Raw genomic sequence first — 72,089 nt, 5'->3', positions numbered from 1 at the left:
GAGCGAAGCTGAACTGTAGACTTGATGAAGGTAGTCTCACTTATCAAGCCGAGACTATGCTAGCTCATATGAAGCACATCGAGTGTCTACCCCATGACTCCGCAGAATGTGCATAATGATCATCGGATAAGGCAAACGCTCATTTTGATTGAAAGTTTTGATGTCCTTCGCCATTCTACGCCAAATCAAGAAAGGAACATTGAGATTAATTCCCCGAGCGCGCACCACATAAGGATGTCCAAGCAAATACATATATAACAGGCGCTCCCATCTAACCACTTTAGTATTCATAGTGGGCAAAATGTTATAGTCCACGACAAAGTTCAAAAATCTGTACTCCACTTTCAACTCCTTGGACATAACAGAAACACCAGTGGAATCCGTATCGGACACAGAAACGCCATTCATGATCCGGCACTAGTCCCGAAGTGAATCAAAGCCAGTGTGCAAGTAATCCTCACCGTCAGTCCTAGCCTCCATGTTAAGAGCAGAACCCACAACATCTAGCGTAATATCCAAAGCCACGCCACAGACAAACGTCTTGAAAGCATACGGGCCACCTTCAGAATCTTCCAAATAACCAGCCCGCATATAGAATTCCCGAATCAACTCCAAACAATAACCGGTTTGTTTCGAAAAGTTGCAAATTTCATAAAGATCTCNAACCCTGTTTTATTTAGCTTCTGTTTTCTCTAGCAGCTCTCTACTACTGTTCGTAGTAGTGTTTGATTTACAGGTACAGCTATCGCTTCGCAGGGAAAATTTCTTTGTATACGGCGGATTTGTCGGCGTGCCCGGGGAACGTGTAATCCGGGGCGTGACATTGACGGTCCGAACTATGAAGCCAGGGTCCGGACCCTCTCTGCGTATTGCCAAATACAACGTACAGGGTCCGAACCGTAACCCGAGGGTCCGGACTCTCGCTGCGTGTTAAAAAATCCAATCTACTAGGTCTGAACCTTAGCTCCAGGGTCCAGACCCTCGCTGCGTACACGCAGAGAGGACCTACGGGGTCCAGACCCTCACTTAGGGTCCGAAACCTAAACCTCGAAAGGCTCAGTATTTGTCTATTTTATACATTTAAAAACCATTTAAGTCTTCCAAACATCTTTACATGCTTGTAAATCATCATCAACAATATTTAAACTTACTGAGCATTGTGGATTCATATTTTGTTTCTTCAAGTCTTCGATCTTCGTCTCTTTGTCTTTAAATCTTCAAGACTCCGACCTACTTCACGAAATATGCCAACTTAAAATCCGTAACAAAGTCAAGCAGGCAAGTCAAGCACATGCATATAACATGCATATCATCATCTATCTATCATCTCATCATCTCCCCTTTTTTGTCAGACAACGCCAAAACGACAAAAGAGGGAAACCCAAAGCATTTAATCTGAATCAGCACCCGGTGGAGGTATATCGGCACTGCAACACCCCATCTTGTCAAATATAGCTTTCATCAACCGGGAGAGTTTGCCGAGCTTCGAGGTAATTCGTTCTTGCTCAGTTGTAATATGTTGCAATTCAGCCGATATCCGTTCTTGTTCAGTTGAAAGCCTCTGCTGTTCACGATAGACAGAGGACACAGACATCTCCTCAGAAACCTCCTCAGAAGGCCCGGAAGGACCTGGAGCAACAGGAGGAGGAGTGGAGCGCTGCTAAGCAGAACGACGTGGAGGAGAACGCCGTGTAGGAGAGCGAAGCTGAACTGTAGACTTGATGAAGGTAGTCTCACTTATCACGCCGAGACTATGCTCATATCAAGCAAGTCGAGTGTCCACCCCATGACTCCGCAGAATGCACATAATGATCATCGGATAAGGCAGATGCTCATTTTGACTAGAAGTTTTGATGTCCTTCTCCATTCTATGCCAAATCAAGAAAGGGACATTGAGATTAATTCCCCGAGCGCGCACTACTTCAGGATGTCCAAGCAAATACATATATAACAGGCGCTCCCATCTAACCACTTTAGTATTCATAATGGGCAAAATGTTATAGTCCACGACAAAGTTCAGAAATCTGTACTCCACTTTCAACTCCTTGGACATAACAGAAACACCAGTGGAGTCCGTATCGGACACGCAAACGCCATTCACGATCCGGCGCTAGTCCCGAAGTAAATCAAAGCCAGCGTGCAAGTAATCCTCATCATCAGTCCTAGCCTCCATGTTAAGAGCAGAAGCCACAACATCCGGCGTAATATCCAAAGCCACGCCACGGACAGACGTCTTGAAAGCATACGGGCCACCTTCAGAATCTTCCAAATAACCAGCCCTATAGAATTCCCGAATCAACTCCAAACAATAACCGGTCCATTCCGGAAAGTTGCAAATTTCATAAAGATCTCCATTGTCAAACAGAGCTTGAAATGCAGGCATATGTTCCATCAAATTTTGAAATCCAACAGCACGCTCACCAATACACTGCTTGGACAAATACATGGCATGCCGTTTCGGATCAACAAGAGCTTCTCGTTGGACACTTCGGCGCGGAGGGTCAGAAGTAGGTCCACGAATCTCAACTTCGCCAGTTTTTTTTCTTTCCGCGAGTCGTAGGTAACTTTCCTCTTCCTTTTCCTTTGTCTTGACCCACTGGTTCCTTCCTCTTTTTCTTCAAAAGAACCTCAGGAGCCAGAGCTTCCCAGTCAGTTGACTCTGTCTCAGACTCCTCGCCAGGGGCATATTCGCTGCCCACATCCTCAGCAGGTTGCTGAGCAGAAGATCGGCGGCGCTTACCACCACCGCCACCACCAACCATCAAGAACACAAGAACCAATAATACTGAAAACATCTTGAAGAAATCCCTATTTTTCACAAGTTAAATGAACAACTTTTAAACATGTAAATAGCACAATTTCAAGCATTTTTCAAAAATGGCACAAAAATTATGTAGAAAATCCTAGGGCCATAAGCAAGCATGAATGATCAATTTCTATCACAAACCAATGCTAAACAATGTAAAATAACATCAAAAATCCGTCATTTTCAAAAAAATAGGCATGATATTTTTGATGTTTCGAGTCGGAACAAATCTGAGCAAATAGAGAGTCCTAATTGTACAAAATCGCAACATGATAATCTCTATCAAGTCTAGATCGAAGATAGAAGCAAAAACAAGAGATTTAAACAAGATTTAGAGATCAAACTCGAAAAAATCACAAAAATAACCACATTTTCGGAATATTTACAAAGAAAGAACCAAAATCCGAAAATCTTACCGAAAACGTGATGAAATCCAAGAAGAACCAAAGCAAAAACACTCTAGAGGCTTAGAAGGCTCATGGAAGAGGTTTTAGGTGAAAAAGAAGAAGAATGAGAGAGATTGGACGAAATTTGATATATGAAGTCGGGCGGAGGGTCCGGACCTTCTAGGCAGGGTCCGGACCCCGTACTTTAAAAACCAAAATATCTTTTCTTTTTTTTTCTTTTTTTTTAAATAAAAATCCCAACTTCAATTTTAATATATACATGTGAATTCCCAATGACTTTTTAACAAAAATTTCAAAAAGATATCAAATGAAGTCAAATTCAAAAATATTCAAAAATGACAAAAATTGATTGAATCAAGAAACCAAATAAATTCTAGATGAGTATAATGCTGAATTTAACATATCAAATAAGATCTAAAAATGAATTGTACCTTTCCATTATCAAATTCACTAAAATAATGAATAAAGAGATCCCAAAAACTTAAAATCTTCACAATAATATAGTCAAATTGAGTTATGCACAAAATAAAATAAGGGAGTGGCTCTTTGAGCATCTTTTAACAATCCACCTTATATCACCTAGGAGATGTGTTAAAGATAAAGCAAGACATTTATCATCTCCTGAGCATCTCAATTTCAAATTTTCAATTATTCCCTCTTTATTTTATTCTTTTGAATATTTTTAATATTTAGAGATGCAAGAACAATTACATGTGGTAGCTGCACACACTACCCGGACGACCGGGGTGGTAGCTCTTTCCTTCATGTGGCGGTAGTTTTCACACTCCCTAAAGGGATGTAACTCTTTCCAAATCTTTTGATTTTCAATACCAAATGCTTTAAAAACTCCCCCTAAATTAGTGCAACCCCCAAGTCGAAAATAATATTGAGAATTCAAGAAATAGGAAAATCGTTATTCATATCATAGCAAATAATCAAATACGTCAGAAACAATATTTAAAGTTCAAACCATGAGATGTTGAATTTAACAAAGTATACCGAACTAGAATGTAAATAGTTAAGTCGTTCAATAAATATGACATTTAGGAATAGAATTGAAAGTGACTAAGTAAAACGTATCATGAATCAATCAAAGCATCTTATGGGATTCACAGAGGATACGAAAAATAATCATGCAAAAACCAAGTTTGAAATATGCAAAGAAGCAAAATGTTTATGCATATACCATGGCCCATAGAAGTTATCTAGATAGAAAGATTCATACCAATAGCCTTTCGTAAATATAGAAAACGTTTTTGATCTAAAGGCTTTGTTAAAATATCAGCAAGTTGATCATCTGTAGAAATATATTCAAGTTGAAGAACATTAGATTCAACTANCAAAAGTTTGTGCATGTTTTATGGCCCGTAGAATAAATCTAGATAAGAAGATCCATACCAATAGCCTTTCGTAAATGTAGAAAACGTTTTTGATCTAAAGGCTTTGTTAAAATATCAGCAAGTTGATCATCTGTAGAAATATATTCAAGTTGAAGAACATTAGATTCAACTAAATCTCTTAAAAAATGATATCTTAGTTCAATATGTTTTGTTCGAAAATGTAAAACAGGATTTTTTGAAATATTAATGGCACTTGTGTTATCACAAAAAATTATAACGGTGGTGGAGGGGATCTGATAGTCGCTCAGTAAACTTTTCATCCACAATACTTCAGTTGAGCAACTACCGGCCACGATATATTCAGCCTCAGCAGTGGAGAGTGCAATGCAATTCTGTTTCTTACTATGCCATGCAACAAGACAATGGCCAAGATAGAAATATGCTCCACTAGTACTTTTCCGGTCATCCACAGAACCAGCCCAATCAGCATCTGAGTATCCGATCAAATCTAGAGATGTTCTGTTAGGATACCAGATACCATAAGCGGTTGTACCTTTAACGTACTGAATAATCCTTTTAACCACTTTCAAATGAACCCATCAGAGTAATGAAATCCTTAACACTGTCCAATCCAAATTTCTTAACCAACTCTTTCGCATACTTGGATTGACACAAGTGAATTTCATCTTTAGATTGTTTAACTTGAAGTCCAAGAAAATAAGTAAGCTCCCCCATCATCGACATCTCAAATTCATTTGTCATCAATTTTGCAAAATCAAAGGCATCTTTATCTTTAGTCGCGCCAAAAACGATGTCATCACCGTAAATTTGTGCCACTATAAAATCATTTTTTGAGTGTTTTACAAAAAGAGTTCTATCCGCTCCCCCTTGGTTGTAGTCTTTTGCTAAAAGATATTTTGTTAAACATTCATACCATGCCCGCGGAGCATGTTTAAATCCGTAAAGTGCTTTTTTCAATCGAAAAACATGATCTGAAAATTTTGAGTCTATAAAACCTTTCAGTTGTTCAACATAGACTTCCTCTTTTAAAAATCCGTTTAGAAATGCACTTTTAACATCCATCTGAAAAAGAGTAATTTTAAAATGACAGGCAATTGCGAACAAAATACGAATTGATTCAGGGCGAGCAACCGGGGCGAACGTTTCATCAAAATCAATTCCCTCAATTTATGAATAGCCCTGAGCAACAAGTTTAGCTTTGTTTCAGAGTATAGTACCATCCTCATTTTTCTTATTTTTAAAAATTCATTTGGTACCAATTACATGTTGTTGCTCAGGACGTGGCACTAATTTCCAGACATCATTACAAGAAAATTGACCAAGTTCTTCATGCATAGCATTTATCCAATATTCATCAAAAAGAGCTTCGTCAATATTCTTTGGCTCAACTAAAGACACATAACAAGCAAATTCACACTGCAATTGTCTCCTAGTTTTCACACCAGTAAGAGAATCTCCAATTATATTAGACAATGGGTGATCTTTTAAAACTCTCATAGGTGTAAGTTCAGAAGAAGTGCTAGGGGTTTCAAGAGGTGCAGTTAAATCATGTGATGCAACAGTTTCAACAGTTTCAACAGATTTATCAGATAAGGAAGTTTTATCATTCACATGCAAGTCAAAAGGAGAATCATCATCATCATCATTTATCAAAGTATTCGAAGAACCATTCACAGAAGAACTCACAGAAAAAGCATCATCTACTTTTATATTACTTGATTCTATCACCGTTTTAGGATGCAAATTGTACGCACGATATGCTCGACTAATAGTAAAATAACCAAGAAAAATTCCTTCATCACTTCGGGAGTCAAATTTTTCAAGATTTTCATGATCAAGGATAAAACGTCTACTCCCGAAGACACGAAAATATTTAATGTTTGGTTTTCTACTATACCACAATTCATACGAAGTATTTAAAGTACCCGGGAGTAAGTAGATTCGATTAATAACATAGACGGCTGTGTTAACTGCTTCAGCCCAGAAGTGTAGTGCAACTTTCTTGCTATGAAGCATAACACGAGCCATCTCTTAAACAACCCGATTTTTTCATTCAACCACTCCGTTCTATTGTGGTGTATAAGGGGTAGAGAATTCATATTTAATGCCTTTTGAAACACAGAAATTAATAAATTTTGAATTTATAAATTCTCCCCCTTAGTCACTTCGAATATGCATAATTTTATCATTTCGTTAAGTCATAAGACGAAGACAGATTTCAGAAAAAGAATCAAAAGTATCACCTTTTTCTCTTAAGAAAGCACACCATACAAAGCGAGTAAAATCATCAACAATCAGAAAAATATATCGTTTCCCACCAATACTCTGAATCCTAGATGGTCCCATCAAGTCCATGTGAAGTAACTCTAGAGGTTTAGATGTCCCTAAGTGAATCAAATTCTTATGTGCGGATCTAGTTTGTTTTCCCAGTTGACAACCCTCACACACAATGTTCTCTTTGAAGTTTAACCTAGGTACACCTCTGACTACCTCCTTTGTTATTCTATATAGTTTCTTAAAGTTCATGTGACCTAGACGTTCATGCCATAAGGTTTCAGTATCTAATGTCGCTAGGTTACAATGTTCAGTTGAAGCACTAGGAACTACATAACAGTTGTTCTGTGACCTAACTCATTTTAAAAAGAAAGAATTATCGTCAAGAGTCACAGAGCATTCTTTTGCAGAAAATTTAACTGAGTACCCGTCATCACACAATTGACTAAAGATTTCACCTTTGTGCACCCAAACCTTACGTGTTTTGGGTTGCGTCGGCCGACTTGATTGGGACATCCGCTGCTTGTCAACGATTTGTATATTTTTCTTCTTAGGTTCATCCTTCTTCGGTTTCCATGTTCTTGGTTTAATAGGTGTTGTGGTACTCTTCGGTTTTTGTTTGCAATAGCGTTTCACATGACCTACAACACCACACAAATGACAAGTTTTGTTAGCAAAATAATTCTTAGGAGGGATAAACTTACCATAAACCTTAGGAACCGGTTTCGTCAAGTGTTCGTCAACTTTCTTCATCACTTGATCTACATGAGTCCTTTCATATCCAAGTCCGAATTTATTTGTTTGAGCAAGTCCTAACATTTTGCCAAGTTTGCTAGAGCCAGACGAAAATCTATTTAAATCCGATTCGAGTTGGATAATCGTCTTTGTGAATTCAATGTTCGATTCTTCAGCTTCAGTGTATTGCTTGGTAAGGAAATTAATGTTTTTGTCACGCCCCGGGGCCGATTTTAAAAGTCTTTTTAAAATTCATTACCATTTAGAAACCGAGTAGCGGAAGACGTGCCAAATTTTTTTTTTTTTTTCAACCTGGCCCACGTAACGTACAGATCCGCCACAAATACAAAGTNAACGTAGTAGGTCGCGGATTCCTCACGAATCTCCGTACGTAGTAAGATTCCTAGCAATCGACATACCCTTACGTACAGTACTTAACTAACAACTAACCATTTACATCCAACACCAACTCTAGGACAACATATCGACCATGCGGCACGTTTATGTTTCCTCTGAGACATGCACAATACAACAAACATCCTATTTAAAAGTGCTCCCCACACGGAAGCTTTTATTTTTGGAATCTATTTCATTCACAAAACCATTCGAAAATCTTTTTTAAAACTGTTTCCCACTCGGAAACTCTATTTTTGAAAACCGACTACCTCGAGGGGTAGAAAACCACGATTTGTAAATCCATAAAAACCAATCCACGAGCATTCAAACATCAAGTATGATACTCTAACTGAACCATGTAATATCAAAACTATTAATAACAAAAGTAAACAGGGTAAGAAGTAGACCGACAAACAGGGTCGGATGCTCTAGCGACCACTACGAACGTGTTTCACGTCTCGCCTCAACTCTCACCGCCGACGATACCTGAAAAATGGTGGGGGAGGTGAGAACATGTAAACATGTCTCCCCTCCCAGTGGGTACCGCAAGCCGATAAAGGCAAGGAGTACTCACCGGATCAGGAAGAGCTAAACAACAATACGGATCAGTAGAAAATACAGTAGCAATAATAATGAATGAAAGAGACATGTATATGAAAGAAAGTACAACTACCGCTACTGTAATGAACAACTGAATGTATACAAGTAACAAGACTATAGTAGCAAGACAATCTAACGAAAGAACTAAAGATATACAAGCGACAACTGCTACTATAGTTATATGCGTCAACCAGACGATAAGTCCAAATATACCCAATCTGATGCTGCTATATTGGTCCGCAGACCTCAAGCGTTACCTGTCACAGAGCAGACACTAAGAGCTTATTCATGAGTCACCGACGACCTATCCGGATATGTACACCTCTTGTTGGTGGCCAAACCAATCTGGTGTCTAGAATACACAGTGCTGTGACTAAATCATGTTGATATACTCAAACGAAATCCGGCTAAAGCCGGTGCCTAGGCCAAAGCCAGAAACAAGGGCGTACAACGCCAAACCACGATCAACCAGATCGAAACACATGACAAGAGAGTCGATGTGTTGCCTGGACCCAAGGTCCACAGAGTCCTACTAACCAACAAGGTCCCTGATACGAAGTACGAGAATCGACCAACTAGGTCAACAGATACTGAATGCAACTACAGACCAACTAGGTCAACAGTTACGCATGTAGATAGAACTACTCTACTCCTACTCGGGATACTAAGCATGCAAACAACGAGTAGAGTATAATGAATAAACAAGGGTGCAAGGCTCAATATACTATGTGATAGTAACAACAGAAGAGTAAGGGTAAGAAACCGTCACCAAGCGTGCACCACTATACCGACGTCGGATCGAAGTACCCACCTGAATGATGTCGCGTCTGTCTCCTGACTGCAAAAGAATGTCGACAGGACCTATAGAGGGTCCACCGGGTTAGTATCTAACCCACAACTAATAATCACAGTATCCACAACCCCACAAACGATTCCACGAAGATCGGTTTCCCAATACCGATTACCGTAACTCGCCGAAAGTCTCGAAAACCACACCGGGACGCAGTCAGGACCCACTAAGTGTCCCGAAACTCACCGACTCGTGTCACGAGTCACCTGTTGCCCCAAAACACTCCAATTTGGATGTTTTGGCAGCAAACACAAGATAACATAATAATACGATTATCGCCGGATAATCGTACGAATTCGGGTTCCCGAAGGTGTCTATTTCGACACCGGAACCCACCGTCGTTCACCCATCATCACCGAACCCACAAAATGATGATGGTGACCAGCCAACAAGGCTTAGCGACAACTAACAAAGCCACTAAACGAGTTCGGAAGAAATCCGAACCTAATCCGCGTTCTTTCGGCGAATTTCGTCGAAAAACGCGCCGAACTCGGCTTTTCAATATCCGCGAAAACTACAGGATCATGGACAATCAGTCTAGAGGTCAAACACACTCTTACACGCTGCCCACAGTAGCCACAAGGTGTACAATTGCACAAAAGCCCCTATGTTTACATAAAATCCATCATTTTATGTAAATCAGGCGACTCTTATGACTCGTTCTCACAAACTGAGGACCTCTAAGTTCCGCCGAGACACGTACTGACAGGTCTCGACGTGCCCGAGGCCGTGCTCACGGTCTGGAGCACAACAGGTCACTGTGGGAAGCGCGGGAGCAAACCGAAGTTCTGCAAACAGCGCGCAGTCGGGGAAGTTCGCGCCAGACAGGGTTAACCGGACACTGTTGATCCAAAGTGAGGTGAGCAATGTGATCGGCACAGACCAACAATCACCGTGCTCACCTCCAGAGGCATCAGGACAGCCTCGGATCGCCTGATAAGCGTGCGCAAACCCAAAACAACAGCCAAACAGGCTCGACAGGGTCGACACTACCGAAACAGCAGAACGAAGTCTCCCCGGCAGAATCTAAAGTAAGCACGATGATCAGCAATTTGCTATGATCATCGTGCTCCCTTCCGTACAGATCGGGGAGGCTTAGGAAGCTCAGAACAATAAACCATCCAAACTAAGCCCTATTTCGGGCTTGGCCGGAGCAAGCTTGCTCCGGCCGGCTTCCGGAGGCATGGCGGCGTGCGCGGGGGCCAGGGATGGGTGCGGGGGAGGTGAGGAACACGATGCTCGCCTCAGTTAGCGACTGGAAGCGGCGGCGGCAGCAGTGGAACAACCCAAGCCCGCACCAGGTTCGGCTCGGGTTCCAAGGGCACCTACGGCCACGGCGGCTGCCGGAGAGCTCCGAGACGGCATAGGAGGATCGCCTGAGGCCGGAGGGGTGCCTCGGGTGTGGCTGCGGCTGCGGCTGCGAGCGGCGGCGTCGCGGGGGAAGCTGGTGCAACTCGGCTCGGCCCGAGTTGCCTTCAGCTGGCAGCAAGCAGCAGTGGCGGCAGCGGCGGCGCTCGGCGACGGCGAGAGGCGACGGGGGAGGTCACCTGGGCTCCGGGGAAGGCGGCGGGACAGGTCTCAGGCGGCGGCGGCGCGCGGCCAACTGCTGCTACTCGGCTCGGCGGAGCCCTGTCCCAGGCAGCAGCGGCCATCCTGGGCTGCAGCGGCGGCGCTAGGCGACGGCGGCGGTCGACGGATCTCGCGAGCAGGTGCTACACCTGGCGCTTGAGGTCTGAGTGTGGCAGCTCGGGCTTCCTGCACAAACCCGAGAGGAGAGAGAGAGAAAGAGAAAAGAGAGGCGAGAGAGGAGAAGAAGGTGCTCCAGCGGCGGCTGCCGCCGGGGCGCCAGTCTCGGCAGCCGGCCCGCAGCAAGGGCACGGGAGGTAGAATTGAGGCTGGGGTGGCGCTAAGCCTAGGATTAAGTTCCCATTGCAAAACCCTTCAGAATCAATAATATACTATATAGATATATAAGTGCAAATGCGAAAAGCCCTCAGACTCAGTAATTTATACTAGAGTCCACTTCACAATGCATGAATAAAACGCATGAAGACCCCTCCACATTGATCTCACCGAAACGGTACATAAAAATATCACAGACTTCTGCGAACATTACCGTTTTGCCACACCGCTGACGCTCTCCTCGATCAACGCGCAATCTCCGCAGATCCGTCCGTCAGATTTGCGAACGGATCGCACCAGTACGATCGGCACGACGGAGACAACAAAGCTACGATCTCGTTTCATCTCGATCGACCACAGATTCACGACAAAATCCAACATTTCATTCCAACAGAATGAATAACACAAAAATACATATAAAACATGTATTTTTGGATTTTCTCGAAATCCGTGTGTCAAACTCAAAATCCGTTAGCGCCATTAGTTCCAGAACAGCTGAACCGGTCGAAACGAGCTATTGGACCGCTAGGAACGGAGTCCGATACGAGCCTGAAGCCAACTTCACACCGTGGCTTCTCCGGAAAATTAAGTTACTATTCACTTTAAGTGAAACTTGGAAATCCCGTAGAATTTTCGTTTTAACTCGTTTTCGCCCGAAACTTGACGAGTGCTTTTGTAATTAAATTACACACAAAAATATCGTCAACTGAGAGTTTAGCTACACTGCAAAAATCTCAGTCCTTATAGTTTTCAATATACGTTCCTTTTTCCTTCTCAAGTAAAGTACACTTATCTAATAATAAATTGTAGGACTTAGTCAAACCGTCTTTTTCTTGCTCTAGACTTTTTGTCAGTGATTCCAGTCTTGTATTGTCTTCTTCCAGATCGAGTAATCTTCGCCGCAACTTCTTGTTGTGTTTTGCCATCTTCTTCGATTCAACAACAAGTTGATGATATGCGGCGGCCATATCATCTTTCTCCGATTCTTCATCTGATGAGTTCTCCGACGTAGATTTTTCATACAAGGGAGACATAGAAATAGAGTCAGTAGACGCTAAACACATAAAAGAAGAATCATATGCGATAAGTACAGTGGCATGTATATCCTCATCACTTGAAGTCGACTCGTCAGAAGAAGAGTCATCCCAAGTAATGGCTTGCATCGCTTTCTTTTTCAAAGATTTTTTATTAGGACAATCCGATGCAATATGACCAAAGCCTCTACACTTATAGCATTGGATTTGTCCTTCAACACTCTTTTCTTTTGAAAAATCTTTTGATGAACTTTCGGATTTTTTAAACTTAGAAGACCTACTCCCTTTTGATTTGTTTTGCTTGGAGGAGGTTGATTTTGACGATAATTTCTTCCTAAAGTTCCGACGAAACTTCCTTGTTAAAAGCGCCAGTTGCTTTTCGAACTCCTCCAAGGTTACATCCGAGTCCGAATTTGAAGATGAAGATTCCAAGTCGTCTCCTTTTGATGATTTAAGAGCCATACCCTAAGCTTTGGATGACAACTTGGAAGAAGATGAATTAGAAGGAAAAGTCATTTCATAAGTTTGAAGAGCACCAACTAATTCCTCTACTTTTAATTCATCCGGATGTTTTACCGTTTCTATAGCCGCAACCTTAGGACGAAATCGTTCGGGAAGGATTCTTAAAATTTTTCGAACAACTTTAGGTTTAGAAATCTTCTCCCCTAAGTTAGCACAAATATTAACAATATCTTACAGACGAGTATAATACTCGGTAAAAGTTTCATATTCTTCCATGTGAATTGAGTCAAATTTACTAGTAAGCATTTGTAATTTTTGAACCTTTACCAAGCTTATACCCTCATGTGTAACTTGTAAAGTGTCCCAAATTTTTTTGGCGGTTTCACACGCCGAAACTCGAGAAAATTCAGTTTGATTTAAAACATTAAACAAAGCATTGATACCCTTTCCATTAAACGATGATAATTCATTTTCTTCCTTCGTCCACTTATTTCTAGGTTTGGGGACGGTAGCATTATCGACTACTTCATTAGGATGTTTCCATCCAAATTCAATCGATTGCCATACTCGCTCATCAATGGCAATAAGAAACACTTTCATACGAACTTTTCAATAAGCGTAATTAGTGCCATCAAAGAGTGGGGGTCGATTAATGTTACCGCTCTCGGCCATAGTTTACAACCTATGCCTGCTCTGATACCACTTGTGAGATATGAATCCCAAAGATGTAAAAGATAAATAACACTTAGAGGGGGGTGAATAGGTGTAAACGATAAAACAAAAATTCTCAATGCAAATTTAAACTAATTGCGGAAAACTAAACTCAACACACCGAGATTTTACGTGGAAAAACTCCAACTCGGAGAAAAAAACCCACGGGATCGATCACAGGAAACAATCCACTATTAAAAATTTGAGTACAAGTGATTTACCAAAATACAAAACCCAATTTACCGAATCCTCGTTGTAGATCGTCTTTGCCGGCCCTCGATCGATTGAAGTCCTCCAACCAACCACGCCGCAAATCCTCACAGCAACAACGCCTCGAATCCTCGATGCGTCCACCGAATCCACGGTCTCACGCGAAGTCCACGCGCCAATGCTCCATCCAGAGCTCGTAGAGATTAATAGTTTGTGGTGATTCAATTCCTTAGAAAGAGAATAAGATACGAGGAGAAACCTTTTAATCCATCACCGATTCGATACTTAAAGAAACATAGGAATAGAACCCAAAGAATCGAATCGGCGATCGAAAAAAAAAAAAAAACTTGATTTTAAAACATTGATCGAAAATCTCCAAAATAAGTTTTTAGGGTTTCAAAAGGTTTTCTTTCTAAGTATACATTATAGGGTGCTCCTCATAGCTTATTTAGAGGTTTAGAAAACTTATAGATAGACTAGGATTTCAAAAACACGATTTTAAAAACAAACGACGGTCTCAAGGTCCGGACCTCCCGAAGGGTCCGGACCTTCAAGGTCTGGACCTCAAAGCCAGGGACCGGACCCTCTGTACGTAGCAGAAAATATAGGCTATGGGGTCCGGTCCCTCGCTCCGAGGTCCGATCCCTCACAGCGTAACACAAATTTCAACGTCCGGGGTCCGGTCCCTCTGTCTAGGGTCCGGTCCCTCGTAGTCTTCACGCAGAGAGGACCTACGGGGTCCGGTCCCTCACTCAGGGTCCGGACCCTGAACCTTGAAAGGCTCAGTTTTGTCTAGTTATTACATTTTAAAACCATCCTAAGTCTTCCAAACACTTTTATAAATATAGAATTTCACCACAAATTATTAACATTCATACCTGAGATTCCGAGCATCACGAACAAGTCTTTTGATCTTGAATTACACAATCTTCTCTTCAACCTTTGTCTTCAACTCTTCAAGACTCCATTCGACTTCACGAAATCCGCCAACTTAGAAAAATCCTTAATAGGAAGTGGAATATCTTTTTCTCCTTTTTCTTCCTTAGTCCAAGAGGAAGGCTTTGAGGTAAGCTCTTTGAGCTTCAATGGTAGATTTCTAGGGTTTCATTTTTAAACTCTAGAGTTTGATTTAGTAGAACCCTTTAGTGCTAAGTAGATGATTATTGCTTGAATCATGAAGCTTCATGGTGTATTCTTGCAATATTGATCATCTACGGTTCTAAAGAGGGTTTTGTTAGATTGAGATCTAAAGTTGGGATTGATCTCTTTTATACCTAATCGCTAGGTAATCCGACGCATTGGTAAACTCGGTTCGGCAATCCGACGAGTCTGCGTGGAAATATTGAAGAAAGGCCTATTTTTGGCTTCGTTTGTCGTGGTCGGAAGAAATAGGCGGCGGAAAAATTACGAAACTTGGAGTCTAACTTCGTGGCATCACCAAGAGGTGGGGGGTGTCCATCCCGAAGCAGTTGAACTTCTTCCTATGTCCGACTTGTTTTATTATAGCATATGTTCATATATTGTTATCATGCATTATAGGTTATGTTAAATAGATGTACTTCAATTTCTTACATGTTTCCATAGTAGAAATCATATTGTGAATTGAGCACTTGATTTAGTGGACGCATGAGAATTGGGTCTTGACATGGAATCCTGTAGTGCCAAAGAACAAATAATGAACTTGGACATATAAATGACATAGAAGAGTGGCATTTGAACTAGTGTAGTAGAAACACTAGGACATGAATTTAGGAATAGAAGATGATTTCTTGAGTAGTGGCATGTAAACTAGTATAATTGAAACACTTACAATTTGATAACATGAACTTAGAAATAGATGATAATTTCCTGAGTAGTGGCATGTGAACTAATGCAGCAGAGGCACTAACTATCCTCGAGTGAGAGGATTGGATCGTACTCACATAGTCTGTGTAACCTTGGCGTAGTCACTCCACCCCAAGTAGTGAGCTCTGGAGTAGATGTGGTGTTTGGATAACTTGATTACCCAGCAGGCGGTCTCGGGTGTGTGTAGCACAGAGTCTACTCACCGGCGAGATTTGAGATGTGAGTTTGGGCATAACCTTTGGATTAGCCGAGATGAGATTGAATATAAGACATAATACTTGATAGTAGGTTTCATTGCTATATAGATATTCCTTTATATCATATATATCATGCAGATTGAGACATAATATCATATTAGTAGAGTACATTGGTTTGTGTATGCATTCATTCTGTTTATCATGCATTCATTATAATCCATAAAGCGGGTATAAAATGAACAGTTAAAATCGAACGACATCCTGAAAATGGATGATCAGATTCTTTAATTTAAGATCGAAGTTATTGATCTTTATTTACATAGTGAATAGAATTTTCTATCAAAATTCAACCAATTCCGATTTTTTTCACCGTTAAACTAGCAAATATCTTATACCGGCCGTTAAAAATTGTTAATTTTGTAAGCTTTTGATCGTAAGGTAAATGATATCAAAAAATTATAAAATTTGATTTTTAGAAATTTTAAATGTTCTAGATAATGTTTAACGATATGGATCATCGATTCGAAAGCTCTATCATCAAAAACAACTTATGAATTCGAAGGCGATCGTACTTATAAGAGTATAATATATATATATATATATATATATATATATATATATATATATCTTTATCGATTATATATCACAGTGTGTGCTACTCTTTTTATATGATTATAAAATTGTAGTAGAATACTTTTAGAAGCACCAATCTCTTGGTGCTTTTAAGTTTTTAGCCCTTGAATCCACTCCTTGATACTAATAGCCTTTTAATCAAATACTATTCATCTACCACACCTACTACCACTTATCACCATCATCTCAACCTCACATCTCTCATTTAATGGCTAAAAACTCAAAAGCACACATTTTGGGTGCTTTTGATAGATCTCTATCTCAACTTGTATATATATACCGTTATATATATATATAATTTTCTCTAATGCAATGTAATAAGATCTCCACAAATATTTTACCCTACTCCATACGTATAAAGTCTTACATTCATGATTCATCTCTACCTGTACGTGGATACAGAAACCACCCTTTTTATTTTTATTCTTTAACATATTTGAATCTTTTATTTTTGGTTCATATTTATTTACTTATTCTATTTTGTTTTGGTACTGGCCGGTATAAGTTCTTTTGAAGTTGTTTTATATCTCGTCTCCATTCAACTTTGATGTATTTTTTTAAAGAAAAGAACTTCTTTATTTTACTATTATTTTTCATTGTTTAGGAGCTGCATAATTGGCAAAATATGAATATTTCTTGTTGAAAAGCGTGATTTTATCTGATAACACTTGTTGGAACTGATATTTGTGCTAATACCGATTATATAACCCAAAATCTAAAATAGAACAAAATAATATGAAGAAAAGATATTAGAGGAGGTAAAAAATAACTAAACTAATACTTTATTAATAAAAGGCAAAATTACATTCTGAGCCAACCCCATGCAGCCATGTCTACTATGGCTTATTTTTTAATTAAGCCATGCCTAACTATATATAGCCATCAAATCATAACAGATGATAAATCCAATTTTACTTTGGATAAGTATATATCCTAACTACAATCAAATAAAAAATTTAAACTTATCTATAACTATATTTTAATTAAGTTTGAATTATTATATCCAACATTTCTCGATCATAATATTCGCCAATCCTTTTCTCAATCTTGTTCATAATATTGATCTAATATGTTATTATTTACTTTCACGTCCTGATAATTTATTTTATTATTCTATTTTGATACAAGGTTAGTTTATAAACACCTGATCATTAAATTTGTGTTTACTATCAATTCAGATTTAGTATAGTTTTTTTTCTAATTTCTCAACATTTATTGTTTGTTATTTCGATTATATTATATATTCAGGTTTTGTTGTTTGATCTAATATATTTTTATTTATTTTATTATCTATACTAAATTTGAAATAGTCATATTCTTAAATATTTTAAAACTTTACTTTTTTGTCTACAATTTAATTATATAAATAATTATATTTTTTTAATGATAAAAGTTTTAAAATGTCCACATGCAATGCGCAAGTAAAGAACTAAATTAAATAGCATCACAAATTCGCTTAAGCTTTTTTCTTTTTCGCCCCAAATAGAACTAAACATATTTAGGTTTTCCAAGAAGTTTTCTGTTTTTTCCCTTTTATTTTTAAGGTTGAGAAACCAATATCGAACTTTTTTGTTTCATTTAAGCTTTTTTGTTATAATAATTTTTATTTTTTTATTTTTCCTTCCTTTATTTAGGTAAGAACTGTCATTTAGAATGTTCGAGTTGTTTTCTACACAACTATATATCCTTTTTTTTTTTTAATGATTCATATACCAAGTTACCAACCTCTACTTCAGTAATGAATTAAACACATTTGGGGACAATTTCTCAAAAAAAAAAAAAAAAAAAAAAAAAACAAAAACAAAAACAAAGAAAACAAAAGAATAATAATAATATATACTTAGCTTGCACTAAAGGCTAATAATAGTAGCTCCTTTGTTCCAACCACAAACATCACAAATAGAGCTAAACAAATTCGTGGCTCGGCCTATCTCCTAGCTTTTTGCTACCCCTTTTATCAAGTGCTAATTATTGATAAGATAAAATAAAATAAAATAAAATAAAATAATAATAATGCATGGATTAGTTATTGTACGAAATCTAATATATACGTTACCCTACCAAGATTAATATAATTTTCACAAGCATCACTAGTCCAATTAAAATAATTCACGGCTTGGCTTGTCTCTAAATATTAGACTTGTATATATGGCACCCATTTTAATATGCTTTTCCAAATCCGTCACTGTGTTGTCTTTATATACCGTTAGTTTGAGAAGAGCCGAAAAGTTTGCGGATTAAATATTCTTTTTTAATATTTTATGGAGTAAACATTGCTTCTATAAATTTTTTTTTTTTAGATAATTACCTATATACCTCTCAAAACTTCAGAAATATCTCATTTACCCCTACATTTTTTTTCCTTTCCAACATACCCCTTATATGTTCCTCCGTAATTCCAAAATATTCCTACAGTTACCACCCGTTAAGTTAACTTGGATTAAACGTGAGTTAAATATCTACCACGGTTAAAAAAAATTGAAATACCAATTTTACCCTTAACTTAAGGGCAAATAAGAAATATTGGCGACGGTAGAGAAGTATATTTGAAAAGACCAAAAGTCAAAATACGTTTTGTGCCCCTGACTTAAGGACAAATAAGAAAAGTCGATGATGGCGGAAGAGTATATTTAAAAAGGCAAAATAATAATTTTTTACAGATAACAGAATTCATTAACAGATTTTAACTCTAGGATTATATTTAAAATAAGTTGGAATGTAAAAAAAATATTTTCAATATTAGACTTCTAAAAGGGGTAAATCAGAAAGTCGAAAACTTTTCAGGAGTATATAAGTAATTGGCCCATTTTTTTTTAATAATATTTAGTTGTGTCATAAATAAAAGATAAGAGAGAAAAAGTGAGGATAGAGAAAGGGAGGATAGAGAAAAGAGAAAGAGCAATGAGAGAGAAAGAAAAAGAGCAAATAATTAAGGGGAGAGAAAATAAAGAAAGAAAAAGTGAGGAGAGAAAATGTCATGCTCTGGCGCAGAAACTCAAATGGACACTCACAGATTCGCCACACGGACAGAACTTTTCATATATATGCCTAGCATCGGAGTACAAAAAACTTGCTTGTTAATTTTACTTGTATATAGAGAATTAACCTAGGATTTGCAAATTTTTCGATAACATTTACTATATACTTATAAAACCTGTCATTGTTCCAAAATAAAACTATTTGTATTTGTTTAAAGCCCTAGTCAGTTAGTTGCAATTTGTCTTTTTTTTTTTGAAAATAGTATAATTATTAACATCTAAAAATACAAAATGTGCCTCTATCTAAGTGAAGGCGCCTGCATGAAAACAGAGGCATACCAAAACCTGTATATCACGTACAAGAACATGCACGTACAGTAAAGTATCAGAGTGAAATTAGTTACTACTTTTAAACTTTTAAAATTTAAATCCAAACTCTTTCATACAATTTCTTAACCAAAATGAGATGCACATTTCCATCTCCCAAGTTGTTACTAAATAGACATTGTTCTTTAATTAATGTTTCCACTTTACTAGAATTCTGCAAAACAAGACTAGCAGGCTGGAAAAACCTCTAGCCAGTTCGCGACACTTTTGTCGGAGTCTCGCAGCTCTCCGGCAGAAGAACGCTCCAAAAGACAGCAACAACAATAGGGTGATAACTTAAAATAAGTTCTCACTAGGCCAAAAGTAATGATTTATATACTCGCTTGCTCCAGAGGAGGTATAATAGGAAGAGCAAACAAAGTAAAAAAAAACTGCTATAAACATGATGAAAGTAATGCAAGTATAGATGCCACTACTATAAATGTCTCAGCCTAGTTATGAAGTTGTCAATCTTATGTTCTACTTGTCTAGTGTCCATGCTTCAAGTTCTCAAAAAGGAACAACGTCATATCCAATTGGGTTGGTCCCAACTTACTCACCAATGCCTTATAGAGATCTAGAATGATTCTACTTGTCATGCCCTGAGCTGCCCCTTTGATTGGAAAACCATGCAGAAGCTCATTTTGGAACCATAAAGTGCAACTCGAGACACGAGTAGACCCGCCACATGTACAAAGTTTTTTCTGTTTACACCGACAGTCTTCCCTATACATGCGTGACATCAGGATACAAAGAAATCACACTAAAGTATTAATCGATTAACCATACCATCACATTCATCATCCAACAACATGCTATAACATATAACCCAATCATACGACTTATACCAGCAACAAACGATATGATAAATCAATAGTATTTCCTCCAAAATCCCACAAAGATATCACGCACTCTGATCTTTGCACACAACAGAACATGCATCCGATCTCTACAAGCAATTAATCAACCTCCAATCTCCACGAGCAACACAAATAAATCTTCAATCTCCAAGAATAACATATTATAACATCAAGATTAAGGAACGACTAGCTTACAAGACAAATCCAATTAGAAATCTCAAGACAGTTCCACAACTAGATAGTTAAACAAAACTACATGATGATTAATAACGTATGGCCTTAACCAACTAGTTATCCAAATCCACAAAACACAAAAAGTTGTCCTCAAAGTAAGTTTAATTATCAAACTAGCTAATTAGTTAAATCCTTCAAACAATTCAACACAAAGACCTACATCATCCAACATAAGATAAAACCCAATAAACCGACAAGCTAATCAACTATGAAAACCTCCACATACAACCAACATAAGTAAAAGCAATTTAACTAAATTTGTTACATGTCTTGAACATAAAGCATAAACCAACTATTTTAGTGAGGGTTTTCCAGGTGGCACTAATTAACACGAGTTTGAAGTTACGTCCTAAACCACACCCCCAACGTCACCTAAAAACAACGAGAGTGTGAAACGTAATATTTTGGGTAACAACGATCCACCTATGGCAAGCAACACCTACCGATTAATGAAAGTAGGTAACAAATATGCTGGAAGGAAAGCAGGTGTATAACTAGTAATGAAGAATAGATGATAATCTGAACACAATAGCCAATAGAAGGCTGGCATATAACCCGTACTGCCAGGTACAGCTAGGGGGGTCAGAGCTTGGGTTCGGACAATTTTTCTAGAAAAAAAAAAAAGAAAGAAAAAGAAAAAACACTGCCGTAGTTGATCAAATCACTAATGTATATGAATGCGCAGCGAGTGGTGGCGATCATCATGCATGTGCTCAACTGATAGCTAGAGGTAACCAAGTCGTAGGACGTGGCCACATTATTTCATAAGGATATGTACAATCATGTATTGCACGAAATCGTAGCTTGTTCTATATGTCACACGTCACAAATCTCATGCGTGGTGTATGTCGAACAGCGCGGTAGTAAGAGGGTGATACTATCATGTATGACGGTTAAGATGTAGAGCAACAATATAATAAATATGGATGGAGGTATACACAACAAGCAAGCAAGTATGGTAACAAAAAGAGAGCAAGAACAAATAATCAATAAGCATACTATATCGACATCCGGATTGTAGCACCCGCATACATATAACAAAAACTCGTGAGTCCTCGACTCGACCAAATCCACTAGATGTCGCTGGAACCTAGAAATAACATCAACAAGATATAATCAACCCCGAGGTGTCAACATCACTAAATTATAAGCTGGGACCATTTCGACGCATAACGTTGCATTTCAAAACCTCGATTTTGCTTTTCGATAGCCGAAATCCGACCGTTCGCCAACCCATCCTAACGGGGCATCCTCTCAGTGAGGTGTCGGAATAAGAGCACGACCCGGTGCTCGATGATAAGAAAACCGAGCCAAATCGGGTTCTGGTAGAACCGTTTTCGGTGTTGGAAGTGACAATACAAGTCGTGCATTGCCCAACCTACACGCCCCGACACCACATAGTGAACGCTAAGCATATTCGACGCCCAACAATTCATCCACCATGATCCGAAATAGCTCTCAAGATTTTTGGTGCTAGAATATCAAAATCGAAAGTAAATCGGCTCCGATCGTCTCCGATCGTCGATACAACACAACGAGACTTGGCTGTAGCCTCGAAACATCCCAAATCACACCATTTTTGGTGTTGAGACAGCGGCATGAAGGGCACACAGCCGTTAGAACCCCGACCATAATAAAAGGGTTCCGAAAGAACAGATTTCAGCACTGAAAAAGCTCAATTAAGCGTCGGATGGCCACCGGAGTCGTAATTGAGTGTCTTGGACCTTGGCAACAAACCAACTAGCATGTAGCTTACAACGACAATAAGAGTAACTATAGCAGTGAAGTGAAGCGAATAGTTGGGAGGTTTTGATTATTACCACAATTCTTCAACCGATCGAGGCTACTTTGATCTTCGACGAGGCGTGCGGTCTGAGGGATAGAGCTAGGTGGGAGGAAGAGGAGGAGGAGGAGGAGGCAAGGGGCTGTGGACGGCCAGGGAGGGAGGAGGGGGTGTAAAAAGCAGTGCCGCCAGGTGTGATCAGCAGCAAGTGGAGCTTGGCCTAGAGGACCACCAGAGGACGCGACTTCAGCGATTGTTGGTGCAACGCGTGGGCGGCCGACGGCAGGGAGGACGACGGCGGCCGGCCGTGGAGAGGGAGGGGTGGTGCGGGTTGGAGAAAACGACAGCGTAACGCCCCAAATAGTCCCATACGAGATGAAAAAGCCGGTGATCCCAACTAATTGTTTTTCTTTTTCTTTTTTTCTTTGAGAGAGAGAGAGAGAGAGAGAGAGAGAGAGAGAGAGAGGGGGAGGGGTAGCATATTATCCGCTTCATTTACTATTTTATTTATTTTATTTACAAATAAATTTATTTTCAAATATGAATAAAATAGAATTCGAATTTTGGACCTCAGGTCCTGTCCACCAAACGATTTACCACTTGCTCTAGAGACCGTCAGTGATCCCAACTAATTATTAATGCTAATAAGTTGGATCATTATATTTGGTATCAGGCCGAATACTATTGACAAAGTATAAAATCTAACTGTTATACGGAACAGAATGCTATACTGTAGGTTTAGTGGGAACAATCAATTGAACAATTCTTGTCTATATTTGTACTTGGGCTTGAACCTAACGAGCATGTGTCTAAATAGGGGGGCGGGGGTCAGCCATCTTTCAACAGTCCATTCACCTGTCAAAATTTTTAAATTTCAACCGTCCATTCACCGGTCAAAATTTTAAAATTTTCATATAAGATAATAATTTCTTTTGTAATAAGGTTCCACAACTATGAATTTAAAGCCCGATTACTACAATACTACTCTCATTCAACAACCATAGGAGGTAGAGAATAATCGAACTGCCCCTAACTCAAGGCATAATGGAGTCGAGAATGATTGAATTACTCCCACAACGACACTTCCGGAAGGTATTGGCATGTCGAATCGCAATCTCCATAAGCAATGCCAAATAGCTTATAGGGGTCTTCCAAGCTTAAGTCACGACCCACATCCATGTGTTTTAATCAACACTATGGTTACCTTAAGATTTTACTCAAATGTCTACATGCTATCCACATGCAAGTTTCCCGCGACTTACATAATGTCACTATATTCTCTTCGTAGTTCTTTTCTATACCAACTATTTTCAATATGCCAACTAAGTTCGCATATCTAAAGAACTACCGTTCTAGTGTATACATGTCTTATTGAAAATAAACTCTATGCCTAAGAGGAATTCTAGTACAAAAATTTCTTGAATAAAAGAAGAGCATGTAACCTAATATAAAATAAGGAGAGGCAGATAAGAAAGAAAGCAAAGAAAAAAAAACTAACGAGAGATAAATGAGGAGAGAGAAAGTGAAGATTGATAAAGTGAGGAAAGAGAAAAAGCAAAAGAATAGAATCAAATGAGAAAGGGATGAAAATAAAAGAGAAGGAAAATAAAAAGTTAGGAAAAGAGAAAATAAAGAGAGGGAAATTGAGGGAAGTGAAAGTAAGTAATACTTTATCTCTTTCAAGTCATTTATTTTTTTTTTAATTTAGTCTTCTGGTTTAAGAGTAAAAATTTTGTATTGTTGAAAGTTAAAAGAAAAAAATATATATTTTTTTAAAAAGTTCATTGGACATACCAAATATAATTAATAAGAGATGAAAGTTTATATAAGTAATATTGAACTAGGCTACTATACTATTTATAGCACCAAGCCATTTGTGCTATTATGTTTTCCGCCCTTAAATTAAGGAATGTACAGTTATGATGATAATGGTCCCTCAAGGTGGAATAGGTGGTTAGTTGAATATATATATGATCCAACGGATGGAAATAGTCAAAGAAGCGGATCTAACGGCAAAAAATTTGGTAGAACTAAGTATTTAGTGTTATTGGTAGCATAATAGCTGGACTTAGTAATAAATTACCACTTTTTACCTCATAACAAACTTATGAATGGAACCCAAAAAAATTGTATCCTTGTACTAGATTTATGAAACAATTATACAAATAAACCAACAAAGTTCTAAATATGTTTAATTTATTGTTTGATTAACTACCTAATTTACCTTAGCAAACAAATTAAATTGCAAAAAATCATTATCCTCCATCCATCTATTTGGACAATCATTTGCTCAATACGTCAAGTCTTCTGGGCTCGTTTGATATCCAGAATTAGCTAGTCGCTCAGCTTTTCCAGTGGGACTGCAAAACTTATAGCATAACTGTACTAGTATAAAATATTTTTTCATCGTATCTTCTCATGTGCTCGATGCATTCTAGTTGCAAACCAAAATGGAGTTGACACAACGATGCTAAAAGTTCGATCACTGCAATTTATTTTGATTGATAAATTTCTCACACAAAATCAGTTAACTCCACCAATAATCTCAAAATTAAGTCACCATTTGACACTAATCCACGGCATTCCAGAGTATAGGCTATTCTATTATATTGATACACTAAGGAGCTGTTTGGTAATTATTGAAAAATGAAACATAGTTTTATTTTACACTATATTTAATATTTTGAAAAATTATATACTCTGTAAAAACACTATTTTTATTGTATGGATTCTCTAAAAAACTCTTTTTAATCCTTATATGAAATAAATTACAAAAAATTATACTAATCAAAACAAACTTTCTTCATTTTTAGATCAAATATAAAGAAAAAAATAGTGTGGATTGTATCAAGTTGGAAGTCTAGGCAGACGAATCCATGGTAGTAACAACTAGGCTTTGGACTAGGTTGTGAAGGGGACCAAGGATTGCGAGAGAGCTTAGCACTTCTCTTGGTGCGAGAAGGCCGATGTGGAGATCGGTTGCTCGTTACAATGTGCCCACGAGTTGGACGGATGAGACATCCTTAGTCGGGTTGAGCTGTATGTGGATTCACCCTGGATCATGGTGCTGGTTAGAGTATAGACAGTTCGCAACTGCAGGGAGGGTCGAGGTATCGAAGTTCTATAAGGGCGGTGCGCGCAGGGTAGCGGCATTGCCATGGCAATCAGACTTGCGGTTCATACTAAGCAGAGAGTGAACCTGTTCAGCGATCATCCTGAGGGTGGTTTCCCTAGAGTTGGGATATGGCAAGTCGCGAGCGAAAAGAGACAAGGCGTCTGGTAGGCTCGAACTTGGCCGAAAACTTTGATTGCGAATCGAAGTGGAATTCCGCGAGAGCCTAATGAAGAGGGGCTTGAGCGACTTGTGGGACAAAGGCTAAAGGTGCTGTGCATCAACAAGTAGTCGAAATGCAAAGCAGTCAAGAGGTATGACAAGAGTCCGTGGTAAAGTCAGTAAAGCAAAAAGTAGTCGAGGCCAGTTAGTCCCGACGAAAGACTTGAAGGCTTGGGGAGACCATAGGGAGAGCTCGACGTTGTGCGATTGTGGAGGTATTGGGGTGGCAAAAGTTGTTTGCGGAGAAGGCGCAAGAATGGCACTAGTACCCACAAGAGTTGTACCTATAGGATTCAATAAGATGAAAATCCTTAACACTATGAAAGCGGGAGTTCGAGTGGAGGGACTCGCCGTATAAGACTGAGAACGCCGGATCGAGGATCTGTCGTTAGTGCCTAGGAAGAGGCATGAAGTCCCATGTTATCAAGGTATGTTGGGGGGCAAAGGCGAAGACGAGCGGCTGGCTGATTCGTGTGAAGGGCTCCAAGACGAGGGGCGTTTGGAGTCTAACCCCTAAGTTCCAAGGAAGGTGGACATATGACCTTGAATCCCAGAAGGGGAGTTTTAGTCGGAGGACTATTTCCATGAGGAGTTACAAGGTTGGCTACTAGACTCGAGGAACTATGGTTAAGTCAGGGCAAAGTGGGCGTTGAGGCTGAGTAGCCCGCAAGTTATGGAGGAGTGTCAGTACAATCTTACAATCCAATGGATTATGAGTTTCGAATTCTGGTTCTGTGAAGGAGTTAGTGTGGTGCGAACGAGGCACCATGGCTGGGGAGCTCTAACTCAGGGAGGGACAAAATGTATGTATAAAACATTTGGTTAAGGAGGACCAATGGATTTTATGGAAGCGTTGTTGAGCAGACGAACACGATGGCAGGTCAGTGTGGCATGAGATGTCAAGGCCGTGGGTGGCTCTGGTCTGGAAGAGTAGTGTACTGCTGGCAACAGAGTTTGAAGAAGTGGGAGAGCATCGACGAGGACGTCGATGGTTCAAGTGGGGGAGCCTGTCACGGGTCGATCGCTGGGACTCGACCGTGACATCCTTGGGGGCCACATTTGGTAAGCACTTGGTTTAACGAAGTTATGGAGTTGCACAGTTGAAGCATTCCGTCAGGGTGGAGTTGCTGTCAAGTCTACGGAGGCAATTCCCTAGCAATGGCCCATGCCATGACAAGAAATTTGGTGCTGCATGCGGGGTTTCAAAACGTACCCCTCGGTGAGCACCTTTGTACTCCTGGGGTGCCAGATGGATGGATGCCTCGTAAGGATATATAGAGGAGGGGTGGACACTTCGTAAGTGGCCCCGACTCCCCCGTCGACCTATAGAACATGGGTCGTCCCTTGGCTAGCGGAGTGGCCAAGCCTAGCGTTTCGTGTGACCGGGTATTGGACGGTTGAAGGGACACGGACCTAGGGTAATATCGGAGACGCGAGAGGTCGGCGACATTACGAAGCGGGGAATACCGGGAGGCTTTCCTCCTAGGATCGCTTGCGCTACCTTATGCCAGCTCGGATCTCTGTAGTGGAGCGTACGAGCGGATGAGGGATAGTCTAGCGACGGATGGTCCTCCGTGAAGAACAAGGCTCGCGAAGGCAAGTGTGCTTAGTGGGGATTCGTGTGGTGCTGTGCCAACGAAGGCCAAAGAGGCGGAACCCAGTAGGCTCGCTAAGGGAGGCACGTCGTGGGAGAATTCGTAAGGCGGGATGCCTACGAGACTTGAGGGGCGGAATCTAATGAGGCAAGCGGTATCGGCATCCGTGAAGTGAATCTTGATAGACTGGACCGATGGTGTGAATGGCCAGGCATGGCCGAGCCAAGGAAAGGGCTAGTGGCTAGCGATGCGGAATGAAGCCGATTCATTTGTATGGGGCCTTATGAGGCGAACCTATGGGAATCAAGGGCACAGAGCGCCATGGCAAAGCAAGGGTCGTGGGGACGGTCGAGAAGTACGGTGTGGTGTTGTTGGCTCCCTTGCCAGGAGCGATGGGACACGAGGGCCGCACGGGTCGAATGCGAAGCACGGAGGTGCGAAGCATGGACGTGCGGGGTGTCACGCTAGGTCACTGGCATTGAGAGACAGGCGAGCTTGTGGCGCACACTTGGGTGGCTTTTCTGATGTATGCCGTTGGACCGAACGAGCAGGCCGCGTATCCGGTATGGCCATGGACGTTGTCAGGCGCATTAGGCATGATGGTGACAAATATGTTTATGAGTGCCCTTCGTGGCATGTGATGTTGCGAAGCCCGGACCTTGACGCGAGCGGCGTATAGGTCAAGTCGTGGGAGCAGGACGCATGGTGAGGCAGAACGCTCGGCTAGACTCATAGTGGTTCAAGTTGGGGGAGAGAACTTGTAATGTCCTTGGGCTAGTGATCGAGGCAGCAAGGCATTCCGCTACGGAGCACTCTCGAGAAGGGTTTGGTTGACGAAACGGGATGCACCTTACTTGGTGGCCAATCTCGGTATTGGGGTTGCTCGTTGGGAACTCGAGGAGTCTCGTATTTCAGATGTTTCATAACATTTTTGCAATAGCGAAAGCATTATTATGACCTTTAAAAGATGTATCTTTTCAAACACATTCTTTTCCGTCATTAGATTTTACTCCGAGTAAATCATAAAGCACTACGGACCAAACTCCCACTGAAGTTGTACAGTAAGAAAATAATCAGTGGGCTAAAGAAAAATATTCCATATAAGAGTAATTATGGTCCAAATTTGATAAACTCATCTTCCACAAAATGCAAATAAAAATGAAGAAAAAGCCTACTACAGAGGTATTTAAGAAATCAACCAAACAATGCCCTGAAAATTAAGGTTAAATTTCACTATTGGTCACTATACTAACCGCAGCTCAATTTAGATCGGTGAACTTCAATTTATTACAACAACATCACGAAACCTTAATTTTTGTTTCAATAGAATCATTTTTTATTTCCTGATAGAGCGAAATGGGGTAGTTAATATAGAGGCAATTTCTATATACCCCTCAAATATACTGAAGAGTTTCATATTTACCACTAAAATGTTTAAGAATGAAATCTATTTCTCTAAAATTCCAAGTTCTTTCGAGTACACGCTTAAAGTTAAATTATATTAATTTACTATTTAAAATAGCCGTTAACTCTATAAGAAAAAGACTATTTACCCTTCCAAATATGTCCTCTAAAAAAACATGTAAGTAATGAAATTTCTTTTTCTTAAGTTTTTAATCAAATCTAGCACTCATATTCATCCGGGATAAGACTAAAGATGAAGTAAACCCAGAATTAATCCAAGCTGATGAAAGAGCTAGATTTTATTAGTTAAACAATTTAGGGACCATTTGGTTAGATGTAATTATAAATGCAGTGTAGTTAAGATGTATGCAACTGAAAATGCAGTACTTACAACTACATGCAACCTATTTTGTTGAATGAAATAGAAAGCGCTAGAAGTATAAATAATTTATTTGGTTGAATGTGGTTGAGAAATGATTTTTAAAATTTTATCATTTTATATATACAATGGTGAGATTACCTCTAATGTAAGAAAAAAAAATTATTTTAAAAATAATTGAGCAGGTAAGCATACCTTTTATTTAAAGTTATTTTCTCCAACTGCTGCAGTTGGAACTGCGGCCAATTTGGGCGTAGTTCGAATTGCTGCAGTTGAGCCTTCTCCTGCAGTTCCTACTGTAATAGTTGGAGTTAAATATATCAAACCAAACACCAAATTTACATTTGTATGTAGTTACAACTGCAGTGCAGTTACAACTACATACAACCAAACGATCCCTTAGAAGTACAAATAAAAAGTCGGATATTTTTAAAGGGTAGGCAGGTAATATCAAATAAATGATGCTGCATTGATATAGTAGCTCATTAACCTGGCACATTTTATCTCTTGAATAATATAATTTAACTATCTCGACATCTTTATGAAATGATGTCACATTTGAATCAACTTACATCATCTGTGATAGTTACTGTAACACCCCAATAGTCCTACATCCGATGGGATACTGATTCCGATCAATTTATATATGGCCTACACGCTAGTAATAATAACTGGGCTTAAGCATTTTATGCCGATGGTTTGGGTCTAACGAGATATTGTTGCTAGCGGGTCGGGTCGTTGCAATTGGTATCCGAGCCAAATACCAGCCGGAAGTGTGAGAGCTAAGTGCTATGCGGGACAAAATGTTACACCAACGGATTTGGTGGGAGCCACCACTTGAACCCGTAGGAGCCACCTCTAGAATCTCACATCGCCTAATAATTCTGGTTATGGTCTGTCTGTAATCTGGTTTGAACCCGACGAGGCCATTAGGGTCTAAACAATGAGAGTTTGTAACGCCCCAATAGTCCCACATCGGATGAAATACTGATTCCGATCAGTTTATATGAGACCTTACATGCTAGTAATAATAATTGGACTTAAGCATTTTGAGTCGATGGTTTGACCCAACAAATTATTATTGCTGGCGGGTCGGGTCCTTACAATTGGTAACAGAGCCGAGTCGATGGTTTGGCCCAACAAGTTATTATTACTAGCGGGTCGGGTCCTTACAATTGGTATTAAAGCCGAGTACCAGCCGGAAGTGTGAGAGCCAAGTGCTATGCAAGACAAAGTGCTACACCAACGAATTTGGTGGGAGCCACCTCTTGAACCCGTAGGAGCTACCTCTAGAATCTCACATCGCCTGGTAATTCTGATTCTGCTGTCTGTCTGTCATCTGGTTTGGAACCGACGAGGTCTTGCTCTGTCTGTCTGTGATCTGGTTTGAACCCGACGAGGACACAAGGGTCTAAACAGGAGGAGTTTGTAACACCCCAATAATTCCACATCGGATGGGATACTGAATCCGATCAGTTTATATAAGACCTACACGCTAATAATAATAACCGTGCTTAGGCATTTTGGACCGGTGGTTTGGGCCCAAAGAATTATTGTTGCTATCGGGTCGGATCGTTGCAGTTACTGTGGCAACTAATAACCTTCAAGTGTGTAAAATCATATAAGAGTTTGACTAAACGATCCAATCAAAATCATAACTAAAGTTTAATGACTCAATTACAACAAAATAAGTTCGATGACCTAAATGAAACTTCACCATAAGTTCAGTGACTTTACTAGTACTATCATTTGCCGCAGATTAATTATTAACCAAAGTCAAACAGAACCAATCATTAATAATTAGATAAGCCATTCATGAAGATGAAAACATGGCCAAATATTTGCAACTAAGATCAACAGATGAACAAGTTATAAGCTCTTCCATGTGACAGCAGCAAACCCACAAACACTACAAAGGAAAACATCAAAAATACAGAGAGGGGTCACTCATATTCGATATTCGGAAACAGAAAGTGTATACATTTGGTGAGAGGGGGGAAAAGAGCAACATTTAACCCCCATGTTCTCTCATACTTGATAATTTTTTATGTACACTAAGATACAACAGAAAAAGAAGTCCAAGACGGTGAAACTATTACGGGATAAATATCACAACAAAAAGAACACAATATGCTACAAAGTACACTTGGATGAAGAATAACTTACTATGCGGCCCTCAAAATGATTAGAAAAGTTGAGCTGAAACACTCTTGATTCCAGTGGAAATCTTAAAGCCCAAAAAAGAAACTAGTTTGATCGCTTAAGGTCGTGAAGACTTAAGTCGTGGAGGTTGCTGAGGATGTCCGGTCAGATCCACGGACGTTATACTTCTCATAGACTTTCTCACGGTTATTCGCCCACCATGTTTCTGCTTGTTGCTCTCCAAATCTTCGCCGGCTGCAAAATTGCTCCCAATATCAGAATAATTCTTTTCATGGCATATTTTTTTGTATTTATCCTCAACCTTCTGATTATCACAGTTAGATCCCTACATTCTCCACTCTGCTGCAATTTTAGCCCTTCTATGTAGTTCCTCCATTAAAGTCGACAAATATGTCCATGTAACATCCATGGAGGCGATATTTACAATAACCCGGAAAGAGAGGATCTGGCAGAGGCTTACTAAGAAGTTCCATGATAATTAATTAGGCACCCATTTTAATGTAGGAATTCGGCGGTCGGACAAGTGTTTTTAAAGTTCTAAGGAGGTTTGGCACGAAAGGAGAGCGCCACCAAAAGGTTGAGCACTCCAACTGCTACTTTAAAAAAGGGCTAAAATTCATATAGTCTCCCTGGATATTTAGCAATTTGCAGCCCCTAACCCCGCATGTAAAGTCATAAATAAGATCTACAGATCCACTAGACGTATTTGTTAGCCCTTTACTCCCTTTCATAGGGGACTATAATGCATGATTTATTATTTAATTGAGATTTTGCCCCTAGGTTTTAATTATCGAAGAATGGTGATAAGAAGCAATTCATGATATATCAATGGGGGTTGTCTGTTACTCTAAACTGATGGAAAGAAAAAAAAATATAATAATTTAAGGATGAATTATTCCAGAAGCTACGGAAGTTAATTCCCAACTTGCCTGAATCGCACCCTCTTCAGCTCTCTGGTTCCATCATGTAGGGCAACAAGAGTTATATACACACCAGGTTCATATTGTTCTATCCACTCCGCTTCGACTTGATTACCAGCTGAAGTGGGGCTTCTTGGCTTTGAACCATTCAAATTAATTTGGAACCGTTCAGTTTCCCTCCTATCAAAATCTTCAGGTCTATTAACAGAAGTCGCCATCCCTGAAATGATATTCTTTTGAGTATTTGGGCGTTCCTCCAACATATTAAAGTTGTCACTGTAACGAGATGAGGGAGAAGAAACAGTTGGAGAGCCTGGGGCATTATTTGGATCGTTTCTCAATTGACTATCTCTACGAGGATCTGCTGGTAAAATGCCATGCTGAGTAATGCCATTTGGAAGGTACATAGATCTAATTTGTTTGGTGTCATAAACCCCAGGAGGAAGCCTCTCCGCCATCTCTTTTAGCTATAAAGAAAAGAAACCGAGATAAGCAGAACAATTAAAATTTGTTCTATGGTGGAAAACAAAACATAATCCTGATTTAGCTGGGTAAAAAAAAAAAAAGAAAAGAAAAAAGACTAAGTTAGGTGCTGAGGCTGCATTCCTATGTCGATAAAGAACACTAGTAAATATGATTGAAAACCTGCAAAACAAAATAAAAACTGAATTAAACAATTAAATACAGAGTAATATCATGTGGAAGGAGTTCTTAACCAGATGAAGGATAAAGTACATTGTGATTTTATGCAGAGAATATCATAGGAAGCATGGTAACAAGCACACAAAGTTTAACTAATAATGGGATGTTTAATTTTAAATCGACACAGATTATATAAGTTTGCCAGTGTTTATTTCAAGAACAAGTAAAACAAAGATTTTTGGAAGAACACTACCTGAGCAGTTAGAGATTTTATTACTTCCTTCGCAGCTTTTGACTTGGTAGATTCCTCAGCAGCAAGTGTCGCAGCCTCTTGAGCTTTCCTTTCTGAGTTCTGCAGCTCAATTTCTTGCTGTTCAAATTGCTGCTGTAGGCTATCAATCTGATTCATTTGTATTAACAAATGTAAGCATTCAGCAAGCAAAGAATGTTATAAAGTTATAATAGGATAAATTACAAAAAAATCCCCAATAAATATCTGTTTTTTCACTTCCCTCCCTGACTTACAAAAACCTATATTTTGCCCTCTTAAAAATTCAGAAATGTTTTCAAGGTGGTACGGCATTAATGGAGAAGGCAAAATGGCGAAATTATCCTTACTTCTTCTATACGAAAAAAAAATATAATTTTTTAATATATTTCTATCATTTTGAAGGGCATTTTTTATATAAATTATAAAAAATGAACAGAATAGTGATGGAACCCTAATGAAGGGATGCTAAATACAACAATTGAAATGTTGAGGGGATAAAATGTAGGTTTTCGAAAATTAGGGAGGGAAAGTGAAAAAGCAGGTATATATAAGGAGAATTTTTGTAATTTAGCCAATATAATAATAAGAATTAACAACAAATTAGTCTGTAAAGTTTGATAGTGATATCAATCAAGACCTTAGTATTCCACGAAGTTAGTTTTGCATAACAATTAAAACCTTCTGTTAGTATAGCATCTATAAGAATGCCATGGAAGCATCATTCACTGCCACCGCAATATGGTTTTTTTTTTCCTTTTCTAGGTAGTGGATTATCAGAAGGACTTACCTATTACACAGGACAAACTTCAGTGATTCAATTGTTAAAATTGGAAATCTGAGGATGTAATTGAATTTAGGGTCAACATTCAATGACTAAACTATTAATCAACCCTTAACATTATTATAGTGGCTTAAAACACCCTAGCTAACGTACCTCGGCACGCAACCTCTGAACTTCTTGGTTCAATAGGTCATTTGTTTCCTTCAGGCTATCAATGCTTTCCAAATTAGGTGATATGGACCATGGACTCAGTTTTCTTGAAAAAGGTGAAACAGCTCTGGGATCATTTGCTGAAGAAATAAACGAAGCTGTTTGGTTCAGGTCGATGAAAGGAATGTCTTTCAACTGTGAAACCGCAAAAAATGGAGACAAAGAATCAGTCTTCTTTCCCTGTTTGACTGATTTGGCATCCAAGTTCTTGATCAAATCTAAACTTGTACCCTTCATCGTTCCTCTCACGTCCACCTTTTCAGACCTATCCTTGTTTTCTAAACGAGGCATAACAGTCTTTTTACTATTGTTCATAGCAGACTCCATAACATTACTCAATTTCAAGTAACAGGAATCACACACACGATACGGCTTTCCAGGATTAGGAGAAAGTGCTGCTCGAAAAGCCTTCTTCGAGCTGCATGAGTGGCAGTGTACCAGACCACAGTTGTAACAATTGTGCCTTTTTCTGGTAAACCCAAATGCTTGTCTACAAGCTGTGCATTGCGACTGTTCTGAACCGGAAACCCATTTGTGCTGACAAATGGCTGCCGTGAAGCTGGAACCACATGCAATGTGTCGAACAGCCCTGTCCTTTAGAGTTTCGACAAGCATTGGTGTTTTCCGGTCTTCAATATCTCCATGGCCCAGTCTCCCATTAGCCCCCTTTCCCCACGTGTAAACTTCGCCAGTTGTTGTCAAGACTGCAACATGGTACGACCCACAAGCAACTTCGGCAACAGCTTCCCCACCAAGTTTATCCACAACTAAACATGGAAACTTCCCATCTGCCTGAGTATTGCCAAGCTGACCATAAACAGAACTGCCCATAGTAAAAAGATGTCCCGAAGTGGTCAAACCGATTGTGAGACTATGCCCGCATGCTATCTTGTGGAAGTTGTAGTCGATTAACGAGGGTACACAAGTGGGTTTAAGTCTGGGGGCTTTATCGCCATGTCCGAGCCGATATTTGTCCCCATCCCCCCAAGTGAACAGCTTTCCAGATGAAGTACTCGACTGGGTAACGATAACTTCCACCACTGCAGCAGTGTGCCATACACCACAGGATACAGCTATCGTCCTCAACCCCTTCAAAGATTCCACCTCCTTGGGGTACAAAACGGTTTCTCGATTTCCATGCCCTAAAACTCCAAATGTACCATCCCCAAAAGTGTACAGCTGCCCAGCCGTAGTAATCAAAGCAGTATGCCACGTTCCACAAGAGACAGAAGAGACTTGTACTCCCTCAAGGGGCCCTGCAACTCTTTTAGGTATCCAGTGGCTGATCTTAGTGCCATGGCCAAGAAGGCCTGCATTATGTCGGCCATCCCCCCAAGTATAAAGCTCTCCAGTAACAGTAATAGCGCAGGTATGGTACTCCCCACAAGCAACAGTTTCAATGTTGAGGGCCGATAAAGATTCAACAAGACGTGGGTGAACAACATCAGAACCCACTCCATGACCAAGCCGGCCACCACACTCTTCTCCCCATGTAAATACTTCTGATTGCCTCGTAACAAGAACAGCATGGCGGACCCCACAATTTACATAATTGACATCAAGCATTACATTGGACTCTATGGGTTTTGGCAAAAGGATGTCAGTTCTTGAAGAAGCGCTGAGATTTCTAGTGAGACCTGCTCTTGAAGAGCTATCATAGATGACCTCCCCCCACACATACACATCACCGAAAAATTCCGAATCTTCTTGCGCAGAGCCATGACTAGATGTGCTAGGGGCACTAGAAATACTTATTCTAATGTCAGAAGGGGAGTTTTTCAATTGCATATCTGTCACATCTGTTCTTTCTGCATAGTTTAAGTCCTCGAAAGAATGGACCTTGGTTGAAGTATTCAAATTTAGCTTATTTTCTAGAGAATCAACGGTAATGAAGGAATTGTTGCTCAGACTGCTGTCCCTAGTACCACTCTGAAATAATTTTCCACATAAGAACGTATCAAAGAGGTTATATTGATAGCACAAGTGTGCATGATTCATCTAGAAAACATTGGGACGTACAGAAGTGAAATATAACTACAACAGCTAAATTTTGAATGAAAAATGATGCTAACAATATGTAAAACCAGTTAAGAAAGATGAAAGAAGGTGATAAAAAGTGCTTTCATGTCCCAAATGATTTTAGAAATGCATAAAAGATTCTGCAAACAGGAAATTTCGGAATCACAAGATTATTACTATTCTCTATCATTTACCAAGAAAAAGTGGTTAAGTGATTGATTTCGTAGTTGGCAATGAACAGCCAAGTTTGTAATTTGGCAGGAGCTAAGAATATGCTTGCAATCTAACCTAAAAAACTATTCAGCCAAAACGTATCATGTAGAAGCCACTAGGGTCGATAGAATGTGCTTGATTAGTTAAAGCTAGTGGGTCGATATAGATATAAAAAATCACGCAAACGATAATAATGTAATGATGACTCAGCAACATGAAGAAATATTCATTTACATCAAATGAAAGTCCTCCACTGCTCCAGCTGTTTAATTTCACAACTCCGCGCTGATTTGAAGAAATTAATGTACTTAGGGCAGTAAACCATGCCTCTGCCTCAACTTTATCCTTGCATATCTTGTAAAACAGTAATGAGAATAGAAAATAAAAAGATCAATCAATATCTCAAGAAGATATTAAGAAAAGCAGAAGCCTTTTATTATATACTAACCAGATCAAGCGATCGTTTGCCCTGGCTGTGTATGAGTGAAAAGGACAAGTGGTCCTTTTCAGGGAGTGGAAACCGTTGAAAAACTAACTGGAAATTAGAAAACATAGTAACTAGACAGGTACAATGTGAAATTAAAATCTTAAGAAAAACTTGACCTTAAAGAAAAAGAGTTATAAGAAGAAAAATAATAGGTCATCAGTCATCACATAGATAAGTCATCACATAGATAATCTCACAGTTCTTTGTCCGGAGATGATTCTTGAAACAGAAGCTAACTTCAACCGTTTCTCTTTACTACTCGAGATCCAAATTAATGATGATTCATCCTACAAAGCACAGACAAGGTTCCACATATCAATAAATAGAAGTGCCCTCTAATGCACAAGATAGTTTTGACACTAATCTAACAATAGTTGCCTTTTCCAGCCATCTGTTGTAGAATGCATCTCTAATGCTTTTGAAAAAAACCAACCAAATAATGGAAAACCCACTTTTGAAAAAAACCAACCAAATAATGGAAAACCCATTGTTGTCGCACACACGAACATGCGCGCATGCGCGCGCACATACATACACACTGTTAGCTTTTCATACTTCCATTTTTTAAGTCATCGATAGCTGATCATCCTCTAACACCACAACGGATCCCTCAGTTCTTATCATTCACCAAAAGAATGTTATATATTTTATTCAAATTACCAAACAAGCAACAAGGCAGCCAAAACTGCCCTCAATTATTCATGTTGAATTGAGACACCCAGTGCCAGTGTGTTGCAAATTATGAACACATCATGGCATATATACTTGATCAAAATAAGAAAAGTCATATCACATGCTTCTCAATCTTTAAAGTGGATGCATTAGCATATGCCTACTCTGGCCCAAAAATAAGATTTTGAATGTTATTTATTGACTAACAAGTAAGCAGCACTTCAGCTCGGACGTCTTATGATTGAATAAGATGTCCCAAAACAATAACAAAAACAAACAAAAAAAAGTGCTGAATTTGACCAAAAGAAAATTGCATAAAAAATGTGGTGTAGCAAAAATGATTCCACATAGTCAAAAGTATGTATTACATAAGGTCAAAAATCCTGGACGTAATGACTTAATTTTGAAGCTTGCATCATTTTTATTGATCTATTTCCTCATACAAGCAGATATTTTACCATACTCACATGTGATAATCTGAACGGATAAAACTTTGGCTTTCCTTTGCGGCCATATTTAAGCAACTGAGTTCCTTTCTTTAAAGCAATAAGTGCCTGCAAAATACGTCCAGCTAGAAAATTCAGCAGAAAACAGAAATGAAACATTGATATCACTCAAACTGAAAGGTAGTTATTATGAAATATGAGTGCAATGCTGTTAAGTAGAAATGGAAAAGAGTAGCATTCAATTTTACATGGTTAGACCTTAACATACAATGTTAAATCTATATATTCAAAGTTTCAAACAACAAATTACATACTTAAGATAAAATATTCAAGTCCCTTCTATTATCTCCACAAATAAGAGAAATTGTTAATAAGTAACTAACAAGAGAAATCAATTGTCTCCAGGAATTTGCTCAAATATATTAACTCTCACTAAGTATCTGCCAGTAATGCTTTTACAAAGTAACCAAGATGATTTACTAGAAATAATCAAGATCTTCCAATCCATCAACCTCTAAACTTCAAGATTGCCCTATGGGGAAGCCAGAGTAAGGCAAAGATAAACTTCACCATTCGTTGTTTACAAAGATAGCTCGCATAATGTTACAGCTAGACTAGATGACATTTAAAGGCACAATGCAACTGCACCCAATTCATCAAGTTAAGAAATTAATGCAAATTCAGTCCCAAAAGTTCGACACGAGTTTCAATTTCATTCTCAGAGTTTCAATCGTAACAATTACCCCCTTAATTCAACCCTGATTTTAGCTTCGTATTTTAGGTTCAATTCTAAGCCTGGAGTTTGACTTCGATTCTAATTTCATTTCTGAAGTTTCGCATTGGTTTCAACATCCTCAATTTTAACAAAGGAAACCTTAATTCTGGTGTTGATGTGAATCATTAGTTTCAACATATTCCATATTAAATTGTTCAAACTAAAACTGTAAGGGCAAAAACGAAATCCAGGTCAAGTTCAGAGATCAAATTTGTAATCAACCCCTAATATTAATCGTCCTAATCAAGTCCAATCAAGTAATGCTACTATTATGACTTCCATTATCCAAAGACAAATCGATTTTTACCCAACTAAACAAAAAAAATCTCAACAAATCCTCTCCAGTTCCATTCCGTTACGAAGGATTGCGCCATGATACCGTAAAAAACAATCGATTCATCAACATCAATCACCGGCATTACCCTAAGACCTCGCGATCGCGCAAAAACACCAACAAAGCGAACTAAAGCCCCGCCCAAAAAAACATCGAAAAGGAGCGAATCGAGGGGGGAATCGGGGGAATGCGGGGGCGCTCCTCCGCTCACCTTCTCGAGTTCGACGGGATCTGCCATTCCATCGGACGGGCTCTAGCCGATGATCGCCGCCGCCGCCGCCGCCGCGGGCCTCCGATCGTCATCGATCCCCTCGGGCTCTCATCAAACCCCCCCTCAGGTTATGAAACCCTAGGAGAGAGAAAGCGAGCTGTAAGGGGTCGGGGAGAGAGAGAGAGGAGTCTTAGAGAGAGAAAGAGAGAGAGGACGAAGAAGAAGAAGTCGACGAAGGACTTGGGACTGTTAAAAAGAGTCATTACGAAGAGCATGAGCAGCGAGGAGAGTTGTTTTCGGTAAAAGTGTACGGAGACCACTAAATAATATAGAAATTTGAAATACTACTTCAATTTTTTACATTGAGATGTTGCTAGTTCTACAATTATAATTTAGTCCGCCTAAAAGATATACCTAACAAATTAGCCCTATCAAAGCCAAAAAAAAAAATTATTTAAATTCTTAAATTATTGGATTAGAGATTGTAAAGATTATAATCCCGGTCAGCACCATAAAATTGCGCCACGTAGTGAGTCGGGATGCACCACGAAAATGACTCTCAAAGCCAAATATAAAGTGACATATGCTGCACCAGAATTTGAGAAGAATGTACCCAAAAATCAAAAATCCATGGAGTTGATGCAGTCCACAAAAATAGGGACATGGCCGATAGTGAGGGATAACTGAATAAATAACGAACGGGACTATAAATAGTCAGAAGATACCTGAAAAAGGATCTTTTTCCCTAAGAACAAAAAGACCAATTTATTTTCACGTGCTTTTCTGCTTTTCTAAGAGTAGTTTACTTGTCATCTCTCTTTCCCTTACATTTCTTGCTTTTCTAGTAGTTTTAAGTTAGTTTCCCTGAAAATCAGATGCCTTAGCGACGTCTATCTTTATGTAAACGTTCTTTTTCTTTGGTAATATATATTCGCATTATTCGGCTTATTTTAGTCGAACCGAATATACAGTGTAGTATTTGAACTCGGTTGATCAGATCCCTTATCTGCTGAATCGCCTGATTCAGCTGTGGGCGCAAACTTTAAGGGCCACTATCAGAAGCCACTCTACTTCTTTACGTGCTTCCTGAAGGAGGACATTTGACTGAGTCAACAGTCTAGGAGCTCGGTTCATAACAACTTTTGGCACGCTCAATGGGACACGCTCAGGTAATTCCTGATTTATTTTGCTTTATATTATGAATGATGATAATACCATGAACCTTCGCAATAGAGTCATTCTGGACCTTCAGGGAATGACCAGGCTAGTAGCACCGAGAATGTGAATGAGCATCATGCGGTACTACCAGTTGGGGGTGAGACTAGCGGCAACTGGCTTATCAGGAGCCGAGTTTAACTCAAGCACTCAGCTAGATGACTCGAGTCTTGCAAATCTTAGACCAAAATAGTCATCAATGCACCGCCCAGTTAGATGCAATACTGGCCGCCATCATAGCATCCAATAAAAATATTGCCCAAAATGGGCAACTATTGGCTCGAAATGAACAACCATTTGGGGTCCACAAGGGCCTGTAATTACGCTAGTGTCACAAAATCTAATTGCACCGGCAATCACGCAGCCTCAAGTAACACCATTTCAGGTTGCATACAAATCGACAAACACAAACATCGGTCAACAGCCAGAAATGGTCTGGGGTCTACCTCCTCTACCACCTTTATCGGTTTATCAGCACCAGAACGTAGGGATGAGGGCTGGGGGGCAAGGCCCTAATGTATTGTATAGACCTAACCCTGCAATACAAAATTATGGGTTTCCTCTCGAGCCAAATGTGGCTCAAGCTTGGGTTCCTATTCCGGTAGGGAACAATAATGAATTATACGCTCAGATTGAGGAAGCTATTTGAAGTACTTTTGGAGTAGGAGCTAGGCCGGCAATGCGGCCCGTAGTTAGATCTCCTTACCCCACAAACATTGATACGGAACATCCGTATCCAGCAAATTAGAAAATGTCTAAATTTGATAAATTCTCTGGTGATGAGACCGAAAATACAGTCAAACATGTAGCACGATTTATAGCTCAGTTTAGGGAAGCAGCCGTAGACCCATTTTTAAAACTCCAACTTTTTAATACATCGTTAACTAAAACGGTATTTACCTGGTATACTAGACCGCCTGCCAATTCCATCCGAGATTAGGACGAATTGGAAAGAAAATTTTATGAACAATTTCGAAGATCGGAACTGAAATTATCGGTAGCTGATTTGGCTCAATACCGGCAAATCCTGGGTGAATCGGTTGAAAAATATTTGAACCAATTCAAGACAGCAAGGAGCTGATGTTTTTTTAGAATGCCGAAGTCGGAATTTACCAAGATGGCATTTAATGGCCTACATTTCAAAATAAATGACCAGTTTGAAGATAAATACTTTTCGAACTTGTTCGATTTAGGCATTAGGGTTGCCCAATACGAACAATTTAGGAATAAGAACAGTGATAATCGGCCACAATAGAGCCGAAATAAGGAATGGAATAGGAAAAGAGAAGAATATTTCTTTCATTGAGGAAACTTCGGCTCAAGATGAGCGAAATACTTTCAGTGAAATAAAAGAGTCGACTGATGAGGCCGAGATATATGCAGCAGAGATGTTTAAAAACCGTCAACCTTATAAGTGTGCCCTATTGAAACCAGCTAAGACAAGCGAGGCTAAAATGCATGTTACAGCATATACTTATTCTTTCAATGTTAGAAAGACCGATTTGATAGTTTATCAATTATTAAAAGACGGTAAAATTAAATTTCAAAAAGATCAAACAATACCTCTTGAAGAAGAATTAAGAAAATGAAAATATTATAAGTGGCATAATTCATGGAGCCATAGAACGAACAAATGCATGGCCTTTAAAAGGCAAATCCCGAAAGAAATAAATGAATGTCAGCTAGTGTTCGCGGACCAAGAAAATAAAAATAGTATGAAAATTGCTTAGAACCTATTTCCTTCTCAGGTCAACATGGTAGACATAAAAAAAAGGCACCAGTTAAAAGAAAGATCGAACAAGACATTGCAAGCACAAAGAGAGCACTTCGGCTATGCATATGATATAAGGCCGAGATGACGCGTTGCAATTAGGAAGCTATTATTCAAAAGAAAATGCTATATGGAGAATGGAAATGAATTCATGGCTTTTTCCGAAGAATGGAAAGATTTGCCTAAGGCCGAAGGAGATCTGGATAACTGTTCGAAAGAGGCCTCAAACAATTCAGAGAAGAAGGTAGAATCTAAAAGCGACAAGAAGAATCTTCTAATCCAAAGAGTCTTAGATGATTACTACAATCAAACAAGAGAAAGGACAAGCCGAAGGGGTTATTTAGAAAAGCCTTTCGGCATTCAGCAAAGACACCCGGGATATCGGCCTACTTAGCATCAACAACCCAAGCCGAGACCTAAACTAGAGTTCGAAGGGATGACTGAAGGGGATATAGAATTCCTCGGTCGAAGATTGGTAAATGAGCTCGACATTCAGTGGTGCCCAAGACCCTATAAAAGAAGAGAAATCTTGAGAGAACGCCTCAGAATAGTTAAATACTAGCGAATGTGCCAGTTGACCAATGGCATATGGCAAGAGCACCGGACAAATGGCATGGGCAGATGTTAATGAAAACACAGAAATGGCAGCAGCAAAGGATACAAGTTGAAGCATGAAATCACTAGGAAGAAGCAAAAGGAATGAGGCCGAACATATGGAAGTGGCCTGAACAACGGCCACCTTATCGGACTATGAAAAAGGACAATGAAGCGGGCGGTTCAAATCCTATACTGTGGTTGAAATCTAAGATTGAGCAATCGGCTCCAATTGAGTCGATAAAGAAGGTTACGAGAAAAGAGTTAGAGGAGAAGATTGCCTCTTTAGAAACTATTATTAAGCGAGATAGACGGCCCCCTAAAGAGAGGGAAGTTCGGCCAAAAAGTAATTCTTCGACTGAAGCAGCTAGGGAATCCGAGAAAAAGAAGCAGAAATTTCAAGACGGAGCAACCGAAGGAAGTTCGACTGACGTAGGCATGGTATACGCCTTACCCTCCTCATTTAAAGCAGAATCTATAGAATTTGAGGAACAACCCCATTGTGGAGAAGAGCTGACAGTAGCCCAGCTCCGACTTGAAGATATCAGAATGGCTGATGCGGTGGTATTTAAGAAGCCATTAGCCCTACAAACTAGGTTTGTTAGACCTTTATTTATTAAGGCATTAATAGAAGGACGACCTCTAGGCCGAGTCCTGATTGATGGTGGAGCCATGGTCAATGTCACGGCTACATCATTTTTTAAGAAATTGAGCAAGAGTAAAGACGAGCTCAAGCCTACTAATATTACCATTACTGACTTCACTGGAAACGGTCCACAGGCCAGAGGCATATTTACTACCGAGCTTACAGTTGGGTCCAAAACCTTCCGAACAGCCTTCTTTGTGGTGGATGCAGATAGTCATTACAATCTGTTGCTAAGGCGTGACTGGATCCATGCTAATGAATGCGCACCGTCTACCTTGCAAGGAAAGCTATTTCAGTGGATTGGAGATCGTGTCGAGGAAATCATGGCCAAGGGAATGCAGCAGGCGGTAGATATCAATGTAGAAGGCGTTAGCCATATCAGTTGGGCTGATAGTGACCCAGACCAAATTTCATTTGTTCGGGTTATAGAAAGAGGAGTACAATTGGTGCTCCTCAAGGAAGTAAATGCATTGGTGGCTACCGAAGAGCCACTAGACTAGTTGAAATGGAACGTTAAAAATTAGGAGCCGCGTGTCACGGACAAAATGTTTTCCGCGGACTTCTTGACAGTGGCCCAACTTCGCTAGCGGAGCGGGTCGTTAAAGAGACCCAAACCCAACCCGCTATGGGAAACTCAAGGGTTATGAAACTCCCATGAGTTATGGGGTGACTCTTTGGCTTATGGCTCATTATGAGGGTGAGTTAATGTGTGTCATAATGAGAGAGTTAGTGAGTGGCTAGATTCAATGTATCTAGGAGCCTATATATAGTTGGGTTTGACTTAGGCCAAAGGACATAAGAGGGAGTGTGTATGTGAGTTGTAATTTTCATTTTCTAAGTAGTGTAGTACTTAGCTTTTTGAGAGAACCTCTACCTCTTTCTCTTTGTCATTTTCCTTTGCATACTTAGTCGTAGGACGCGAAAGTCCGAACTAGCAATAGGGATGAAGGCTTGCCCATCTTCGAGCAAGAAGGCAAGCGCCGCACGGACTTTGCGAATAGAACCGCTAAGGCCGTGATAGTTGGTATCAGAGCCGGTTCGAGGAGGAACCATGTCTTCGTCGGAAGCTGCCGTCGTTAACGTTGTGCCTGAGCCCAGGGCGACCAAGCGCGGCAAGAGCAAGGAGCCGCGGACTCTGGTGAGAGAGTCCGTATTGCTTGATGACCGCGTAGGCGTGCTGGAGGACTCTGCTGCGAGCGCGGAGGAGCGCTACTCCGACCTATCCCAACATGTGGGGATGTTGGAGGAGGGGTTTTATTTGATGGAGATGGATATTGTTGCAGCTATGGCAACATTCCGCCATCATCTGGAGCAGTTCAAGGTGAACCTTGCCAGTCACAACGACAAGCGGGATGTGCGAGATGTGCTGCTTCAGAACATCGGTGCCCAGGTCAAGGAGGTCGAGGACCTTAAGACGAGGGAGGCACTACCTGAGCGAATCGAGGGCAATCGAGGTGAACCACCAAAGGTGAGCGAGGCCAAAGGTGGGGGAGATTGTCGTGATACAGGGGACGTAAAAAGGCGCAACGAGAGTTCAACCCTTACTGCCTTGCAGCTTTACAAGGAGGTGAAGCGCTGGAAGGCTAAGGACCTCGCGGAGGAGGGCCTGAGCAACAGTGGGAGTGTCAAGTCTCATGCGGCGTTGAAACGGATAGCGTCCAAGCAAAGTGCAAGTCATTCTGCCAAGGAGCCTGCGAGAACCAAGAAGCGTTCTGCAGCTTGGAGGAGTACGTGTGCGTGTCGCGGAGGACATGCACACTCGGGCCGTTCAGCGGCTTTGCGGCGTACACGTGCGTGTCGCAGAGGACATGACACCCGGGGCATTCTGCAGCTTAGCAGAGTGCGCGTGCATGTCGCGGAGGGCATGCACATCCAGCGAATTCTTCGCACAACAGGCTCGCTGGTGCACTTGCTCAGAGGGGCAAGACACTAGGTGTTGGTGCGGGGATAGATGCGGACATTGGGAGCAAGGCACAGGGCAGATCGCGCGCGAAGGCACAACGGATCGCGCGGAAGGCTATACGAACCGGGAGCGACTCAATGCGCGACGAGGGCGTCTGCGCGTTTGGTGGGGGAGAATGTCACGGACAAAATATTTTTCGCTGACTTCTCCATGACAGTGACCTAACTTCACTAGTAGAGCTGGTCGTTAAAGAGACCCAAACCCAACCCGCTATGAAAAACTCAAGGGTTATGAAACTTCCATGAGTTATGAGGTGACTCTTGGGCTTATGGCTCATTATGAGGGTGAGTTAATGTGTGTCATAATAAGAGAGTTAGTGAGTGGCTAGATTCAATGTATCTAGGAGCCTATATATAGTTGGGTTTGGCTTAGGCCAAAAGACACAAGAGGGAGTGTGTATGTGAGTTGTAATTCTCATTTTTTAAGTAGTGTAGTACTTAGCTTTTTGAGAGAACCTCTGCCTCTTTCTCTTTGTCATTTCCCTTTCCATACTTAATCGTAGGACGCGAAGGTCCGGACTAGCAATAGGGACGAAGGCTTGCCCATCTTCGAGCAGGAAGGCGAGCACAGCAAGGACTTTGCGAACAGAACCACCGAACCACTAAGGCCGTGACACGAGGCTCTAGATGAGCTTTGGCATAACAAGCCGACTGAAGAAGTCGGCTACCCTATTGAATCGGTCGAGTTGGCCGATGAGAGATTTCAATTTTAGAGGCCGATTTAAACAAAAAATGATTCAGCTAAAAGAGCGAAGACTGTAAGATTGCCTAATGATAACCACGCTAAAATTCATGAAGGGATCAAGACAGAGTGCATGGAAGAATCTCCGATCAAGGCCAGTGAAAAAAGGCTGGAAACTCAGGATCCACTATTGGAAATAAAGCTAGAGTCGAACAATGACAAACGACCAACATTTATTAGCTCAAAACTCTCGGCATAATAACAAGAGGAAAAGATGAAGAGGCGCAAAAGAAAAAAAGTCTTTGGTTGAGGAAAAGGAGAAGAAAAAAAAAAGGGGGGGGGAACAAAGAAGTGTGAGAAAAGCGAAGCCGCCCGGAAGAGATTTCGAAAAGAAGGCTTTGATAATGAAATGACAGCAACTATAAATGACCTAATTAATGTCTCAGATGAGACAAAGGAATGTGAAAGATCATAACCATCAAAAGTCGAAAGGAAAGGACGGCTAAGAAGAATGGACGGTGCAGAGCATTTTCAGAATTTGAAATGACGACCTTGTAATCCGCGCCGCTGAAAAAGATGACACCAGTTACCTGAATAATTATTCAGAAACTACTGGCGGGGGGCATTGTTTTTTTTTTAAAAAAAAGATAAATAGCATGCATGCTACCCGCTTTGTTTATTTCATTTAGAAATAAACTTAGTTAGAAATGTTAATCAACCAGGATTCGAACTTGGGACCTCGGGTACCAACCATCAAGTCCTTTGTCATTTGCGCTAGGGACAGTCAGTCTGGGGGAGCATTATTAGTGCTATAAAAATTACGCCACGTGGTGAGCCAGGATGCACTGGGAAATGGCTCCCAAAGACAAATATAAAGTGACATGTGGTGCACCAGAATTTGAGAAGAATGCGCCCAAAAATCAAAAATCGGTTAGAATTGATGCAGTTCGGATCGGCCAAGAGTGGCCTGTAGAAAATAAGGACATGGCCGATAGTAGGGAATAACTTAATAAATAACAAGAGGGACTATAAATAGTCAAAAGACACCTGAAAAGGGGTCGTTTTCCCCTGAGAACAAGAAGACCAATTTATGTTCGTGCACTTTTTTGCTTTTTTAGTAGTAGTCTACTTGTAATCTCTCTTTCCCTTACTTTTCTAGGAGTAGTTTTAAGTTAGTTTCCCTAAAGATCAGACACCTTAGCAGCATCTACCTTTCTGTAAACGTTCTTCTTCTTCAGTAATATATATTCACATTATTCGGCTAGTTTCAGTCGAACCGAATATACAGTGTAACATTTGAACTCGGCTGATCATATCCCTCATCAGCCGAGAATTGCCTGATTCAGTTGTAGGCGCAATATTTGAGGGTCACTATCAGAAGCCACTCCACTTCTTTACGTGCTTCCCGAAGGAGGACATTTGACCGAGTCACCAGTCTAGAAGCTCGGCTTATAACAATCCCTCCAGGTTGTAAATTTAACAATTTTATTCTATATCATTGAAGTTGTATAAAAACGTATGGAGACCACCTCAAATATAGGATACTCGGAAATATGCCCCTCAACTTTTTCCTTTTGATTGAAACATCTTCAACTTCTAATTTTTTAGAATAAAAAAATTTTAGTATAAATAGTATAATTTTCGCTCAAAAATAGTGCAACCTTTTCTTCTTCTTTTTCCTCCTTCTCTACTTCTTGGTGTTCCCTATAGTCGTCGCAATGAATGGTAGCTTTCTCAAGAGAAAAAAATATTTTTTATTCTTATTTTTTTATTCTTTCTTTTTTCTTCATCTTCTGTACCATTTTCTACTACCATGCCCCCTCCCTTGCCCTCTGCTGCAGCAACTATCCTCGCTCCGATGCACTCTTTCTCGCCACTGTCTCCAATTCCTGTGACATTCTCGTCACTGTCGCCGTCCACGGCCACACCTTCTGTCACGGCCTTACCTCCGCTATCAGTACTATATCCGAACTCACTTCAATGCCGCCAACGTCAGCAGAGATATGGGTGAGATAAGAGAGAGTAGCGCAAAGTCAACAAAGGGGCGATGCATGAGTAGGAAGGAGAGAAAGTGGGAGGAGAAAGAGAGAAAGGGACAGCAAGGAGGAAAGAAATGAATAGAGAGGAGAAAATGAATTAGAGAGATAAAGGATAGAGAAAGAGGAATAAGGATATTGTAATCAGTTTACTGAAAATCTAAATCTAATCTGCAAAATTTAAAAAAGTGGTATGTTTTTATTAAAACACAAAACCAATAGACCTTTTTTTATGCAAATTGTGCTACCAAATTTAATAATTTTCATTAATTTTTAGTAAATAAAATGAGGTCAATTAATGGTTAAAAACTAATAGAGTTATTTAGTTTAATAAAAATTTAATCTAATTAAGAATAAACGCTTACACCAAAATAAAAAAAGTTGAGAGGTTTTCAATAAAACAAAAAAAAAAAAGGCTGAGGCAGGTATTTCAAAACATTATATAGTTGAGGGGTTATCCATTCACTTTTTTTTTTTTGTAACTATTGTTTAGTGCAATTGGTTGTTATCCTGAGAGTGGAGCATACAAATTTCCGCTCACAGTGCAAAAAATGTAAGAGTCGACGCCCCTTTTTCTCAAGTTGTGTATAAACAATATCTTTTAGCAAGCCTTTAAGGAGCAAGAGGCCTACAAACAATTTTAAACAAACTACTCTTTTATAGCCACTATAATGTAGTTCTAATTTTTTGTTCATTTGAATTATTTTAATAATTAGTTTAATACAGATTTTTATTTACTTTTGTGGTTATACTAATAATTATTATGTGATTGTTATGTTTTTATTTGCTAAAAAGTTGCGGAAGGAAATAGATTTAACAAAATCAAGATCGGATTTAATAAAACTCTGATTTAATTGGCCAAACAAAAGTTACTTAAAATTAAGAAAATTAAAATTTGAGGGAGTGTTAATATAAAATATGAGGTAAAAATGTATGGATATATACCCGTCAACTACAAACAATTCTGATAAAGCGCTCTCAACTGTTTTTCTGATTGAGAACCCTACAACTTTTATTATTTTTACTTTAGTTTATATACGTATAATAATAGTTATTAATCATTGCTTGATTTGATTTTATTTGCTAAAAAATAATTAAAATTATTAAACTGGATGAAACCACCGATAAAATTTTATAAAGTTTCTTTTTTTTTGTTTTGACTAAAATTACTTAATAAGAAATTGAGAGGTCTCAAAAAAAAAAAAAAAAAAAAGAGAAAATAACTAATGAGCCAATTTCAGATCTGCCTATAGTTGAGGGAGTCCCGATATATTAGACCTAAGAAAAGTGCTTCTTGTATATCCATAAAAGGAGTGTAGATCTTACCTTTTCATTTTAGGATCGATATAATTCAAATAATTTTTAATAAAAATTAAAAAAAAGTAGATGTAAAAAGTAAAGTATTAATGATTTTGAAATAGAGTGTGTGTAACTGTGTAAGGGGTGTACCTATAACATTACTGTAAACCTAAAGAGTAAGGAAAAAAAAAATCTATACACCACATTTTCGGGTGTATAATTTACACCCATTAATCTAGTAAAATAGGGTGTATGAATAGTATTGTTTTAAAAGTAAAGATAAATGCAATAGTTGAGGGTTCCCATACAATTAGGAGAGTAATTTGAAAATTTGCTATGGTTGAGGGGTCCCCGTACAATTGTTACTGTACTTTGGGCTGTGTCCGGACCGCGGGAGCGTAGGGTTTGGGGCGGCGGGGTCCGTAGTCCGGACTCGAGGGGAACCGTGCTGCTACAGTAGAATTGCATGAACCATGTCCACCACGTGCCAAAAGTGAGGTCTCCTTTGGGAGGAAGTTTACTACATAGCAGCTACACCATATTATCTGTATTCAGCTAATTATATCTTTTTTCTTTAAGAGAAAAATATAATAAAAATGTTTTTCTAAAAGCCATGATGGGATAAGTGAACTACAGATGAGCAATTTGATTGGTTGGAGACATTATATCAGCAATATGACTGCTACATTCTTTTTTTTTTCTTTTCTTTTCTTTTTTTTTTCATTTGGGATCGTAGCAAGAATGCGTGACATATGATGAAAAAGTGAAAGCACTAGGATTACGGTCATCTAAGTTACCAGTAACTTTTGTATAATAGAAAAAGTGAAAGTACTCCGATCATGATCATTCTAAACTCTTTATTTCCTTTTATCCCAATCTATTTCTGCCTAATAGTAATAGATAGCACTTAAGAGTTATTTGGTTGCACGTAGTTGTAACTGCATTAGAGTTGTTAATTGCGTGTTGATCTAAATTCGGCGTTTGTGTTAATACATTTGAAGTCAACTGTAGTAATTAAAATTACGCTCAAATTGGTCACAGTTCAACTGTAATACTTAGAGAGAGTAATTCTAAATAAAAGTAAACTTGCATACTTAATCATTTTTTAATAGTCTTTCTCCCTAAATATGGGGTAATCTTATTGTCCCATATATAAAATAATTAAATTTCGTAATTGCACTTCTCAACCGCATGCAACCAAATAAGATATTTATAATTATAGATCTTTCTACAATATTCAACCAAATAGAATAAACGCACTTATAATTGATGCATTTCTAACTGTATATATCTCTAACGACAGTGCAATTACAAATACGTCAAACCAAACAACCCTTTAGTATGCCACAACCAAACAAGCCCTAAAACCTAATAAAGATATATAGCAATCTTACTTAGTATATTTCTTTTATTCATTCAAAAAGTATAGCACTAATAAATGCAGAGTATACTCAATGTCTTAAATAAATATTATATTATGCTTTCAAGTGTTTTGTCATAATGAATACTAAGTTTAACCTTTAAATTAGTTCTTTGAAAAAAAATAAATTATTTTGTAAATAAAATATGCTATTTTATCAAACCATAAATGTCAAACCTCTCTTTTAATCATATAATAAAATCTTTATACTAAATAAGGTATTATTAGATATTGTATTTGGGCATTCAAAAAGGGTCTATCAAATATCCAAGGAGTAATTTTTCTTTAGTAAAAATATATTAAGACCCCCTCAACTAATGGTTCTATTTGTTGCTATTTGTCAATTATGTAGTTTTATTTGCTAAGAAAATATCAAATCCCTGAAATATTTTGAAATATGTTGAAATCACTCATGAATTTGATTAATTTTTTTAAATTTGGTTAACAAAATCTCTCAGCTGCAAAAATTATAAGTTGAGAGAGTAGGGATAAAAAAAAATAATAATAACATTGAGAGGGTCATTTCAAAATATCCTACAGGTGAGGGAGTCTTCACATAGTTTATTGCTGAAAAATTCTTCAATTTTACTTGTCATAAACAGATTTAGCATCAATAAATTTTCTAAAATTACAGCAACAGTTAATGAATAAAATGTTTAAACTATCTAATCAGAGGTACTCCAATAGAAAAATGCATAAGTTTAAGAAAATTATAATTGGGCAATGCTACTGTTAAATTAAATGAAACAATCTTTATTCTCAAAAAATCTAAGCTAATAGAGAATGCTGATAGAGAATGGTATTTCGCGTAACTCAAATGCAGAATCTCGTGCTCTAATACTATGGTATTTGGAGTAATTCAGAGCTCAAAATCTACTGCTTTAATACCATGGTATTTCACTGGCTAGAACTAATCAGGATCTTATGCTCTAATACCAAGTTAAATTAAATGAAATAATTGTATTTCCCAAAAATCTAAGCTGGTAGAGAATGGTGTTTATATATTTTTTATATTTAACAGCTATCGTACATCCAAAAAAGATATATATTTTACATCTTATTTATCTAATAGATTAAATTTCTTCACTTGTCATATTGATGCGACTGACAAAAATATTTCATTAATAGAAGAGGTAGAGTGTAAGATTTATATCATAAATAAAGTGTACAAATTGCACTTTTCTTGCTCTACTATTAATTTATCATTATTATTTTTTTAAGGTAAGAGGAAGAAAGGTAGTTGCACTTACCCTGCAGTAAAGTTACATAAAGCATAAAACAAAAGGAGGGAAGTAGCAGTTGGTGTGGAAAGATGAATCCCCAAAGCAACCCCCGAGAGTTTTCTTTGTCTATTTTGACCCTTATTTTATATTGGTAAAAACAAAAATGCATAGATTTTGGTAGTTAAATTGAGGCTTCTAACCTAGACTTTGGGTCAATATAAATAGGATTGGAATAGTTATATGAAACGAGGGACCTGTAGGCAAAATATAAAAAAGGTCAATTACTGATAGAGCAATGCTTCAATACACCATCATAAGTATTAAAATCAAACTCTTAATTAGTAAAGGGTATAGTTGGATTTTATATAAAGTAACGTTAACCTATTGAACAGGTTACCGATTTGAATTAGTTAATATGACAATATTAGAAAAAAAAATTAATAGTATATACTAAATTTGTTAGCATCCTATAATACTAAGTATCTTATTTAGTTTTGTTACTTACTAAATTAGATAATACCCAATTTGTTAAGCATCCAACTCAAAAAAATATTAAATTTAAATTTAAGTTTTGAAGTTGGTATCGTAATGTAAAATTTTAATTTCAAAATTTTATATTAAACTTTTAAATTTTGAATCTACATTATTCTTTTAATCTGAAAGCTAAATTTTAATTTTTGATTTAAATTAAAATTTTGAATTTGAACTGAAAGTTTTATTTTAAATTTGTGTTTTATATTTAAAAATTGAATTTGATTTATAATTAAGTTTTTTATGTTGCTTTGCATTTAAATTTACAGTTTAGTTGCAATTTGAATTTCAACTATTGTTGTAGGTATTTGAGAAGCTTATATTATTCTTAGTTAGATAAAACCGATTTCGTAGGCCAAAATGTTTTCCTAAGACTAAAATATCCTTTAAATAGGTACCTGGTGTATGGTACTTATGCCTGAATAGTAGGTAGCCTATAAAATCATATTACATCTCAACCATCTGTTTAAAAAAATGAATAGTTAAGATTTACATGGTGTATTGAAGTATTATTAATTCTTACTGACATATCTTTTCAAAACTTTTAACATAGTTTATATACCCTTACAAACTTAAAAAAGAATTTTTATATCAGTACAAACTTTATAAATCATACAAAAATATCTCTCAATGAGTCAAAAAGAAAATCTAACATTTTAATTTAATGTCCATTTTGTTCTTATATAGTGTGGTTCACAAAGATTCATGGTGTTTTTTTTTTTTTTTTTTTTTTGAGAGATAGGTAGTACGCTACCCGCTTCGTTTATTTCGTTTAGAAATAAACTTAGCTGAAAATGTGAATCAACTAGGATTCGAACTTGGGTCTCGGGTACCAACCACCAAGCCCTTTGTCACTTGCTCTAGGGACGGTCGGTCAAAGATTCATGGTGTTCTTCATTACAATGGTGGTCGGGTCATATATCACGGTAGTGACATTATTAGTGGTGCAGTACGTACCATAGCATTGACGGCAACAGCCGCAATGAAGGTATGGTGGACACCAAGGAAGAAAGGCATGCAGAAATTAAGGTCCATGATAGCTAGCGACAACGATGACGACGGTGGTGCGAGAATAACATAGTAGCAACAACACAACGAGGGCTGCAACGACGATAACGATAACAATGGTGCGGCTATATATGATTAGGATACAACACAAGTTGGGGGAGAGAAGGAGAGGAATTAGAAAGGAATAGAATGCATTACAGGCCGTGGGAGAGAAGAAGAGGAAAGATAGGAAGAGAAAAGAGAAGCATAATGGTTCTATAAAATAAATTGATAAGTTCAAGTGTAAACTATATATCCAAAACTCTCAAAACATATACTAAAACATGTACCATACCTTAATTACATCTAAGACGCCTTAATTTCACGGCTCCCGCGTCGAAGTATTAATTAGGGTTAATTCCCCAAGAGCTCTCCTCCTTGTATCTCTCAACTCAAAATTCAACCTTGAAGGAATTAAAGTGAGAGAGATGAAGAAGATGGAGAAAGGAAAGGGAGAGAACTAGGGTTCTTAGAAGGAAGAAAATGGAAGATATATGCACCTGGCCGGGGTTGAGGGGAAACTTACATAGTTGTAATAATTCCACTTAAAGCCCTCAAACTTAAGAAATTATAATAAAAGTCATTCTCAGCCCGTTTTAGATTTCAAGCGCCGCCCAGAACATTTTCAGGTGCGGGCACCTGGAACATTTTCGGGTGTCTGAAAGTATATAATTGTATGCTGTAGCTGAGGGGTTCCAGACGCGTCCAAATGCAAATGCGCGCACAATTCCGAGCACCCGCAGGGAATTTCAGGCGCCCAAATATTTAAGGTGAACAATAATCCGAGCTCTTGGGTTGAGCGTTCGAATTCACTTCCGGGCAGTTGATTCTCCATTCGGAACCTTCAGGCGACCACAGAACAATCCGGGTGTCAAATCACCGAAATCATGAGCTGCACACCATTATCGAGCGCCCGCAAAACACTTCCGGACATTTGGTAGCTCACAGATACTGTAATTTCAGCAGAATCTAATTCTAAATTTCATTTTCGCATCATTTTCGCGCCAAACTGACCAGCTCATCCAAAAACCTCAAGAACCCTCAAAACAATACCAAGTACTAATCTGTACTCAGACTTTGCTATCTTGCAAAAGTCCAGTATATATACCACATATTTGGAGTTCGTTTTATCCCATCCAGTACTTGCAAAAATGTTATTTGAGTAAAGTTTTTCAAAAAAAAATATTGCCAATTATTTTCAACAAAACCCTTGTATTACAATACATATGAGAATGCTTTTGCTTCTGCATATTGTTTTCTCATTAAGTCATCATTTTTAGCCTAAATATCTAGAGCTAAGCTAAAATATTCATAGAAGTATCAAATTCTTGATATTTTCTTGTTGTTTTTGATATATAATGGAACATCCAATCCAATAATTGACACATTAACATGATCAGCGTTAAGTGAACTGCTCAAAAATTAAATTTCATAATTTTACAACATTATTATCTAGCGATCAAGTGGTTCTAAATACACATTATATTTGGTGTTGAAAATTAAATTGCTAAGTTTGGAACCTCTTAAATAATAGATGAATAATGTTGAAAAACTTGTGAAATTTAACTTTTAGAAAGTTTATATGATATAGATCATATTTAGCAATTTGGATAATAAAAATTTATATGAAAATGGTAAATACTTGATATTTCCAAAAGTATTTTAACTCTCAGCACTAATGTTAATTTTAACATCTCTAAGAAATAATAACTGACGGTCCCTAGCGCAAGTGGCAAAAAGGTTTGGTGGTTGGTATCGGAGACCTAAGTTTGAATCCTAGTTAATTCTCATTTTCAGCTAAGTTTATTTCTAAATAAAATAAATGAAACGAATAACATGCTATCTTTTTCTCAAAAAAAAAATAAATAAATAAGAAAACAATAGCAATGTGCTATCATTGTCTCTTGCTTGTCGAGGGTACCTCCAGTTTTGTACCCACTTCTTATATTATATAAGCATGAGAATGCAAAGTGAGAGTGCATCCAAAATGGAACAATACTATAATAGGATTCAAAAGTATATATGTGTCTCCTTGACCGGTCAATGCAACTATATTCTCGATTATAATTTATATATAAGTTGGGACTTTTTTATAAACTAACCCTCCAAAATTTTAAAATTAATAAATAATCCTTCCAAAATTATATTTGTAAAACTAATCCTCCTTTCGCTATGGAGGCGTAAGATTAAATTTTTCTTATAAAGGCGGTGAATCGTCCACCGCCTTACTGATATAATTAGTATAGACAGTGAATGGTTCACCGTTTTTGCTTATTTAATATTTTTTTTTTAAATCTCATATATAATCTTAACAATCACATAACAATTATAACAAATCACATATAATTTAACAACCTAAAAATCCTAATAATCTATCCATAGAATACTAACAATCAAATAAAAATTCTAATAATCAAATAAAAATTCTAATAACCCACGTATAATTCTAAAAATCTCATTTTTTTCTTATTTCCATCTAACAACCTCACATTTTCTTGTACGTAGATTATATGGAAAATAGAAAAAAGTGAAGTTGTTAGATAAAAAATAGGTAAAAATGAGATGGTTAGAATTATACGTGGGTTACATGGGAAATAGAAAAAAAGTGAAGTTGTTAGATGGAAAATAGGAAAAAGTGAGGTTTTTAGAATAATAATAATCTTAATTTGATTGTTAGAATTGTATGGATANCATTCCTCATAGGTAGCAGATTATGAGGAGTTTCGACCTTTTCGCCTACTTTCACCATTCTTGGCTCCACCATGTGGCAATACAAAATTCCAAATTTGATCAGAGAATTCACCATGTAAAGGCCGAGAGCATCGGGATCTGAATCTCCGGATTCCATATAGTTAGCATAAGGAGAGAGCCTTATTCCAACATTATCAGCCCCGATTTCGTCGACTATTTCATTTAACTGAATCAATTTAAAGAGCAAAAAAATGAGCAGAATCAATAAGATTAAACAAAAGATAAAGTGTTACCATATTTTTATCTAAACAATCCAACTTGCATCAATGATAAGCGATGATAGCCNAATACTTGATATTTCCAAAAGTATTTTAACTCTCAGCACTAATGTTAATTTTAACATCTCTAAGAAATAATAACTGACGGTCCCTAGCGCAAGTGGCAAAAAGGTTTGGTGGTTGGTATCGGAGACCTAAGTTTGAATCCTAGTTAATTCTCATTTTCAGCTAAGTTTATTTCTAAATAAAATAAATGAAACGAATAACATGCTATCTTTTTCTCAAAAAAAAAATAAATAAATAAGAAAACAATAGCAATGTGCTATCATTGTCTCTTGCTTGTCGAGGGTACCTCCAGTTTTGTACCCACTTCTTATATTATATAAGCATGAGAATGCAAAGTGAGAGTGCATCCAAAATGGAACAATACTATAATAGGATTCAAAAGTATATATGTGTCTCCTTGACCGGTCAATGCAACTATATTCTCGATTATAATTTATATATAAGTTGGGACTTTTTTATAAACTAACCCTCCAAAATTTTAAAATTAATAAATAATCCTTCCAAAATTATATTTGTAAAACTAATCCTCCTTTCGCTATGGAGGCGTAAGATTAAATTTTTCTTATAAAGGCGGTGAATCGTCCACCGCCTTACTGATATAATTAGTATAGACAGTGAATGGTTCACCGTTTTTGCTTATTTAATATTTTTTTTTTAAATCTCATATATAATCTTAACAATCACATAACAATTATAACAAATCACATATAATTTAACAACCTAAAAATCCTAATAATCTATCCATAGAATACTAACAATCAAATAAAAATTCTAATAATCAAATAAAAATTCTAATAACCCACGTATAATTCTAAAAATCTCATTTTTTTCTTATTTCCATCTAACAACCTCACATTTTCTTGTACGTAGATTATATGGAAAATAGAAAAAAGTGAAGTTGTTAGATAAAAAATAGGTAAAAATGAGATGGTTAGAATTATACGTGGGTTACATGGGAAATAGAAAAAAAGTGAAGTTGTTAGATGGAAAATAGGAAAAAGTGAGGTTTTTAGTATGCGTAGATTATTGAAATTTTTATTTGATTGTTAGAATTGTATGGATAAATTATTAGGATTTTCAAGTTGTTAAGATTATATGTGATTTGTTGCAATTTTTATATTAGAATTGTATGGATCGATTATTAGAATGTTGTTAAGATTATATGTACTTTGTTGTTATTCTTATGTGGTTGTTAAGATTATATATGAGATATATAAAAAAATATTAAATAAGCAAAAGACGGTAAACCATTAATCGTCTTTGCTAATTATATCAGTAAAACGATGAATCATTCGCTGCCTTGCTGAAGCCATAATCTCAATCTGTAGCCACAGATATTTAAGAATTACTCACAAATTTATGAGTATGGATGTTAATTTTTTTTATTTAAAAAATTATGAGTAAAATAGACAGGTACATATTAAATTATAGATATTTTGGATAACCCGAGAATACTCACAAGTAATTGTACATATAATTTTTATTTTTAAAAATAAAATAGTGAATATTCCTTTTATTTTACTCGTCCCTAAAATCCTAACACTAAATTCTCCTATTATTATTTTCTTTTTATTATGTGTTGTATGTTGTAATATTTTAAATAATAAGTTATATTTTGATCTTTTAAAATAATATATATGTTATTTGTATCTAAAAAGTATAAAAATAGAAAAGAAAAAAAAGATTACTTTGTGGGTAATCTGTATACCCGCTCGTCCACCCGCGAGCCGGCATGGATAAAAATGATTGCTACCAAAAAATTTGCAAGTAAATTCTACCCGCACCTGCATAATCCGCAAGTATAATGATTTGCCTGCGGATTCTAACCTGCCTATTTAGACCGTATAATTATTTATGTTTGATTTTACCTTTAGCCTTCAAAAGTTTAAAAATATTGTAAATATCCTCATAAAAATCAGTAATATAACGATTACTCTTCTAAGAAATATAGATTTTTTCAAATTTTCTCTTACTAGCAAATTCCCTTGAATATTGTGATTTTCACATTGGGTTAAAAATTTAATTGTAGAAATCTAGATTCAGCCCCCTTACCTATGCGCTACATATTTTGAAGAAACTCCCTTTTTTTTTTCTTTTTTTTTTCTTTTTTTTCTGTACAAAGACCCATTCAATTTCAATTTATTTGGATCAGATTAATTACATCAATTAAATTTAATATTCTAAAAGCAAGACACTCCATTAGCAGCAACTAACTATTAAATAAATTCATAATGTCTTTAACTAAAAGTAAATAAAGCCATTAAATTTGACGAGATAACTGTATTAACTTTTCTAAAATTTTTGTTTAGCAGGAAAAAGTAGTTAAATTCAAAAATGTTGAGGGAGCACCAATATAAANCTGTCTATTACTTCTGATTTTTAGCTTATAATATCATCAAATGGTATGAACTAAACCATGCTGCAGGAAAGGGGAAAGGAAAGAGTTTTACCTAGAGTTGCTAATTTATACCTCTATTTACATGATCAGACATATATATGTAAAGGAATAACATTTACCACCATCCCAGCGCCGAGCCCCACCTCTCCGATGCCTGCGAAGCACCCTGCAATCACCTCGGCATTTCGTCGAACAGGGCGCGAGCGTTAGGGAGAGGGCGCAAGGGCCTGCGAGCTCCTCCGATCGATCGCGTGATGGCGAGGGGGAGGAGGAGAAGAAGATCCTTTCAGATCAGAAAGAGATCTGAGAGAGTTCGGTGCGGATCTGCAGGACCTCCGCGCCCTGCGGGGCGACAGGGGAAGGAGGCGAGGACGCGAGAGAATGAGGGATATAAGGCGTAGAGAGAGATCGAAGAGGCGGAGGAATAACATTTACCACCATCCCAGCGCCGAGCCCCACCTCTCTGATGCCTGCGAAGCGCCCTGCAATCGCCTCGGCATTTCGTCTAACACGGCGCGAGCGTTGGGGTGAGGGCGCAGGGGCCTGCGAGCTCCTCCGATCGATCGCGTGATGGCGAGGGGGAGGAGGAGAAGAAGATCCTTTTAGATCGGAAAGAGATCTGAGAGAGTTCGGTGCGAATCTGCCGGACCTCCGTGCCCTGCGGGGTGACAGAGGAAGGAGGCGGGGACGCGAGAGAATGAGGGATATGAAGCGTAGAGAGAGATCGAAGAGGCGGAGGAAGGATTGAAGAGGCAGGGAGGATCAAAGCGGTGGGAATCGGGGAACGATCGAAGAGGCGGGGGCGTAGGAACGAATGGGATCTGAAGTGGCATGCTGACGTGGCTTGGATTAAGATAAACTGGACACGTGGCAAATAGGAACCGGGATTAATAGAGTTTATAGATAATAAAATTTTTGGAAGAATTTGAAAAGTGTATACCCAATGACTTCTCAAATAATTTTTATTTTCACAGAGAGGGTATTACGCTCCGGATTACCACGTTTTTCCGGACACGCCAACAGACCTGCCATATATAAAAGAATTTTCTCTGTATACGAAACGATAGCTATAACTGTATCTGTAATCATACAAAACTACAACTAGGAGTATAGAGCTACTAACAGAACTGTAAACAAATATCAATAACCATCAAGTTCACTATACATACATAGTCTCCAGGAAACAGACATCACTCACTCTAACAAGTATCCAACATCAGTATGTACATGACCCAAAAACCAAAACTACCTGTAATGCACCGGATTTTAATATAAAGATAAATATAAATAAAGATAGTGTAAGATACTATTTTTATTGAACTTAAAGAAGTAAAATATAAGTCGGAAATGACTTGTGCTGAAATTGGAACGGAAACGGAAGATTTAGAATTTTCTGTAAGAAACGGGGTTGATCTTTTAGGAGAAAATTCACAGTATCAGAAAATTATAAAAATTTGAAAATATGTCGGAATTATTTTTATAATGTTAAATTTAAAGTTTCATGTCATTTCGACACCCGAAAAGTGAAAAAAAAAATCTGACTGCTTTCTGCTAGAGATTTTAGTCGGTAGAGCTTTCGGTAACTAAAAATAGTTCGAAACTGAGAAGTTAAGATTTCGTTCTTCTTGTTAAGTTAAACCGAACCTGACTGTCAAATTTGAGCACGAATGGACATTCAGAAGGACTCCGGCGAGAAGTATCGGATTCTGAACTACTAAACTGAAATTGTGTTAATGTTGGGGTGGAGGTTGACTATAAAAAGGGGTCTCTTCTCCCCTTTCTTCTTCTTCCCAGCCAACACACACACGCACACGTATGGAGAGGGAGAGAGAAACCCTTCCTTTCTCTCTCTAGATATGTCCCTACTCTCTTTATCTTTCTCTCCCAAATTCGGAGGCTTAGCGGAGAGCGGGCTTGGGAACGCGTGTGGAGCGTCGGATCGAGTCTTTGCGCGTCCGGTGCTTCTGACTCGGAGTTCGCATTTTGGTAAATATTTAGGATTTGGTTAAATCCTTCATATATGGCATTCTAATGATCCCTAGGCTATTATATGCATGTTTTTCCATGAGATTTTGGGATATTTGGAGCATGTGTAGAGGCTAGGGTTAGAATGAGGGTTTTGGAAGAAGGTTTTGATCTAATATAACCCTATTGTTCTCTAATTGAATGTTAGAGAAAAGCCCCAGGTGACTCTAGGTTGAGAATCGGCGAGTGTTCGGTTGCCGATTGCGAGTTCGGGTCGAACCGGACCACATGTGCCGAGGAAGGCTGATTGCAAGTGACTACAAGCAATCGGAGAGCGTTGCGAGATGGGTTGTGCTCACCGAAGATATTAGCTCACTTCCGTGTCGAAATGAAGTGTTGTTTATCGTTGATGTATATAATGGTAGTTAATTGCTAGATGAATGCATGGATTAAATGCTAGATGAATGCATTAAAATGATGCTATATGAATGCATGAGATGCTTGACTACCATTGGATGACAAAAATATATGTATGTTAACATATCTTGAGATGCTAGATGATAAANGATGAATGCATGGATTAAATGCTAGATGAATGCATGAAAATGATGCTATATGAATGCATGAGATGCTTGACTACCATTGGATGACAAAAATATATGTATGTTAACATATCTTGAGATGCTAGATGATAAATATGTATGTTGACATATTGTGAATTATCTTGAGATGCTGGATGATAAATATGCATGATAACATATCTTGAGATGCTAGATAATAAATATGCATGTTGACATATCTTGATATGTTAAATGAATATGCATGATGACATGTTGTAGCATGTGCTAGATTCATATAGATGCGAACTTGGGGTCGATAACTCTAGGTTGATTAGAGAATTCGACATTGAAAAACAAGTGATGAACTTGAACAAGTAGATCGAGTGGCATTTGGAACTAGTGTGGTAATGGCACTATGACATGAACATAGGGACAGATGATTTTCCGAGTTGTTGATAGGTGGCATATGAAACTAGTGTAGTAGAAACACTTGTGACATCATTGTTGAGATTAGTGGATTTCCCGAGTCATTGTTAGCCCTAGTTGGTAGGGTGTCCTCAGTTGACAAGGATTGTATCACACTCACATAGTCTGTTCTCGCTTGGTGGTGGTCGCTCCACCCAAGCAGTGACCTCCGGAGTTATCACACTAAGGGCAGACGTGGTTATCTCGCAGACGGTCTCGGGTGGGATGAAGCGGCTGAAGCTCCTCACCTATGGGATTTGCACTGTGAGTCAGGGCTTAACCTTTCGGTTAGCCAGTTAGATTGGGTGACATATATTATGAGCTATGGATGAATCTTAGTAGAGTGGATTTGCATCTTAGTTGGTATCCCAGTTGAGTGGATTTAAGGCTGGGGTGCATGTAAGACGTCTTTCGCCTCGAGCCTGGCTTTGCGCGGTATCCCACGGATGATTGACTCGAGACCGAGTCGAGTCGATAGCTTGGTAAAGATAGATGAAACCTTATGAGCAAATTGTAAATGACATGAATATAAGATAGAGGAAACCTTAGAGGTCAATTGTGGAAAAGCTGTGGATAGCGAGATGAAAAAGTAGAACCAGTAGAGTTACTTACATTGTTACACGTTGAGTTGCATGACTTACGTTGATGCATGTTGAATTGCATAAATTTCATGATGCATATTGAGAGGCATAACATGTATTTTAATACTTGTATAAATATTTGTGGATATCTGTTGGACTAACATATTGTAGTGCCTCCTCCGGACCTGGTGGGTCGAGCTCTTTCCTTGGGTGGCCGTACCCACTGGGAACTATATTTATATAATTCTCACCCCACGTAATTTTGGAGTTTACAGGTTCACACGTGATCGGCGCGGCGGCGCGAGGAAATGGCGTAACTCCGTAGATAGCGCCCTACCATTCTCACCGGTGATAACAGTACCCCGAGGTGGTCAAGCTTAGGGGTATAGAGATGAAAGAAACAACTTGTAATAGTTTTGTAATAACCTGATTGTATTTGAAAGTTAAATGTAAATCAAATTGTAATATGTAAAACATGGGATGAATGCTTGTAATAGCATAGTTGTATTTATATTTTTGATACTTCCTTATGCAATCTTTGCTTGAATACTATTTCTGGTTGGAATCTCGTGTATTGTATTGATTGTGACGCCTTGGACGTACAGGGAAGACTCTATCCACGGTACAAGGTAAACCTTGTCCGTTCGGTGGTCTGTTGGCGTTCCCGAATCCGACCAAATAGGTGGGTCTCGGGACGTGGTAGATAATGTGGTATCAGAGCATAAAAAGAATAATAGAAAATGGTTTAGATGGACCTAGGAGACCCTAGGATAGTAAACCATAGAGGTTAAGGCTCGTGAGAGACGAGGATTTGTGACTTGTGGCGAAAGGATAATTGATTCGGTTATGTCGTAAACCTCTAAGACGGATATTAGAGGTAGACTCAAAGTGTGGTGTATTCTCAACCGAGAGTATTCTTGTTGGCGCGCGACAACATGAAACCTAGTTATGAGAATAGACGCGCTTGCGTGACTTTCGCCCAATTTGAGTCTATATAAATTGTCTCGTGTTCGACCAGAGGGTCAGGGATTGACTAAGTTGTCATGTTTCGGGAAATGATGGCACCGCGTAGGCAATCTTCATCTAGATCGGCGCGGGGTGGGACAAGTGGTGTCCCTGAGCAATTTGAGGCGAGCGGAGACTTAGAACTTCGCGAGCTTTGGCGGCCCTCATGATCTTCAAGAAATTAATGAATCCTCATCGTGTTAAACCACTTTTGGTCAAAGTGACCAAAGTGTGGCGAGAGAGATGGTTGGACGAACTCCATACGACATTCCAACAATGTTTGAAAGGTTAGAGTTGAATTCCAAATGAGGTTAGTGGGTTTTAGCATTGCTCGGCGCGAAATGGAGCTAAGCACTGCCAGAACTGCAACCTGGGCACTGCACACCGGTACTGAAGAGGAGGTACCAGTACCAGGCAGGCAAACCGAGAGACTTGCTCTCGGGTTTGGTCACTGTGGGGCTGAGTATCGGTACGGAACTAGGTTGGTACCGGTACTTCGGAGTAAACCGAGGATAGCTGCTCTCGGGTTTAGTTGTCAACCCGGGCGTACCGATACCCGAGCCCGCATACCGGTACCCAGTGCTGGGAACAACAAACCTTGAACTGCTGCAATTAAGAAATATTGGAGGGCTTAAATGCAATTATGGCGGCTTATATAAACCCCACACCTCCTCCTTTCTTGTTCACAGCAGAGAGTACCCCATTCAACTCCATTCTTCTTCCTCTCTTTCTGTAGGAGCTCTTCTCAAGTGTGGATTAGTGGAGATTGGAGGAGATTTGAAGATTAGGCCTTATGGATAGAACAAGGCAGTGCAATTGTACAGGGGAGCGCGAGTCTTATTGCAAGGAAAAGGGAAAAGGACGGCCAACGAGTGGATTCGATGGTCAGTCAAGTTCTCAGTAAACTTCGATGCGTTCACACTCGCGATCCCGAGCCCTGGGGACCTACCGCGCTCGGTCCTCGGTAAGATGTGTCATTTGTGGGGGTCCTCATTACCTACAACAGTGTGAGCAGCGAGAGGGCAAGTGCTATAGGTGTGGGCTACCGGGCCATGCGCGGGACGAGTGTCCGCAAGATGGTAGCCGGGCCTTTACACCGGTGACGATTTTTTTCTCTCCAGGATAGCCTGCGGGTGTGCCACCTATGGCATGGTCGGAAGAGCGGGCGTCAAAGATGATACAACCGGAGGGTTCGCGGCGGGTGCCAAGTGGCAATGGATACATGACCTCGGTTGTGAAACCTGCTGCTGCTGACGATGCCATAACAGGTATGATTTAATTGAAGCAAGTATATGCTTCTGAAGGATGTAAAGTTGGTGCATTGCATGCATATATCATATGGTCAGTTGCTACTATTTATACATTAGTATAGTAGGGACTGAGCGGACTAGTAAGTGTAGATACCCGGGCATGCTTATGCGGTGAGAGTGTAGTGCCTGCTGGAGCAGGTAGAGAGCCATATAGCACTAGCGAATTGTTGGTGATAGTCTGGGCGAGAAATGAGACTCGCAGTAGAGATAGAAGTGGCGGACTCACTCTCAGAGCAATGTGGTTAGTAAATTGCGAGAGTTGAGCCATGATGCTTGTGGACACCCGAGTAGTCCTAGTATTTCGGATGTCGTTCCGGTGGGTCGAACAGTGAAAGTAGAATCACTGTTGACGGAACAGTTGGTTAGTGGCCAAGTACAAGCACGTGGGCCTAGTAGTACCTCCAATTGAGGTGGGCGAGTCGTGCTCGTGTGGCCGGTGTGCATATGCAAAGTTGCCTAATGCTGGATTTAGTATAGAGCGTTCGAGTGCGGATACTCGTGGAGTGCGATTTGGTTCAGCCGAGTGAGTGAGTAGGCAGTAGCACTTTAGCATTACTAAGTGTGAAGCGTGCCTGCTCAAGCATCTCTGTTGGCGCGGAACGGTCCCGCGTCGGCGGTCGACCTCGACGTCGATACATAGCAACTTGAAATCAAAATAAAGGTCAGATACAAAGCACAGTCACTCTCGACCCAATCAAACGAAAGTCTAGAAGGTCGCCCCTTTTCTCCTCAAAATTATATCGTTTGCAGCCGACATAATTTTCTTGGCCGAAATAGACACTCTTTCAGTCACTCACTCTACTCTAGGATGAGTTTAAATAATTCAATCACTGACTTTTGCGATAAATCACGCCTCTCGCGTCTTACCTTCCTAAGGTTTGCAAAGCTTAAGGTTTCTAGGTCCCAAAGACCTAATTCTAAGCTCTGATACCAACTTAATCTGTCACGTCCCGAATTACCACGTTTCCTCGGGCACGCCAACAGACCCGCCGTATACAAAAGAATTTCCTCTATATACGAAGCGATAGCTATAACTGTACCTGTAATCATACAAAACTACAACTAGGAGTATAGAGCTACTAACAGAACTGTAAACAAATATAAATAAACGTCAGGTTCACTATACATACATAGTCTTCAGGATACAGACATCACTCGCTCCAGCGAGTATCCAACATCAGTATGTACATGACCCAAAAACCAAAACTACCTGTAGCTGGTACTCCTCTAGAACAGCAACAAGACTGGAAGGGATCTAGCTCGTGACTCCCTTTCCACGATCAGTATCAGCGACAGCAGGAGCAGCAGAAGAAGACTCTACAAAAGGGGGTCAACAACTGGGTGTGAGAACTACTGCAAAAAGAAGTAGTTCTCAGTGGGTACCGCTACCGACCTCAACGGCTCACTCACTAAGCCTACAGAAAGTATGCTCAAAGATAGTAAAGGAAGGTGTTAAAACTCTATAGCTACATGCCACTATACTATCGCTAACCAACACTAGCTATTTGTAGATATAGCTATTTGTAGATATAAGCAAGATGCAATCTCTGACCCAATCTCACTAGGGACTGTGAACACACTAGTCCCGCCTGTTGAAGCTACACTAACCACCACCTTGCTGGGTTGTTGGTGGAGAGTAAGTCCAACCAGGACAATACGACAACAACGCAAAAGTACTAAGCCCGACTCCGGAGTGGCACTCGTGGGCGCTACCCAACCGAGTATGCAAGCGTGTCTCTACCGAGCTCAATCAGACTCTCACAGGCTGTAATCAAAATAAATGGGTCTAACTGGTCTAACAACCAAAATTCACGTGCTCTTGGCACAATCTGATGCAAATACAGAAATCTAGGTCCACCATCCACCGCCCACCGCGACAGCACCCAACAGTCCGGAACAATCTACACATTACTGTAAAATAAACTCGGCATCCCAGCACGAGTGTAAACTCATCCTACACTAACTGGATATCCACCGCATACTAACTGCGATGATACAAACAAACAACAGCTCCTAAAACTAAATCTGATATTTTTCAGAAAATGACAGTGTAGAATCTATAGTTTTCTTCTAAGTTAATTCCAAGTCCAACATGTAAAATTATACTACTAGCTTAACTCCAAATTCAGATTTTATCTCTAATCCATGAATTTGAGTACTAGCAAGAAAATAAACCAATAATACATGTCGACGATACTAAAACTTAGAAGATATTCCGACGATTTCTGTAAACTTCAACCCACCTCGAAATGCTAATCCAACCACGGTGAGAAGTCGAAAGGAGAGGAAAATACGCGCTCGCCCGACCTCCAACGGCGCAACCGCGACGTCCTCACGCTCGAGCGGCTCTTCGGCGCAACGTCGACGTCGATCTGAGCTCAAACCGCGGCCTCCACAAAGCTCACGATCAAATTAAAGAGAGAGAGAGAAACGTGCACACTCTCAGTTAATTGAGGGGATAAACATGATGTAAAAGTAGGTGGCATCTTTATCCACTACAAAATGACCTCCATACCCCTCACCAACTCAAATGGCCTCTCAACCCGCAAACTTGCACAAAGGGTACCGGTACCAGCCCGCTGTCGTACCGGTACTTAGTATCAAATTAGCACAACCCGAGAGCAGTCTGTTTGAAAATACACTGGGGTATCGGTACTCCGTACTGAAAACCTGCACTTTGCAGATTTCAATGTTAAAACTCTGCTCTCGCGTCGCACTAAATCCGTTTTGCATCTCTTTCGGGCCAAAACGACTCCGACTTGTCCCGACACTCTCCAGATGTGTCGACAAACCTCAGATACTGAAATCTCGCGGGCAACCCCAAAAACCATGGGTACCACATCCTCCCCTACTATAAAAAGTTTCGTTCTTGAAACTTAATACATACCTCAATCCTGAGTCTCGAACAAGTAGGGATAGGACTCCCGCATCACCATCTCCGGCTCCCACGTCCCCTCACACTCCTTGTGATGACTCCACTACACTTTTACATAAGGTATGACCCAATTGCGCAATTCTTTCGTCTCACGAGCAAGAATTCGCACCGGTCGATTCTCATATCTCAAATCCTCGCCAAGCTCCAGTAAGGTGAAGTCAATCGCGTGTGATGGGTCAAACACGTATCTCCTCAATGCCGAGATGTGAAAAATATTATGAACACCGGCCAGCCATGGGAGTAGAGCAATCCTGTAGACTACTGGTCCAACTCGCTCCAATATCTCGAAAAGACCTACAAAACGTGGACTAAGCTTTCCACGCACTCCGAATCTGCGTATCCTTCGGGACGGCGAGACTTTCAGAAATACATGATCTCCAACCTGAAACTCTGAGTCTTGTCTCCTGGTATCGGTGTAGCTCCTCTGTCGACTCTGGGCTGTCAAAATGTGTCGTCGCACAACCTTGACCTTCTCCTCTGCCTCTATCAGAATCTCAGGTCCCAGAGTCTTCCTCTCACCCACATTACTCCAATGTAAAGGGGATCGACACCTGCATCCATACAACGTCTCAAACGGAGCTATCTGAATGCTAGTTTGATAGTTGTTGTTGTACGCAAACTCAACAAGTCTCAAATATCGATGCCACCCTCCTCCAAAGTCCAGGACACATGCCCTCAGCATGTCCTCCATAGTCTGAATCATCCTCTCTGACTGACCATCTGTCTGTAGGTGAAATGCTGTGCTGAAATGTAGCTGTGTACCCAAGGCCGTCTGAAAACTCCTCCAAAAATGCAAAACAAACTTCAGGTCTTGATCTGATACTATCGAGGTAGGCATACCATGCAATCTGACGATCTCATCCAAGTATAACTGAGCGAATCTCTCTCTGGACCAGGTGGTCAGTACTGGTAGGAAGTGAGCAGACTTGGTCAGTCTGTCCACTATCACCCAAATAGTATCGAAACCACCCTATGCTCTCGATAATCTCATGACAAAGTCCATCGTGATATGCTCCCATTTTCATTCGGGCACCGACAGATTCTGAAGCTTGCCAGCAGGTACCTGATATTTAGCTTTCACTTGTTGGCAAGTTAGACACTGAGCCACATATCTGCCAATGTCCCGCTTCATTCCATTCCACCAAAAAAGTGCTTTCAAATCCTTATACATCTTGGTTTCACCAGAGTGAAACGTATAAGGTGAGTAATGAGCCTCTCTCAGAATCTCCTCTCGAATCTTTGAATCCATAGGCACACACAACCGGTCCCTGTACCGTAGTACTCCCGAACTGTCCACTAAAAAGGCCTCCGCTTGTCCCCTCTCTAACTGCTCTCGAATTCTCAACAAGTGACAGTCTCCACTCTGTTTCTCCTTGATCCTATTCAGTAGAGTGGGCTGCAAAACCATAGACATCAGTCTTGCAGTAGACCCAGGGGACACTACCTCAAGCCTCAACCGCTGTAGCTCCTCAAGTAACGGCCTCTACTGAGTAATCAACATGCTCAAGCTCTGCACTGACTTCCTGCTCAACGCATGTGCCACCACATTCGCTTTGCCGGGATGATATTGAATACTAACATCATAATTTTTCAACAACTCCAACCATCGGCGTTGCCTCAGGTTCAACTCTTTTTGGTGAACAGATATTTGAAACTCTTATGATCGGTGAAAACCTCACAGTGCTCGCCATACAAGTAATGCCGCCACAACTTCAAAGCAAAAATCACCACAGCAAGCTCCAAGTCATGCGTAGGGTAATTCTTCTCATAATCTTTTAACTGCCGTGAAGCATAAGCAATCACCCTACCATGCTGCATCAGAACACATCCCAACTCGCTGTGCGATACATCACTGTAGATCACAAATCCTTCCCCCATAACTGGAAGGGTAAGGATAGAAGCTGACATCAGCCTCAGTCTTAACTCGGTGAAGCTCCTCTGACAATCCTCACTCCAAATAAACTTAATTCCCTTTCGAGTCAATAGAGTGAGGGGTGTGGAAAGCTTTACAAAGCCTTCCACAAACCGACGGTAAAATCCAGCTAGTCCAAGGAAACTCCTCACCTCAGTCACCGTCATCGGTCTGGGCCAATCCTGAATAGCATCAATCTTCTTCGGATCCACTGCTATTCCAACCGCAGAAATCACATGGCCCAAAAAGGAAACCTCCCGCAGCCAAAACTCGCATTTCTTCAACTTAGCAAACAACTTTTTCTCCCTCAGAAGCTGTAACACTATCCTTATGTGCTCCTCATGCTCGGCATCACTTCGGGAGTATATCAAAATATCATCAATGAATACCACTACAAATCTATCCAAGAACGGCTTGAATACTCTATTCATCATATCCATAAATGCGGCAGGAACATTCGTCAATCCAAAAGGCATCACAGTAAACTCATAATGCCCGTACCGAGTCCGGAAAGCCGTCTTGGGAACATCCTCGGCGCTTACCCTCAACTGGTGGTAACCTGACTGGAGATCAATTTTTGAAAAGACACATGATCCTTGTAGCTGATCAAACAAATCATCAATGCGCGGTAAAGGATACTTGTTTTTGATGATCACTTTATTCAGCTCCCGATAATCCACTCACAATCAAAGTGAACCATCCTTCTCCTTTACGAATAACACCGGCGCTCCCCAAGGCGAGACACTGGGTCTCACATACCCCTTATCCATCAGATTCTGAAGCTGCGCCTTCAGCTCTCTCAGCTCTGCCGGTGCCATCCGGTAGGGTGCCTTCGAGATTGGCGCAGTTCTAGGAACCACGTCAATCACAAACTCAATCTCTCTATCCGGCGGTATAGTCGTCAACTCCGAGGGAAAAACATCCGAAAACTCATGGACTATAGGGATATCCTCGAGTTCCGGCGCCGCCGTAGGCACCTCTACAACCGTCGCCAGAAAAGAGATGCATCCTCTACTCATTAGCTGTCGAACCCTCGCCGACGAAATCCAAGTGGCATACAACGTACTCCGGCAGCCCCTATACATAAACTCCTCCTGGCCTGACTTGCGGAACGTCACTGTCCTCGCTCCACAGTCGATCGTAGCATAGTACCGCGCCAGCCAATCCATGTCAAGCACAATATCAAAGTCCTGCAGCTGCACTAAGACCAACAGGTCTACGGGCATGATCCAAGAGCCCAACTGCACCGGACACGACCAATAATACTCTGCTACCCACAAAATATGGTCGAAAATCTGCACCTCTCGTGCATGCAACAACGGCCCTACTTCTAGACCATGCAATGATACAAATACTCGGCTAACAAAAGAATGTGATGCACCGGTATCAAATAAGGTACGAGCTCTAATTGTAGAAATCAAAATGATACCTGCCACCACCCGGTCAGCTGCTGTAGAGTCCTCCGCCTGGGCTGCATACATTCTGCCACTCGAGGCCTACTGTCGCCGCTCACTCTATCGCGGCACAGACACTCTGTCCTCCTGGCGGTAACTCAGTAGTGCTCCATGAGACTGCTGGGGTGCTGGCGGTGCTAACGCTGTCGATGGTGCTGGTGATGCTTCTCGGGGACAAACTGCCCTCATATGTCCAGACTGTCCACATATGAAACATCGGCCTTCTCTCTACTCACACTGTGGGGGCCAATATGGTCCCCCACAAATCACACACTGCGGAGTTCCCTGCGACTGCCTCTGCTGACTAGGTCCCCCAGAACGCTGACGTCCCGAAGACCCACGACCCTGAGAGCGTGATCGTGGAGGCCTCGGCGGACGCCTGCTACTCGACCGTCCTCCGTCATCTGGAACCGGGCGCTTCCTATCCTGACTTTGCCCCGGCACCTGAGCCCGCTCGCGAATCGACACATTACCTCTCTCCACCCACAACTCTTGCTCAATCGACGCATCCAAGGTCCTCAACCTCTGCGCCTGTACCAACAG

General features: G+C 39.5%; 1 protein-coding gene and 2 long non-coding RNA genes across 4 annotated transcripts; all 3 read right to left on the bottom strand.

Moving 5' to 3' along the window:
- Positions 21,833-23,026, bottom strand: LOC109710066. The gene is made up of 2 exons (XR_002216278.1): positions 22,682-23,026; positions 21,833-21,951 (listed from the first exon to the last, which is right to left on the bottom strand). It is a non-coding gene; the product is annotated as an uncharacterized LOC109710066 (long non-coding RNA).
- Positions 31,243-39,754, bottom strand: LOC109710332. 2 transcript variants are annotated; one of them, XM_020232842.1, is made up of 9 exons: positions 39,501-39,749; positions 38,202-38,288; positions 37,260-37,349; positions 37,024-37,110; positions 36,810-36,929; positions 34,287-36,272; positions 33,335-33,481; positions 32,449-32,906; positions 31,243-31,753 (listed from the first exon to the last, which is right to left on the bottom strand). In XM_020232842.1, exons 1-9 carry the CDS (start codon positions 39,525-39,527, stop codon positions 31,633-31,635), a joined length of 3,123 nt encoding a protein of 1,040 aa, XP_020088431.1. In that variant the 5' UTR covers positions 39,528-39,749; the 3' UTR covers positions 31,243-31,632. The 2 variants fall into 2 exon arrangements, with proteins under 2 accessions (XP_020088431.1, XP_020088433.1); XM_020232844.1 differs by lacking the exons at positions 31,243-31,753; positions 32,449-32,906 and adding an exon at positions 32,977-33,084 and having other exon boundaries at positions 39,501-39,754.
- LOC109710045 lies at positions 59,372-60,105 on the bottom strand. Its single transcript, XR_002216270.1, has 2 exons — positions 59,795-60,105; positions 59,372-59,701 (listed from the first exon to the last, which is right to left on the bottom strand). It is a non-coding gene; the product is annotated as an uncharacterized LOC109710045 (long non-coding RNA).

This window comes from Ananas comosus, linkage group 5, assembly GCF_001540865.1.
Source record: "Ananas comosus cultivar F153 linkage group 5, ASM154086v1, whole genome shotgun sequence".
Classification (NCBI taxonomy): Eukaryota; Viridiplantae; Streptophyta; class Magnoliopsida; order Poales; family Bromeliaceae; genus Ananas; species Ananas comosus.
The sequence above is the reverse complement of the archived record's forward strand: the minus strand, read 5'-3'. Positions and strand labels throughout refer to the sequence as shown.

Coding starts and splice junctions, on each gene's coding strand:
- LOC109710332 (XM_020232842.1), bottom strand. CDS start 39,527: ATGGCAGATCCCGTCGAACTCGAGAAG. Junction 38,289..39,500: donor ATCCCGTCGAACTCGAGAAG/GTGAGCGGAGGA, acceptor CGTATTTTGCAG/GCACTTATTGCTTTAAAGAA. Junction 37,350..38,201: donor ATCCGTTCAGATTATCACAT/GTGAGTATGGTA, acceptor TGTGCTTTGTAG/GATGAATCATCATTAATTTG.